This window comes from Ruditapes philippinarum, unplaced genomic scaffold (assembly GCF_026571515.1).
Source record: "Ruditapes philippinarum isolate M1 unplaced genomic scaffold, ASM2657151v2 ctg692_1_1_1_1, whole genome shotgun sequence".
Taxonomy (NCBI): domain Eukaryota; kingdom Metazoa; phylum Mollusca; class Bivalvia; order Venerida; family Veneridae; genus Ruditapes; species Ruditapes philippinarum.
This window is the reverse complement of record NW_026853387.1, coordinates 229,549-301,637: the sequence shown is the minus strand read 5'-3', so window position 1 is coordinate 301,637 and position 72,089 is coordinate 229,549. Positions and strand designations below refer to the sequence as shown.

At 32.7% G+C, this 72,089-nt stretch overlaps 1 protein-coding gene across 1 annotated transcript; it reads left to right on the top strand.

Moving 5' to 3' along the window:
* Positions 1–12,331: 12,331 nt before the first annotated feature.
* LOC132736728 (carbonic anhydrase-related protein 10-like) lies at positions 12,332–58,935 on the top strand. The gene is made up of 11 exons (XM_060723926.1): positions 12,332–12,728; positions 32,367–32,417; positions 33,013–33,149; positions 41,578–41,772; positions 42,226–42,321; positions 42,605–42,671; positions 54,426–54,580; positions 56,136–56,270; positions 56,672–56,711; positions 56,984–57,066; positions 57,437–58,935. Exons 1-10 carry the CDS (start codon positions 12,659–12,661, stop codon positions 57,007–57,009), a joined length of 972 nt encoding a protein of 323 aa, XP_060579909.1. The 5' UTR covers positions 12,332–12,658; the 3' UTR covers positions 57,010–57,066; positions 57,437–58,935.
* The last annotated feature ends 13,154 nt before the right edge of the window (positions 58,936–72,089 follow it).

Below are 72,089 nucleotides of genomic sequence, written 5' to 3'. Positions count from 1 at the left end.
ACCTCGGGGGTTGCCAGAAGGGGGAATTGGGCCCCCCTTCTTTTTGGGGGGGGGGTTAAAGGGGGCCCGGTTCCCCTCATCCCAAATAAAATTTTTTGGGGATTTTGTTAAAGGCTATAAATGCCCCCAGATTGATCAAAAAGGTAACGTAAACCAACGCTAAAAAGGCTTTTGGGATCTATCTCAACCCAAATTGGGGAATCAGCATTTTAAACCCAATTTTTGATGGAAAATAAACCGAAAATAGTGTTTTTTGGAAATTTTTGGGGATGTCCCCCCCCTTTGCCTGGAAAACAAAAAAATTTAACCCTGGCTTTGTTTTTGAAAGGGGCAAGGGTTTCCCAGTAAAACTTTTGTCCCCAAATTTTTAATTGGTTAAAGCATTTTATGTATTATAGAAATTTGAACTTGTAAGGGAGATTTTTAAATTTAAAAACACCCTTTTTAAAAAAAAATTTGTTTCTTGAAGTAATGGGTTAATAAGTGTTTGTTTTTAAAAATTAAATCTTTATAAACCTTTATGCATGTGCTTAATTCTTCTTTTTACGGAAAACCAAGTGAATTAAGCACAGTGCAAAAAGGGTTTTAAAATGATGAATCTTAATACACAAGCACAAAGTAAAAGTACGTTTTTTAAAATCTTCCCATTATTTTTTCACCCCGAACCCCCTTTTTTTTTATTTTTTCATTGAGGGAGATTCCCATCTCTTTTTTTCCCAATTTAGGTTTTCGGGTGAAATTATTATTTTTGGAGTTTTTTTAGGGTTTTGCCAAAAATTTTCCCAGCTAAAATTTAAACATTTTGCCGTTTATTTCAAAAACCCTTTTCAAAAAAGAAATTTACTTTTTTGTTTTATCCCCCAGTATTTTTATTATATCTGTATTTTAAAGGGACGGGCCTTTATTTAATAACTTATTTTCCCGCCGGTTTTAAAGCTTTATTTCGGGGCAAATCGATTTTCATGTTTAGCACGATCTGTTTTCCCGTTAGTATTTCATTTTTTGCTATATTTTGGATTTTAAATTTTTTAAGTGACTATTGTGCACTGGACGTTATAAAGGTACTTAAACGGGGGACAAAAATTTAGTCAAAAAATTTTACAGTTTGGGAAAGGGTTTAAATTTTCCCTAGGATTTTTTTTCATAAATTTTGCTTTTTCTAAAATATATTTTCTTTAAAATTTTTAGTTTATTTGATTCGGGGTTTTTATTTGGAGTAATTTTTATTTTTTTAAATTTTCAAATTTTTAAAAAGCTTTTTTTTCTATGTTTCGCTATTGAAAATTTATACCGAGACATGTTAATTGAATGTATTTAAATTGAAGTTTTAATTGTTTGTAATTGTATGGAGCCGTAAATAATTTTATAGATTATATAATAATATATCTCTATTCATAAAAAATTTTTAGGGTTCCCCATTTGTGAAACTTTATTTTAAAAATGCTGCATTTTCTAATGTTTTTGTTTTAACCCAATTTAATTTCCGTTTATCTTTTTCTTTTTTCATTTATCATCAGTTTTTGTTATAAGAAAATAAACGTATCAAAATTTAACGTATAAAAACAAACGTATCTTTTGGGAAAAGGGATTTTCGGTGGCATGTTTTGGAAGACGTTTTTTTATGGGGGTTTTTATGTGGCGTAATTTAAATTTTATTTAAAAACGCATTTTATTTGGGGAATGTGTTTTTTGAATTTTTGAGGGAAATGTATGGTTACTAAAGGGACATTTTTTTATTAAAAGAAAGCACGTTATTTTTTGGGGAAACCAAAAAGGGTCGGTTTTTTTCCAAAGGGCCCTTTTATTAACCTTTTTGTTTGTTATCAGGGAAAACTTATAAAATTTTTATACTTTTGGGCTTTTTATTTGGGACACCCCCGGAAGTTTGACACGGCCCTCCACACGTAGGGCCCATGGCTAAAGGGTAAACCCCTCCCCCTTTTTTGGGACCCTATAAAACTGTCCCAAACCATGTGGGAATTTACATTTTACGTTTTGTTTAAGTTTTTCATAAAAGACCCCCCCATTTGTGACAAATTTTTGGTTTAAAAAACGCCACCACTTTTTTGGGATACATCAGGGAACCAAAAACTTTCGGGAAATAGATGAGATCGTTGATAGTGTTTGTTTTTTTGAAAGGGGACTTTTCTTTAGTTTTTTATATACAATCATTTTTCATTTAAAAATTTTTCATTTTTGAAAATAATTTGTATATTTTTTTCTTTTCTGAGTTTTTTGGGTTTTTTAAATAGCAATTTGGTGGGCCTGGTATCCCATCGTAGTCCCTTTGTGACATTTTGGTGCCCTCGACTTGATTGGATCCCGGTTTTGACTATATTGTTTTTGAAACAAACCCATCATTTTACTGCACCCTAGGTTTTTAAAACTAAAACTAGAAACTTTGGTTTTATTTTAAGAAAATTTTTTTTAAATTTAAAATTTAAAAAGGGTTAAAAAAAATTTTTAAGTTTATTAAAAGGTATTTAAATTTGTATCATTTTTTTAATTATTTTTCTTTTTTTTTTTTTAGTGTGATTATAAATTTTCTTAACTTTTCAGATTGATCCCCGTGACAATGAAAGGGACTTGTGTTTTGTGACAGCTATTTCCAGTTTGGAGGTTATAAAAAAGCCCCCAGACCCGCCCCAGTGGACTTTGACTTTTTGGGTGAGTTCTTTCCCTTTTTTCTCCTTTTGGTTTTCACTTTATGTTTGAGACCCCCAGTTTTGTTCTGAAAGTGCCTTTGGGAAAAACACCGGAAGTCCATATACCCCACATACACTCGGGAAATTTTAAAGGTACTACCCCTTGGGTTCTTTTTCAGATAAAGAAACTGTGTCGGGTTACTAGGTGAACTTTTTTAATTTATTGTGTCATTTACAATTTTACTTTTTTTTTTTACTTTGTGCCCTGTAGTATTTTAAAAAACGGGCCCATATCCCTTTTTTTTTTTTGCACTGGGGGTAATCTCGCGACATTGATTTTGGGTCGTATTTTTGGGATTTTTTGAATTTTAAAGTTTTTGAACATTTTTAAATTTAAATTGCCTATGTCTACTGTACCTTAAGATTATTTTATAAAAATTTTAGTGAGGTTTAGATGATTTTTTAAAACTTAGTGTTTTATTTGGTGAGGTTAGGGGTTTAAAAATATTTTTACTTGTTTTTTTTTAGTTGTATACAGTAAAGGTACTTTTTTGATTATAGCGCTACCCTAGAGTGATAAAATTGCGTTTAATTTTTGGGGTGTTTCACTAAAGTGTATTTGTTTTTATTTGAAACCGTGATTCACTTAGGGGATATAGCGTTTTTTTGTTTAGGTTGTAGTGTTCCCCTTTTAAATTTGATACTTTGTATCATTTTTTTCCCTCACGGAAAATTTCTTGTATCCAATTTGGGTTGTTGTGTAGTGTTACTGTAAAATTATACTTAAAAATTTTAAAGAGGGACAGGGGAAAATGATTTTGGGATAAGGTGGGTCAGGAGTTAGGTATACAGATGAGGCTTTGAGAAACTTTTTTAAAAGGGGAGCAAGCAAGGGAGCGGGGAAAAAAGAAAATAGTGGGTTTAGAAGCGGGAAAAGGGAACGTTTAAAAGCTAAAAGGATAGGTTAAAATTGAAGCTAGGTTGAAAAAGAGAAGTTAGATTATGGCCCAAAGATTTCAAAGGGGAAGTTAGAAATGGAGGGAAAAAAAAAGAAAAGTTAATAATGAGGTAGTGTTGCAAAAAATTGAAGTTGATTAAAAGAGAAGGGGAAGCAAAACCCTAGGAAGTTAGAAAACAAAATAAAAGTTAAAAGATAGATTTAGATATGTTGGTAAGAAGAGTGTGGGAAAGGGTTTAAATTTTAATGACCCCATTTGACAAAAAGTTTATTCTAGGGATGGATTTGAATTTTTATAAAATTTATGGCGTCTGGCTCAGAATTGGGAAAAATGAAATGTGGGTACAAATTTACCGTTTTTTTTAAAAGGTATGTGGGGAGGTTTTTTGATGGGGTTTCCCAATTAGAAGATAGGACGGATTATGAAAAAGTTAAAAGAGCTTTTTTAAAGGGCAGTTTGATTTGCCCTGGTTTGGAAATATTAAAAAGAAAGTTTGGACTAAAAAGGCCCCGTAAAAAGGGACTTTTGTTATTTTCCCCAGGGGGGGGAATTTTCTAGTACTTAGTTTGGTTTGGGTTTAAAGTTGAGTAAGGGGGAAAGACTTTTTGAAATTTTGTTAGACTTCTAGAAAGGGGATCAATTTTAGATTTTTCAATAGAGCCTATATAAAAACCATTAGTAAGAAGTTGTTTTAAACCGTGAAGTAGCAAGATCCCAGATTTGTTTCCCAAGACGGGGGGAGGCCCGAATATGTAGTAAAACAGGGAATTAAGGAAAGAGCTAAGCCTTATGCATCCCGAGTAACCTGTGGTTTAGAAAAAAGGGGTAGTAGTTATCGTATGAAAAACCCGGTAAGATAGACGGGTGAATGGGGGGTAGGGGCTTTTCAGCAGTATAAAGGGTTTTTAAAATTTGCCATTTTGTGGTCGTTTAGGGCATACGGGCATTTTTCTGTAGAAATAGGCTTTCAAATTTAAAACTAAAGCAGGGAAGAATTTAAAAACCCCAACTCAATGAACCAAATAAAAATGATAATAGTTATCAGGGTAAAGAGGCGGGGGGTTATAGGGGGTAGGGTAGAGGTTTGAGGAAAAAAATAAAAATGCAGAATTTTGAAAATTTGATGCCGGTCAGGGGTAGTGGTTTGTAGGGTTTTATAGAACTTTTGGGGGTTTTGAAAAAACGTTTGGGGCCCCGTTTCTTTTAAAATTTTAAAGTCCGACAACTAGAAAGGGATATGTTGGTAAAACTTAGTTGCAATAGAGAACTGGGGTGTACATGTGTAAAATACGAAAGGAAAAATTTGGGGAAAAGCAAAAACAATTGTTAGGGGAAATCCAGACAAAGTAAGTTTCATTGATTGGGGGTTGGGGCACAGATTAGACATGGGGTTAATTTATCTGGGTTGTCCTATTTTCAGGGGGCTTTTAGAACACTATGTGTAGATAAACCTACAAAATGATTTTAATTTTCGGGAAAAGAGGGTGCCCGTAGAACCAATTTTGGTTTAAATTAGCCCTTCCCGCCAGTTGAAAAAATCGCCCCGGAAATAAAGTTAAAGCTCATAGAAACTTAAAGTTCCTTTACAGATTTTAAAATCACTAATTTTGAGTTTTTTTAGAAGCAGGGAGGCAAATAGGTTTATTAGATGGATGTAGAAATTAAAACGAGGAAGGTACGTTTTGGAAACTGTAGAGGTAAAGGGCAAATTTAAGTTTCAAATCAGGGGAAAAAATGTTGTTTAGAGAGTTTAGGGGAGGAAAAGGTACGTAAGTAGGGAGGGTTTGTAAGGGTTTCCCAAAATCTTAGGGAGGGCTGTGTTAAAAGTGCCATGATCGCTTTTGGGGGAATTTGGGATTAGGAAGACAAATGGGTAGAGTCTTAGGGGAAATTTTAAATTTGGGCCCGGTGTTTTTGTAGAGGTTAACTATTGTTTTAGTCTTGTGTATTTGGGCAAAAGTATATTTCTTAAAATTGAATAAGTTAAGGGAACTTTAGGTTTAAAATGGCCCCTTTGATTTGGGTTTTCCTTTTAAAAGAGTTGCCGTTTACATTTTGGTTCCCATCGAACCCTTTACTGATAGGGAAAAATCGATATATTTTTACCATGGTAGACTATTACCCAAAATCCTGAAGCAATTGCATTGCCTAGTATAGAGGGCTGAAAGAGTAAACCGAGCTTGTTGACATGTTTGTTTGATTAGGGTTCCCGAGGAAAAAGCTTACAAAATTTGTGGATCCCCAATTTACTTTACAAATTGTTTAAAGAGGTTTTAGGTTGCTGTTTTCTTAGACATTTTAAAAAAACTTTCACCGTATCATCCCATTTTGTAAGGTTATGGAAGGGGAAATTTAAAGGTTGTTTAAAAAAAGATGTTTTAAAAGGATTTTGTAGTGAAAAAACCTACAGATTTGGGTAAATATTTTTAAATTTTCTATTTTTTGGCGGTTTTGGGGGAAATTTTCCCCAAAAGGTTTTTGGATTTTCGCCATTTGAATTGTTTTATTTGGAGTAGTATAAGGGGGTTCCCCAAATTTCCATTTTTGGGGGTTTTTTCAGGAAAAAACCCGGGGAATGACGAAGTTAAGACAACCCTTTTTAGTATGTAGTTGATTTGCAAAAAAGATAGAAAGTACATTTTAAAATTGCACCGGGAGGGGTTTTGAGAAGGGGCATATTTTGGGATAGAAAGTATTAAAAACAGGAAAGCTAGGATGAACTTTTTAAAAAGGGGAAAAAAAAAGTACTGGTTTTTTTATAACCCACAAAACGCAATGTTGTTGTTTTTCAAAGGAAAAGGCCCATTTTTAGTTTCGAAAGGGCGGGGAACAAAATTAATTATCGGATGAAATAGGGGAACAATAGGTCAAAATTTCCATGCCTTTTTGCTGAGGGGTATGTTAAAAAATTTTGAACCGGGAACCCAGCTTTATTGGCAAAGGGAAATGCAGCCCGTTTTTAGAAGCGGGAAAATGGGGAGATAGTTTAGAGGAAGATGATAGTTTTTGAAACCCCGGGTTCCAAGATGATAGGACATATTGTTATGTTTCCAAATTTAAGTAAAAGGTTTAGAGAAAATATAAAAAATTTTTCAGGGCAATCCGACTTACAAAAAGAAATTTTAAGGGCTCAGTGTTTCAACCTTGTTAAAAAAAATTTTCAAAATTTTTTTTAAAAGATATACCCCGGGAAAAACGTCATTGGTTTTAGCCCTGACATTTTAAATTGACACGTCAAACCGGGAAGGGCAAGGGTTTTCCTATTTATTTTTATCACAGGGGTAAAAGGAAAAAGTTGAAAAAATGTAGAGTTTGGAGTTTTTCGAACCTTTTTGCTCGGGTTTTCTAGTCCAATTTGCCCCATCAGGAAAAAAGGGGTTTTAAACGAAATTTGGGTTTTGTATTGAATTTTTGAAAAGATCCCAAAATGCACTGTATTTTATGCGGAAAACCCGGAAAGCCCCAATTTTGGAACAGTATTTTTGAAAAAATCAAATTTCAGGGAAATTTTTGAAAATTTTCCCTTTTGTAAAATACTGGGGCAATTTCCCTTTTTCTACCCAAAGCAAAACCCTTTTACCGCATTTTTTAAAACCCCCGTTTGGGACTTTTTTCAATTTTCCCCGGGGAAAAAAAACCCTTTGGGTTTTGTTTAATGCCCCCGCAAAATTCTGTTGACTGTGGGAAAAGGGTTTTTAAAATCTAGATCCCAGTATTTTTTATGTGATTTTGGTCTATTAAGCACCTTTTGGGCCCCCAAGGGGGGGGGGGGGGGGGATTTTTCCCCTTTTTTTCAATTTGGGGATGAGTTTTAAATTTTCCCCAATTTAAAAGAGTTAGCTTACTGCTTTGGGGCCGTTTCCCAATGTTTTTATTGGGTTTTTAAAAAAATTGGAAAAGTTTTTGGTCATATGATAGGATGTTTTAAATTCCATTGAACCTGTTCTCAGTTAAAGGGCAAAGGGATTTTAGGGGCCCGGGAGACCCACACTAAACGAGGAAATCCGGCAATTTTTTGGGGTTGTGTCTTTTGGGACCCGGAAATTCATCCCTTTAAATTTTCCCCCATTGCTTTCCGTTTTAAACCCCATTGCAAAAAAGTTTTAACCCAAAGTATTGGGAAAGGGGTGGGAAAATAGAAAAAAGGGTTTTCCCGCTTCCCTTTAAAAGGTAGGTTTTTACCGGGGCCGCCCCTTTTGAAATTACCGATTTAGGGGCAAAATATTTTATTTTTCAGAGTTGAGCTTTGTTGTTGGGGGGGATCTGTATTACCCTTAAGAACAAGGGGAGGAGAAATTTCCGTTTGCTTTTGCCAATAGAAAAAATTGTTACCAAGAGAAAAGAATTATTCTTTTAAAAAGAGAAGGGGTGTTGGGATTGTTTGGGCAATTTCTAAAATTTTACAGAAAACTTTGGGGGTAAGGGGAATTTAAATTTTAGAGAAGTAAACCCGCCGCTTTTGGGATCTTAACAAAGGGAAAAATTAAATAAAATCTAGAAAAATGAGATTTGGGCTTTTCTTTTGCAGCCAAAACGGATGAGGATTAGAGCAATCCCGGGTAGAGAAAAAATAGGTGCAGATAAATTTTAAAAGGGGTATAAAGTGAGTGTAGTTTTAGTATTTATGGTGGGTTTTTAATATGGTTACAGTATTTTACTTAAATTTTTGCAATTTTTCGTTTCACTTTTTTTGTATTAAAAAAAAATTTTCAATTTTTTTATTTAAAGGGGGGGGGTAAGTCACAAAATGAAAAACGTTTTTAAAATCTTGCATTTTTATTTTCACGCCGAACCTCTTTTTATCTATATTTATGTTGAGATTGCATCACTTTTTGTTCAAAATTTTTGAGTTTTCGGGTTTTAAATTATTATTTAGAGTTTTTTTTTTTGGGTTTTCATTTTAAAATTTCCCTGTCTCAAATTTTAAACTTTTGCCGTTTTTTTCCAAAAATCCCTTTTTAATTTTAAAAAGAAGGGTTTCATTTTTTTTTATTAAAACCCGATAAAATGATTATATTGTAATTTTAAGGGCGGGCCTTTTTTTTACATAAATTTTTTTCCCGCCCGTCTCGCTTTATTTTTGCAAAGGCCCGAGCACGATCTTTTTCCCGCTTAGTATCAGTAGTTTCTTTATATTACTAAATTTTAATAAATTTGCAATGCACGGGCCCTTAACAGGTCCCCTATGACGGGGGGACAGGGCAAATTATTAAATTTTTTCATAAAAATTTCGCTTTTACAATAAATTTTTTTTCTAGTGATTTTTTTCATTAAATTTTTTCATTTGTTAAAAAACTTTTTCTATTAGAATTTTAGTTTATTTGTTCAGGTTTTGTTATTTTGGCAGAATTTTTTTAAATTTTTTAAAATTTTTTTAACTCTTTTTTTCTAGTGTTTCGCTTTTTGCAAATTATAAACCCAGACATGTTAATTTATGTATGTTAATTGAATTTTAAATTTAAGATTTGGAGCCCCTGAAAAATTTTTAGATTATAATTATATAAAATCTATTCATAAATAATTTTATTATGGTTCTACCGTATTTTGTGCAACTTTATGTAAAAATGCTGCAGTATCGTAATGATTGTTTTTAATCAATTTAATTTACGTTATCATCTTACTTCATTTCATTTTATCATCAGTTTTTGTTATAAGTAAATACAACGTATCAAAACTAACGTATCAAAACTAACGTATCTCTAGAGAAGGATCTTCAGTGGCATGATTTTGGAAGACGTTTATTTATTGGTGGTTATTTATGTGGCGTATATTTGAATATATTTTGAAACGCCAGTATTATGCGGATGTGATTGAATTTTTGTTCCACGGAAGTGTTGTGGGTACTATAATGGACATTTTGTTTATTCAAAGAAAGCACGTTATTTTATTGGAAACCGACAAAAGGTCGAGTCTTTTCCAAGGGACTTTATTATATACCCTTATGTTTGATTATCATTGGAACTTATCATGTTTTTATACTTTGTAAGCTTCTTATTTGAGGACACACCCGAAGATGAACACGGGCCCTCCACACGTTGCATGGCTTAAAGGGGGTTTACGCTTTTCCCTTTTTTTAGGATTTCCCATCAATTGCCAAAACTGTAGGTTTTTCAGTTACCCCTTGATAAATTTCATCAAGGGGCCCCCCATTTTGACGAATTTTTTTAACAACGCCACCCCTTTATTTTAAAATCATACGAAAAATTTACGGGAAAATAGACTGAGTTCGTTTTAGGTTTGTTTGTGCAGGGGCTTATCATAATAGGGTTTTTTCATTTTTCAATCATTTTTTTTTTATAAATATTATTTTTGTAAAAAAATTTTTTTAATTTTTCTTTTGAGTTGTTGGTTGTTTTGATAGCCAAATTTTTGGGCGGGGCCCCGGTACCATCGGATAGTCCCTATTGTGACAACACAACACTTATTAAATAGTCTGTGATTAATAGTGAGATCAAATCCCGTTTTAAGCCTCACTATATTCAAAAATGTCTTGATACGTATAGCCTCTCACATAATACATAGTTATGCATTCATCCATTGTTGATAAAGATTGTACAATGCGCATGTCCACCGGGAAGGCGATGGCACGATTGGTGATAAACGCGATGGTACGATGGTAAATCGCGATGGCACGAATGGTGAAAACGCGATGGCACGATGGTGAAAGCGCGATGGTACGATGGTGAAATCGCGATGGCACGATGGTGAAAACGCCGATGGTACGATGGTGAAATATCGCGATGGCACGATGGTGAAAAACGCGATGGAAACGATGGTGAAAGCGCGATGGCGCGATGGTTTGCGATGTTACGATGGTGAAAACGCGATGGTACGATGGTGAAATCACGATGGTACGATGGTGAAAACGCGATGTAACATCGCGTTTTCACCATCGTACTATCGCGCCATCGCGATTTCACCATCGTACCATCGTGATTTCACCATCGTACCATCGTGTTTTCACCATCGTACCATCGTGCCATCGCGTTTTCACCATCGTGCATCGCGGGTACAGAATAAATAAAATGTCACGATTGTCCAAACGTGTCCAAACGGAACACCGTAGTTATGTGCTCTTCCTTAACTTAAATATTGATAAAAATTGGTTCTCGATGATTGTTGCCCTAACAGACGAGTATTAACACCGCATCAGGTGCTCTCATTTTCAATAACCGTGGAAATATTGTCCAAATTCTGTTTTTCTAGAGGCCGTTCCTAGACTGAAAAAAAATCATGAATGTCTTCGCTATGTAACAGCGCACTTTGGGGTCCAACGCAGTTATTTTTCGGAAAAAAAATCACCTCTTTTGATTTTTCTGATGTGGCGGTCATTTCAAAAAGACGGTTTTTGTGGTACATAAAACAAAAAAACATTTTGTGGAACCTGACAATAATCCAAAAATAACGTGTAATATTTCATTGATTCAGAATATAAATTGTCTCGTGTCGTAAATTAACGTTCACATTAAAGTTAGCTCGTATTAGCTCATTTTTAGTTTAAAGATGGCGGCCAACATGGCCACAAATAAGTCTTATCGGACATATTTAAGTATATTTAAGAAAAGTTTTAATTTACTAATAGCAGCAGTTACCTTAATTTGAGGTCCAAATATTTAGGAATATGAAAAATTGTGAACTTGATATGAAGTTACAGCTGTAGCGCTCGCGCAGCTTGACTATAATATATGTTTCTTCTAACTTGTTACAGTCATTTAAACAAAAAAATGAAATGTTTGACAATGAGATGCATTGAGCGAATATTTACTGCATTTTATAACATCCCCATCATAATTAAAATGGGGGTCAATATGGCACCAAAACCTATGTTGAACAATGAGATACATTGAGGCAATATTTACTGCATTTCATTACACCCCAATCCAAATAAAATGGGGTTCACTATTGCACCAAAACCTATCAAGTAAATTGCTGACAGAACAGAATATTCTTCGTAATACCTGTTTTCTTTTTATCACAAACACAATATCATTACTACTAGTAAACAGTCACGATTTTCAGATAGTTTAACTGGTAAAATTCATTAAAATATTAACCACATAAGCAACAAAATATATATATTTATTACTGTTACATCAAAATTGAAATGGCACTAAGTGATGAATCTAAATATCGACCGTCATTGTTTATATGTAGCACATTAACACAATTTCTCGATTCTAACCCCAAAGTGCGTTTGACCCCAAAGTGTGCTGTGAAGTTTATAGCACTTTGCGGTCAAACGTTCTTTGTGTTACATCGCTACTTGACTAAAACTGACTTGGGTTGGCCATTATTCAGGTATGGAAAGGTATACCTAAAGAAGACTATATTGAAGCAAAACGTCTGAAACTTTGTATTTCTGTATGGGGAGATTATTTCGAAAGGTTGAAATAGAAAATTGTAAAATATTAGTTCTTTTGTTAAATTTTTGTCCATAGTGCATAACATATTTACACACCCTCGTACCTGCTCGAAATAATAACCAGAATGTTATGACATTATACCACTTTAGCGTATTTTCGGATTATTCTTTTATACAGTAAAAAGCGTTGTGTCATATTTATGTGTACCATATATGTGCAGTACATGTAAATAAAAACAAAACGTGTACAGATGCACAATACTGTCATATATGTAAAGTCATCATTCATTCTTCAGTTACCGTATCCATTTTACCAACACTTAATTCCATCGACTTTTATTTGTTAGTGCTGGCAGAAGAGTATATAAGCTCATACACGGCAAAAGAAGTTGCAGAAACCAATAACGGCTCATTTCCGTACGCGAATTTTCAGTGACAACCACTGGAAGACTCTCTCCCTGATTAAAAACGACATTAACATGTGATGAGGGATCTATTTTGTAGAGGAATGCTAGCTCTCTATGGAATTAACTACAGAAATTACATGTTGTGCTTAATGAAATAATTATGACACAAACATGACACGTGTTCATATAATAATGACAAAAATAACAAATTAATTGACTGGTACAAAAGTAAAGTGAACATGAACCGTTTCTTATTTTTTACAGCAAAAACTATCAGATGTTGAAATGGCTTCAATGGATTTGTTTCAAATACTAATACGGATACATATACTTGTTTACATCTCTATTATAAACGGTATGTTAACTATTCTTACTTTAAGACAAACAAAGAATATATATGCATACATATAATAATTTCTAAGATGAAATTTATATCCAAAGATAGTCGCATGATATTCTTTTTATTATGTAACACATTAAATAAGTACAAAATTCAAACTAATATACTTTTAAATATTTGTAGAAAGAAGCAAAAAAAATGTTTTTGAAAAAAAAATCCACTGCCCCTGAAATGTATACAAAAGAATGTAATTGAAGTTCTTGATGCAGACCTTTTCTTAGTTAACACGGGGACTGGGGTTTAAATCAAATCGTGATTTTGTCTAAAATACGAGTATTGTATACCTTATTACTCAATGTGAATAAAATACCAATGTTTCTCACGCATATTAGTACTTTTTATCACAGTCTATCGCGTCTGTTGAACAAAAACAAGTAATAGTAGTATTATATATTTATTTAAGAAGAAGAAGAAGAACATTTTTTAACAAACTAGGACATTTGAATGAAAACATGATGGTTAATATATGCTTTTCTATACACAGTAAAAAAAATCATTTGTTTGGAAATATAAGGCAAACATTAAAGTTTGTATAATTACATATACATATGATCTAAACATTTATAATCTGGTATTGTAATTTGAAAGCTTCTCTTACGAGGGTAGGTCAATATGTAATGCAGTCTGGTCAATAATTATAATAAAAGAGGACATACTTTACAAATTTTCATTTTCAACCCTTCGAAATAATTTCCTCAAACAGAAATACAAAGGTTCAGACGTGTAATCCAATTTTCAACTAACATAACTTTCTTGACACTGGTCCTTGGCAGCAATGCATGGTCGACGAACATTTTTGATGTCCCAAATCTTTTGTTACACTTGCAAACTGACGTAAAATAGTTAAACCAGCTTTCATCACCAGCCACGGTATTAAACAAACGGCGACTATCATATTTATTTAGGAAATATTTTCAGTATTTTCGAGGGCACTTAACTTGCTACTTCTTCTGGTAAGATGTTAACAAATGGGGTATCCATCTGGCACTTATTCGCCTAACTTTCAAGTGATTCTTTAGAATGAGTCGACCCTGCGATATGAGCTATCTGGGTAAGTGAAAATCTGGCATCTTTGTTAATGATACGCTTGACTTTATTAATGTGTTTGTCAGTACTATGGAGCGTTTTCTCCCATACTTACAGGCATCTTTAATTGACTCGTGCCCGTTTTGAATTATGCATCCACTTTGCAACAGTTGTAATAAGCTAGTTCAACGTTTCCATAAAATTATTATTACAAACATTTATAGCAGATTTTCCTAGTTTTTGTTCGAGCTTTTATATAAGCCCGTATATAAGCAATTTTAACCGAGCCATATTTTACATGAAGTTACTCTTGTAATGTGAAATCTTTATACACATGATTATGGTATCATTTGAAAGTATATCCTTCGAAGCATAGCATAAGTTACAGAAACACAGGAACCACGAGCTTATTTAGAAAATAAAATATATATTGCATTACCTATTGACCCATCCTCCTATATAATGAACTTAAGCTTAAACATTCTTGGTCTATTTTAATAATATAGATATAAAATAAACTTAAACATTCTTGGTCTATTTAAATAATATAGAACTTTCTAAATATATACAATGTACATGTATATATTTCTAAAATATTCATATGCAGGACACTTAGATATAAAATGGAACCCATCCTCAATTTCATTTGTATTTTAAATAAAAAAATATCTTAATTTACAATCGAGTCTTTTATTTTGAATATCTACCTACACTAAGGTTATAAGCTGGAAAACGCAGTTATAAGACTTATTGATACAATATTTTCTTTAAATAAGGTGCCATTCCAAAATTGTCTTGAACCGATTTTTCCAAAACAATGCATCATTAGAATTAATACTGGGTCTCCATTCTGGTACATATTCATCTAGCAGTCTCCATCTATCCGTTCCATCTGTAAAGATTATTGACAGTTTACATGGGTGGATCAAGCAGGGTTTGACCCCAAATTGTCCAAACCGATCAATCTCTGTTTAAAAAACAACTGATTAACACTAAAAGGGTTTAAACTATACCTCCAAAAAGTCAAATTTTTCTACCTGCATTTGCAAACAAGTTTGTATATCCTATGTGCTGATATCAGACATTATATGAATTAACAGTTGAAATCATAACAATGTTACTTGAAACAATTATCTTAATTCATCTTCTATTTCTGACACTTTTGACTTTTGTGAAAAATTGTAAAATTTGGTTTCTTCTTTCTTTTTTTGGGGGGGGGGGGGGTTGGGCAGAGACTTTTTCCTAGTCTTAACTGAGCAATCTGATAATAAAAATATTTTTTTATCTATAACTAACTTTGGTTTAGCTTTAAAGAAACAAATTTTTTAAAATACAGCTAAAGCACATGGTTTTCATCAACAAATAAATGTAATATTTATATAAAGACGAAGTGAAACTTGACAATTTTAATAGATAAGACCTGTCAGTAATTCGCCATATATAACTTTACAGTTCGACGAGAAACAATATCGATATAATACATTAGGCTCCTTCAGGAAACGTCAATAATTGGTATATCATCAATGTCTGTAAACACATTATGTACGAGCCTTAATGATTAAAATACTCTTGATACATTTACATCTAATCATTTTTACACAAAACTTTACAAAAAGAGAATGCCAAATTGTACATATGTATTTATGGGATAATATTTGCGCCATTGTTTCTTAGCATTTCGATGGTAATAGTAGATTTGGGTCATCCCTTTCACTTACCAAAATGAAATATTTGGCGCTTTGTGTGCGAAGCAATAATGATCATAATATTACATGTATTCGTTTTTACTGTTTAAAACTCCTATACATAATGCCAATACATTAGCATAAGTTCTGCATATTTCTATATTAATTTTACTGATAAACATCAACTTAGCAGAGAATGTAAATGATACATTTTTACCGGCCGAAAGGCCGGTCTGTCTTCAGTTTGACTTTCTGTAAAATATACAGTGAAGAACTGAATATAAGAAAAGTTTTCATTGGTTATTTTAAAAATGACAAAATGAAATCTGAGAAATCATCGGCCATTCTAAACTAAAATGTAAAGGATAGTTCTTGTCAATCTAAGGTAGTTCTAAACTAAAATGTAAAGGATAGTTCTTGCCATTATGAACTAAAATGTAAAGGATAGTTCTAAAATAAAATTTACAGGATAGTTCTTAAACTTTCTAGTTAAATTGCTGAGATGTTTAAGTTTTGTTTAACAATACTTCTTGTATACAGATCCCATTACATTTTATAGTGAACAGTTTATTTCACGTAAGAACTTAATGAGTTTATTTTACACAAGATCTGAGTTTTAAATTTTGTCCGAAATAACAAGCATAATTATTAATATCAGAACTTTTCAGGTACCCTTAGTTTATAATGTTCAATGTGTGTCTAATATTTTATATGATTATTGATGTGTTCAATTGATATGATGTTTATATTATATATATATTTTTGCATAATAATCAAGTAATTATAAAAATAATTGCCTTACCGACCGCATAGATGTTGGTGTTAGAACTTGAGTTTACTTACCGAGACACGACATGTTTATTTAGAAACACGTACATCTTAATGTGTTCAATTTTTCAAGATTAATAAACCTACAAGAAATGTGTACGTCATTGTTATGCAAGCTATGTGTAAGTTAACCAGTTTTTCTTCGCCAGAGTATCTTGGTAAAAGATACTTCTTGTTCTTTTCGTTATATCTGATCGTAATAATAATTTGGTTGAAATAACAAAAACTGAAGGAGAAAAATAAGATATAAAAATATAAAGGGAATAATAGTATTTCAGTGATATGTCTTGTAACTTTAAGGAATGTATAAAATGAACACACTACATTGCGTGTTAATAAAACTAAACCAAACATTGTAGATGCGTTCAGACAGACATTTATTGCATTATGTCTGTAAAATAAAGGACTAAAGCTAAGCTACAATGAACAATATCTAATTAACTTACGTACAGATGACAATAAACAAGGGAAGAATAAAACATGTCGGTAAAATTTCTTATAAGAAATAATTGACTATCTTAATAATTCATATAGAACCGACATAAAATTTCACATCGTTGAAAACTTTAACATAGAACTAACACGATAAAATTTTAGGATGGTATACCGTTATACAGCCTGATAGCATTTAATCAGATACTGACAAAATAATTTATTTCAAATGGTATACCAATTCACAGTTTGATGATAAATTTAAGAAAAACTAACTTTATGAAATATTAGAATAATGTATCTTTTACACAGCCTGATTATATCTTAACACTGACAAAGTGAAATAATGAAATTGTACACAAATTAATAGCTTCATGTCTGACATAATGAAATATAAATTTGTAAATGTAAAGTCATAAAAAGCCTGGTTAAACATGACAAAGAACTGACATCATGAAATTATATACCAATTTTTAGTTTGATCATATTTTCAAAACAATGACATATGAAAATATAAGAATAACTATGAATTAAAAGGTTTTGTAGGGGGAACAACACATCAAAACACCTCGTATGATATATTTATTTAAACTACCGGTTTCGGGTAAGATATATCATTTCCATGGTTTTCATAGCAACTATATAATAATGATATATAATTACACAATGTGACTATATTTAATCAAACTGACATAATCTATGATAAATTGGTCTACTTAATCACAGTTTGATGATATTGAAATATTGAAATATAAGAATTATATAACGTGTAAAGCCTGACTATATTAAATCATAAACTGTCAATCAAACTGACTGAATGAAATGGTACACCAATGTTCAGTTTCACTGACATATTGTGAAATATTATAATCATATTATACCTTTTTACTACGCCACTTTGTTTATTATAAAACTTACATAATGAAATCGTTTACCAATTCACAGTCTGATTGTGTTTAAACTGATACAATAAAATGCATGTGTAAGAATGGTTAATCTTTTAACAACCACAAAAACTGACAAAATGAAATAATGGAATGAAGTTCTTACTCCTAACTTAAACTCATTCTGTTTATATTTAAACATTGACTGATATGATGAAATATTAGAGTGTTGTACCATACACTCCATGATTATATTCAAATTAAAACAGGCATAATGGAATATATCTGGATTGTATACCATACCTAAATCTGAAAACATTTAATCAAGCATTGGCATGTTGAAATATTAGATTTGTATATGATATTACAAAGTCTGACTAGGTCATATACATTATCAGCGCATTGAGAGGTAGAGTGCTCTATTCATGTTGCGAATGTCAAAAGTTGTGAGTTTTATGACCAGTTACATTTATTTTCTTTTGCATGCTTTTCAACCCTTGTTTTATCGAAAATGTCTGATAATAAGTAAAGAAGACAGATAAACAGATAGGCATTTGTGATTCAAATAAGGTTTATAAGCCAATGATGACAAGGCAACAAACAGTACACATGTCGTTGTGCGTTTTGAAACAAAGAAACAGAATAATAATAATATCAGTATATTTATACATTATGTTGTTACTAACGGCTACATGGGATATTTTTTTCTTAATTGTATTAAAATTAATAACTCTACGTTATAACGCATAATCAAATGTTAGAATTTCTTTTAATTATAGCTTTTTTTCAATAAATATTCCTAGGTTTCTTATAACTTTTTTATTTTTCTGAATTTAGTAATTGTATAAATTTATACATATTCAGTTTGTTCCAATACTTATGTATACATATGTTTCGTGATTCTGTTTACAATGAGTATTCTATAACAAAATGATATTCATCTTCTTGCGAATTGCATATTGAGCATTTCCTGTCATTTAACTGTATCCTGGTAAATTTTGCTTCTACTTCTAATCTTTGAGATGACACTCATATTGACTAAACAAATTTATTTACAGTGAACAGTCAAGATATGGTTTGTATCTAAAGGTAAAAAACTTCTGTAAAACAAAGCGCTACTAGAGTTCGATAATCTCAAGTTGCATTTATTTATAAATTGATCATTAAATCTTTGCTTTACTAAGGAGTAAGGACAAAAAAAATATTACTTAGGGCAAAGATATCTTATAAAAACCTACATCCATGCATCAACAAATCTAGTTTACATCGCAAATTTTTAAACATGGAACACTTATTTTTATGCGGCTCAAAATCTTCGATAAAGTAAAATGTGTCTTTTATTTACATTTGCGTTGATATTATATCGTTGCATTGATGTTCTGTCTAAAATAGAAGTTTTGTGCTCCAGTTTCATACAGCAGGCGGTAATTGTTTTGATCAATCGTTAACTAACAGGTCGTCAAACACTGACATTAATAGATGTGCGATCTTTGTTAAAAGAAAGCCCGATAACATTATGTCTATGCCTCATCGATTTCATGTACATTATGAGAAAGATCATTTAATTGAATTACTATTATTAGTTTAGGTGTCTGAAAATCAATCAAACAACCATATAATATCGACGTAGACCACGTTTGGTTATCAAGTTTATTCATCTTTACAAGCACGACTCAGTGTGTACATGTATTTGACTTATACATGTATAAATTTATATAATATGTTTGTTTAAAAAAAGTTCGATTCCTTGTGTGGATAGTATAAATAAAAATAGGTTTTTGGGAAATGCATATTGATATAAATAACGCTATCTTTTTACACATTTTTGTTGTAATTTTGTGATAATATCATACGCTACTGTCTGAAGATATGTATATCGGATAAAGGATAAAATCAGGGTAATTGAAAACTAAAAGTTCTGACTTTTTTCAGAATGATAATTAACCTCGATTTCATATTTTATAAAAAAAAATTAGTTTTATATGAACTATTTCAACAACAATTAACCTGACCTCTTTATTTGCTAATAGATATATTTCCTTATTGCCAACAATGATCTCAATGTCAGGTCCGTAGTCATAATTGGAAATTCTTAAATCATCTGTTCCATCATGCCTTTTATTGCAATCTTGACAACAAAGCAATAAAGGCATCTTTTGTGCTTTTGTTAAAAGCTTTTTATATAATTTTCTACTTTATACCTTAACTAACTCGAAATTGTCTATGAACTTTTATCATATTTCTATGTAGAGCGATGCTCTTTTTGCTCTATGGAAATTGCGCATACGCGAGAAAATACTACTTCTGGTCGATTTTTTTTTCATATTGTTCATAGAAACGGACCGCGTCGTAAAAAGGTCTATATCATACTAACCGGAACAATTGTTTTAAAACATTAACGAACAGAAAGGCTTAAATTTAAACTGCTCTAAACATTTAAGCATGTCTGTTGTTAAAAATCCAGTACATCATTTTACTTATCTATAAACTACGTTTACATGTACTAGCATATATTCGTCAAAATGATAGTGTAGAAAATAAATTGATATGTTTTGCCATTCATTTCAATGGGTACGATTTGCACACTGCTCCCTACAGGGAAAGGTTGTTAATCTATTGAGATAATTTCTCATCGGTGAAAGGATGCCTCTTTTAAAGAAATTAATTTGATTTATTGCCATGTTATTTCTGGAGAACAAAGCATGTTTGAGTTCTCTTTGGGGAGTACAGGGCTTTATTATGTTGTTCTTAATGTGACTATCCATCTAATTAACAGTTAGTGTTTGGAGAATTGAGATGGTCTTGTTTTACACGAAATGTGATGTAAGCTAAATAAAGTGTACTACATCCAGGCGTAATGATTAAACGATAGGAGATAATCGCTTGTTTAGAACAAAACAGACAAAAGATTTTAGAACACACAACCTTAAGTTGTATATAATATCAAATTTAATAAGGTAATTGCCCTATGGAACGCCTTTACTGCTTCTTAGCATGTCCATATGTTAATTGAACATTATAGACATTGTATTTTCTATATCGTAACATCATGTTACGTGTAGCGATTCGTGAAATTCACATTTTCATTACGTTATTTGCTTAAATGAACGCATTTTAAATACAATCTTCACTACGGTATGCTTATTAAGTTTCGGTTTCGTAAAAAAGAGCATCTTTTAAAGGAGCTCTGTAACACTGCACTTTGGGGTCCGACCCCAGAGTGCGTTACATACTTTTGGGTCCAACCCCAAAGTACATTACGCACTTTGGTGTCAAAGTTTGACCCCAAAGTGCGTTACACAGGTACATATGCATTTTTTGACATCAAACAAACGACCGCACTTTGGGGTCATAAAAATTCAATCAATAAGAATGAATTTTAAAGATGTTTTAAAATAATCTTGAAGTTGATGCCAATTGTAAATCGAAGTAGGCGAAATGTATTAAGCTGACTAACAATTGCAGTCGATTGATTATTTTAATTTGTTATATCTTATGGTTGCAATTTATTATAATTATGTTTTATATTCAATTATTTGTCTCATAGGATATTGGCCTTAAAGTAATTAGATATATACATATGTATGATGTGTATTGTACGTAATAATACATTAGATAACATATCCCTGAACTAACGTTGTGTGCCGATAATTGTAGAGATTGCATGTCAAACATATTTCCATCTAATTAATATCCAGTTCCTTATACGATAGGATCTGTACAGGACCCATTAAAAAATCTAGATTTATCCTATTTCTAGTTATATTAAACGGAGGTAACCTTTCTGAATTGATTACTTATAGTTATTTCTTTGTTGAGTGTTGTAGAAAAGACTTGGATTAAAAGGAATTCAGGCTGTGTCAATCTCCCACCACTGGTAAAATGAAACTTTTAAGATGGCTTCAAAGATGCGTGCAATATAATAAGAATTCAAAATGCTTAACAAAATTATAAGTGTATTTAAAATTTACATTTTTTAAAATTTTTTTGAAATAAAGGCGAGGGGTTTTTTTTCCCTTTTAAAAAAACAAAAATTACGTGTTTTGGATTTTAAATTGGTTTTGAAAAATTAAATTGGGCCCGGTTGGATTTTCTTTTTTTAAATATTTTTTACACTTTTTTCTCTTTGGTTAAGCAGGGTTTGAATTCAAATAAAAAATGGCACCCACCCTTGTGAAGCCATCTTAAAATTTGGGGTTCATTTTTTCCATTTTTATTTGGCCCGATTGACAAAAGCCTAAATTTCCCCAATTTTAAAAATAAAACGAGAAAATTTGGGGAAAAATTAAATTTGGGGCATATCCTTGTCAAAGAGTCTTTTTTCAAAAAAAATTTACTTTTGTTAAATCAAATTTTTTTAAATTTTTTTTAAATTCATAGTATTTATATAAGATCGATTGTAGAAATAAATAAATGGATCCAAGACGGCAAAATAATTTGAACTTACTTGAAATCCCTAATAAACATAAAATAAATAGACGCATGTTTTGCACTCTTAAACTGTGTAAATATGGTACCTAATTATGTGAAATATATTTTGATCTTACACGCGAAACAAACAAATACCCTATATTTATTCAATTGAATGATATAAAAGGAAAACTCTTAGACAACATATTTAACATTACGTTATGTAACACATATTTGAGCTTTCAAATCTGAACGTATCATTTTGAAAAGGTGTTTTTGTTATTTATTTAAATCATCTCTCTCTCTCTCACTCTCTCCACACGCACACACGAACGCACGCACGCACGCACGCACGCACGCACACACACCACACACACACAACACAACACACAACACACACACAAACTAGGTAAGTGTGTGCTTAAAAAATTTTTTAAATTGTTCTTTCATAAATTTAAATGACTAAAAAATTCACAACCACACCAACAACACAACACACCCAAAACGCCCGCGCCAACAGGCACCGCCCCAACACACCACAATACACACATACACACACAACACCACAACAAAATTACACGCACTTACCCACAAAGTCATTAAATGTGTTCTTCAAAGATAGAGCCCTGTAAATGTCCAACTAATATTCAAATAACAACGAAAACTGTCTAAACATCTAAATCAAACATCAGCTTTTCCTTGTATTTACGCAGTCAATGTAAACAATAGAGGAATAATATGAAAACATATGAACAGTTTATGCCGGCTCGCCACAAAATTTATCTGTCAGGGCCGGAATCCAAAATTATTTAGCCAATCAAATTTAATCTTACATAGCGTCAAAAAACCTTCAATTTTCACGCCATTTTTAAAAAGCAGCAAGTATTGCTTTGAGCGCAAAGATATAATGATGATTAAAATGTTTGTTTTCATGTATTCTTTTCAATAAATCATATTTACACTGACTTTTTATTTAGCGATTTCACCTGTTTTCTCTGTAGTAAGTTTTCGTTTGGTAAATTGATATAAGTGTTCATCTGGTTATGTGCATTTTTTTCTTTTTCTTTTTTCCGGTCATTTTATCCTTTCCGGTATTTAGGGTGGAGGAAAATCCCGGAATCCCGGACGCCCGGGATCCGGGATAGTATTAGATATATAGGGAAAAGGAATAAACTATATTTGTGTTGATTATTGTCGTTGAATCTTTGTACAGGAGATAATCATTATACCAAGCCCTCTTACAATATAATTCCCTTTTATGCTCACTATGAGCAAGTTGTGCTCTGGTGAGCATAAACAGGAATTGGGATCCCTATTCATCTGTTGTCCCTAATGTGTAATTTAGTTTCTCTTTAAATGATATCTATGAAACCAAAGACTGCACATTAACCACACTAAAGAAGTCCTCTTTCATAGTTATTCATATATTTCTACACATAGGTCAAGGACACGTCTTATATAGAAACACATACGCACACGTTTATACCTTATAAATGCCTAAACCTTAAATATTTGGCATGTGGTATTGCCTTGTTGACCACTTTAAAATTTTGTTCATGTATCTACATCATATTTCACAAACCAAGATGAAGTGGACATAATTTTTATTAAAATGCTTAGGGAAAATATGTTTAAGTCTTATTTACATTTTTTTTTACATTTAAACATACCCCTGGAGAAAAATTACGAAGCGAGTCGCTACTAGCTTTTTTAAAAGCTAACCTTGTATTCTAGCTTACTATACATGCTATAGTTTGTAACTGTAACAAATAATTTGATATTATTTTAAGGAATTCACCCCTGTTCAGGAACGTTTTAATAATAAATTATGTCCGTGAAGTACGCGGGCTAACGGGCTAGCAGTCTAGCGGGCTAACAGTATGAACTGAGCGGGCTAGCAGTCTAGCGGGCTAACAGTGTGAACTGGGCGGGCTAGCAGCCTAGCGGGCTAACAGTGTGAACTGGGCGGGCTAGCAGTCTAGCGGGCTAGCAGTGTGAACTGGGCGGGCTGGCGGGCCAGCGGGCTAAAATCTTAAACTTTATTGATTTAACATAAAAATGTTATGATACATTAAATGGCAGTGTGAAGTGGACGGGCTAACAGTGTAGCGGGCTAGCAGTGTGAACTGGGCGGGCTGGCGGGCCAGCGGGTTAAAATCTAAAACTTTATTGATTGAACATAAAAACGTTATGATACATTACCTGGCAGTGTGAAGTGGGCGGGCTAGCAGTGTAGCGGGCTAGCAGTGTGAACTTGGCGGGCCAGCGGGCTAAAATCTTAAACTTTATTAATGAACATAAAACTGTTATGATACATTACCTGGCAGTGTGAAGTGGGCGGGCTAACAGTGTAGCAAGCTAGCAGTGTGAACTGGGCGGGCTGGCGGGCCAGCGGGCTAAAATCTAAAACTTTATTGATTGAACATAAAAATGTTATGATACATTACCTAGCAGTGTGAAGTGGGCGGGCTAGCAGTGTAGCGGGCTAGCAGTGTGAACTGGGCGGGCTGGCGGGCCAGCGGGCTAAAATCTAAAACTTTATTGATTGAACATAAAAAATGTTATGATACATTACCTGGCAGTGTGAAGTGGGCGGGCTAACAGTGTAGCGGGCTAGCAGTGTGAACTGGGCGGGATGGCGGGACAGCGGGCTAAAATCTAAAACTTTATTGATTGAACATAAAAACGTTATGATACATTACCTAGCAGTGTGAAGTGGGCGGGCTAACAGTGTAGCGGGCTAGCAGTGTGAACTGGGCGGGCTGGCGGGCCAGCGGGCTAAAATCTAAAACTATATTGATTGAACATAAAAACGTTATGATACATTAACTGGCAGTGTGAAGTGGGCGGGCTAGCAGTGTAGCGGGCTAGCAGTGTGAACTGGGCGGGCTGGTGGGCCAGCGGGCTAAAATCTAAAACTTTATTGATTCAACATTAAAACCTTATGATACATTTCCTAGCAGTGTGAATTGGGCGGGCTGACAGTGTAGCGGGCTAGCAGTGTGAACTGGGCGGGCTGGCGGGCCAGCGGGCTAAAATCTTAAACTTTATTGATTGAACATAAAAACGTTATGATACATTACCTGGCAGTGTGAAGTGGGCGGGCTAACAGTGTAGCGGGCTAGCAGTGTGAACTGGGCGGGCTGGCGGGCCAGCGGGCCAAAATCTAAAACTTTATTGATTCAACATTAAAACCTTATGATACATTTCCTAGCAATGTGAATTGGACGGGCTAGCAGTGTAGCGGGCTAGCAGTGTGAACTGGGCGGGCTGGCGGGCCAGCGGGCTAAAATCTAAAACTTTATTGATTGAACATAAAATGTTATGATACATTACCTGGCAGTGTGAAGTGGGCGGGCTGACAGTGTAGCGGGCTAGCAGTGTGAACTGGGCGGGCTGGCGGGCCAGTGGGCTAAAATCTTAAACTTTATTGATTGAACATAAAAACGTTATGATACATTACCTGGCAGTGTGAAGTGGGCGGGGCTAGCAGTGTAGCGGGCTAGCAGGGTGAACTGGGCGGGCTGGCGGGCCAGCGGGCTAAATCTAAACTTTATTGATTGAACATTAAAACCTCATGATACATTTCCTAGCAGTGTGAATTGGACGGGCTGACATTGTAGCGGGCTAGCAGTGTGAACTGGGCGGGCTGGCGGGCCAACAGGCTAAAGTCCTAAACTTTATTGATTCAACATAAAAATGTTATGATACATTACCTGGCAGTGTGAAGTGGGCGGGTTAGCAGTGTAGCGGACTAGCAGTGTGAACTGGGCGGGCTGGCGGGCCAGCGGGCTAAAATCTAATATTTCTTAGAAGTGTGACAATATGAAAACCTCATGATACATTTCTAAGAAGTGTGAAGGTGGGAGGGCTGGCGTGTTCATGATTAATTAACTGAAGTCGGCGTTTTTTCATCATGACAAAGAAACAGGCACAGTTATGGACTTACAAAAGGATTAAAACCAAACTTTTGTACTCGAGCCAAGTTGTGGCGAACTGGTTAATATACCGGACTCTCAGTCCAGGGGCAGAGATTTTTCTTGGGTCACTCCTGTCAAATATTCCGTATTAAATTTTAAACCATGGTCTCAACCAACCAGGGATGGTTATGGAACTGGCATCTTTTGTTTTTAATAGCAAAATCTAGACATTTTTTAAACTCCTTATCCCGGCAGGCTGAAACAAACTACGGACATTAACACTTAATTTAAGTGCTTTGACCGAGTATACTCAGCCTTTGCGAACATCGAAGATCCCACATCAGTCGGTGCGCATTCGCGCCGTCTGCCAAGAATCTACACTGTTTACTGCCCAACCACTGAGTATGATTCTAGTGTCCAGGCACCGAACATTGTGGAACCTGATCAACCGGCTATTGTTGGCGCCTATTGATATAACTCAAAAACGAGAACGGTGACCCCAAATTCTTTTTTGCTTAAAATGTTTCTGTTTATCATATTTTAACAAACATGCCAAGTTTAAAAAAATTCTAATTTGAACAGTTTTTAATTTTGCCTATATGCTTATATGAAAACTCCCGAAAACGTCATTAAGGGTTAAAAAAAAAATATCAACTATAAGAGTTTTTGTCGTCTTTTTATTAATTAAAAGTTTCTGCGCCGATGGCCAAACAGTTGCTTCTCTGTGATCAAAATTCTGTTTTTCATTTTTTCAATACGGGCGTTGACAAGAAAATACAAGAAAATGCGAGTTTGTTATCGTATTATATTTTCAATTTGATAGAACTTATGCTGCGCTTCGCGGGGCTTGCAATAAGTTCCATAAAAAATTAAAAAAAATAAACAATAACCTATACTTATAAAATCTCAAATATTATGCAAAAGTTATTTTTTTTCAAAAAAATATTAAGAAATGTCAAGGAACAGTATTTGTGGTTAATAAACCTTTCGAAAATTTCGAATTTTTTTCACGAGCTTATGCATTTCTTACTGACAACATGCAACATAAAAATATTTCTGAATACATACACAAGCCAACAATGTTTATGTATCGTGGATGTGCATAATACATTAGTTCAAACGAATGAACAAACATGAAAATCAATACATGATAAAACGTTTAATAATTTTCAAAAATATAAAAATGAATGACAATTGTTGAATAAATTTTGTCAAACATATTGCAAATTGTCCATTTATATAATGACAGTAACTTAACGTTTGATGCTATGGTAATTCTTTGTTGTTCTTAGGTGTGTGCCTTAAAATGATTTTAGATTTTCGAGAAAAAAAAAACAACATAATTTAAACAAGAAATCAATAATACAGTCAAATCAAGATAACTTGATCAAATTTTTCCATGCTATAGATAAATATACCTATGAAAAATATTGTATGCATGATTTACAACATAGAGAGAGGACAGCTAAAACGTAAAAAGGATTTATTAAAGCAAAGATTATCCCTAATTCTGATATAACTAGCATTAGACAATGTCAATCATTTCTGGGATGACACTCGAAAGGACATTAGTTAAAATAAGAAATTACTTTTGCCCATAAGGTTTAAAAAAGCTATAAAAAACATGCATATGTGCTACCCAAAATCAATTATTTTCAACCTATAGGTAAACGATTTTGATATTTATCAATTACAGATAATACCGAAATATAAGGGAAAAAAATTAAGTTTTTTAAAAAGTAAAACGATTATGTTATACAGTTTAAAATTGTCCAATAAAAATTATGCAGAGAAGTTTTGAAATGATTGTATAAATAGTGTCATTCCAAATCACATTATTCATTACAGTTTGGAAACAAACAAAAAATTGAAACAAAATGACAATGTCCGGATTAAGTGCTAACGAAATTTGTAGTTCAATAATAAAACTCAAATTTACACAGTACAACGTAAAAAGATACAATTGCTTAAAGGGATACTTAGGCAAATATATGACAAAATATTAAATTTACCATATTTACTTAACTTATGCTAAATGAAGTTTAAAAAGTGATTAAAAGTCCCTGCATGTTTTTGTCTGTATAAATACTTTATAATGTGAGTTTAAAACCTAAATAAGTCTACATATGTTGAAACGAAATGACGACGCAGAAAGAACTAATGAGTAGTTTTAAAACAAGTCATTTGACAATTACAATCCCTAGAAGTTAACAAAACAAATAGTGTAGATATTGTAAGATTAAAACAAGCCTAAGTCGCTCATTTGACAGGTTCTTTTACGTTTTTATAGTTCACGGTGATAACTATGGTGAAATCTAAATGCTGTAACTTGACCCACAAATTTTGTTTCAAGGACTGCTTAGTCTATTCATTTCGATGACATTTATAGAATATTGGATAGAAAAATTAAAATCTAAAATATGAAAATTTGGACTGTGTCTCCCTTTAACTTATGATGTCGTTTCAAGAAAACTATTTCAAATTTTAATTTATATTCAATAAAGTTTAAACGAAAGAACGAAAGATGGTTCCCAAAAAATTATTTAAAACTAGACTGTGTCCTCAGGACACTGATGCTCCCACTGCTACAACAACATGTGTAACAAATTTTGCATCAGGTATTAAGAACAAGTGGTGATCATGACTAGTACATGAGGAGTAAGTGCTATAAAATTTTATGACTAACATAAAAAAAAGGTATTGACTCTGGAGAAAATGTTTGCAAGAAAAAATCCTTTACAACAATGTACAAGTTTATTAGAAATTAGCCAAGTAGAAAATGTGAAGTTGATGCCACAAAATGTTATGGCATAAAAATGTTATGAGTGGCAATAACAAAAGGCTATAAGTCTGGTAAAAATGGCAGCAAAAAAAAAAATTTCTTTACAATCATCTATAAATCCTGCTTGATCCTCTATATAAGTTTAAAAGAAATCGGTAAGGGAGTTAATGAAGAGCTGATGCCACAAGATTTTATTACTGAACTTATCAAAGGGCCATAACTGTGATGAAAATGGTCGCAGGAAAAAATATTTTCTTAACAAGAGCCATGTTAGTAGGCCATCTCCCGCCAAATGTGTTTGCTCATTGTAAGAATGTATATGTAGTAGAGCAAAAAAAATCAATTTAAAGAGGTCTTTTGGTAATGAAAACTGATGGGTGAAGTGATTACAGATTTGAAACCTATGTGAATACTGATGGCTGAAAATAACAAAGGGCAATAACTCAAAAATTATGCAGGTACAGTTATCATTCTTGTGTGCTGCACTCATCGTCTATGAGATCTATCCACCTATGAAGTTTCAAGTTTATACAAGAAAAATAACAAAGGGCAATAACTCAAAAATTATAAAGGGTAGAGTTATCATTCTTGTGCACAGCATTCCTCCTCAATAAGATCTATCCACCTATGAAGTTTCATGTTGACATCTCAAAGACTTTGAGTTATGCTCCACTCAGGTGAAAAATAAAGTATGAAAAATGACAAAGGGCAATGACTCAAAAATGATGAAAGGTAGAGTTATAATTCTTGGGCACTGTACACCTCCTGAGTGAGATCTATCCACCCATGAAGTTTCATGTTAATATCTCAAAGGCTTTTTGAGTTATGCTCTGGACAAAAACTAAGTTTGAAAAATAACAAAGGGCAATAACTCAAAAAATTATGCAGGGTGGAGTTATCATTCTTGTGCACTGCACTCCTCCTCATTATGATCTATCCACCTATGAAGTTTCAAGTTGATACCTTAAATACTTTTTGAGATATGCTCCGGACAAAAATGACGGACGGAAGGACGGACGTACATATGGACGAGTGCAACTCTATATGCCTCCCACTTCGTAGAGTCATAAAAAAATCCATATACAAACTAGACTTACAAAAATCAATGTCAAATAAGGTTAAAACATTATTCCAATATGTTCCTCTTATAACTTGCCCATATCAACAAAGCAATTTAGACGACATAATATGCATGCTCTTGAACCAAAAATACAAACTTTCAAATCGACGTCACCTACAGATTAGATTCAAATGTTTTTCAGTAATGTTTAATATGTTTTATTTGGATCAGCTTAATGTAACTTAATCTAATTACAAGTAATGTGTAATGTGAAACTCTTCTGACACAAGTAGTATCACAGTAGTTGGTAAATATTGAATTGCGCTCAACCCGAAGCTAAACGGCGTGGGCAGTAATATGCATTTCCATTACTGCCCATGAACAGGCTCATTAAACCGAGCCTGCAATATTTTCATATTGTGTCGCGTTCGTTCCCTTTTCATATATTGTGATTAGTTTCCACTTATAAAAGGTTTTCTCTCCCATTACTTCGAGCGTCACTTGCTTTCAGAGATCTGGCATATCGTCCTGAAATAAACATTTCAACACAATAAAAATACTTGGCCTTCTAGTTTCAAAATTACGGATTTCATTAAAGGAACATTTTGGTACGATAAATTATATATAACTGCATTATTTTGTAATATTGCATACAATAGCAAAAAAGAATTAACTACATGAACAGCTGTTCACAGTTTGGTTAAAATCAAGATCACCAAGTCAAACCTTTGAAAAGTCATTTCCATACAATAACTCATGTTTATGTAGGAGCGAATTGTAAGTGTTATTTGATTTTCTTTCTGAAGGAAACCCCCTACATACCGAAGTCCCAAAAATCATTCACTCGTTATGCACAGTATATATCACTGATTTCTATCCCCTTTTGCAAAACTGGAGTTATGGCGCGGAAATGACATTTCTAAAAGTTTACATAGTAACCTAGATTTTAAGGCAGCGTGACCAAGTTTAGACCGTAAAGTGATCTTGAGTACCCACTTCACACTGCCAGGTAATGTATCATAACATTTTTATGTTCAATCAATAAAGTTATGGATTTTAGCCCGCTGGCCCGCCAGCCCGCCCAGTTTACACTGCTAGCCCGCTACACTGCTAGCCCGCCCACTTCACGCTGCCAGGTAATGTATCATAACATTTTTATGTTCAATCAATAAAGTTTTAGATTTTAGCCCGCTGGCCCGCCAGCCCGCCCAGTTCACACTACTAGTCCGCTACACTGCTAGCCCGCCCACTTCACACTGCTAGGTAATGTATCATAACGTGTTTATGTTCAATCAATAAAGTTTTAGATTTTAGCCCGCTGGCCCGCCAGCCCGCCCAGTTCACACTGCTAGCCCGCTACACTGTTAGCCCGCCCACTTCACACTGCCAGGTAATGTATTATAACATTTTTATGTTCAATCAATAAAGTTTTAGATTATAGCCCGCTGGCCCACCAGCCCGCCCAGTTCAAACTGCTAACCAGCCCACTTCACACTGCCAGTTAATGTATCATAACGTTTTTATGTTCAATCAATAAAGTTTTAGATTTTAGCCTGCTGGCCCGCCAGCCCGCCCAGTTCACACTGCTATCCCGCTACACTGCTAGCCCGCCCACTTCACACTGCCGGAGAATGTATCATAACGTTTTTATGTTCAATCAATAAAGTTTTAGATTTTAGCCCGCTGGCCCGCCAGCCCGCCCAGTTCACACTGCTAACCCGCTACACTGTTAGCCCGCCCACTTCACACTGCCAGGTAATGTATCATAACATTTTTATGTTCAATCAATAAAGTTTTAGATTTTGGCCCGCTGGCCCGCCAGCCCGCCCAGTTCACACTGCTAGCCCGCTACACTGCTAGCCCGCCTACTTCACACTGCTAGGTAATGTATCATAACAGTTTTTATGTTAAATCAATAAAGTTTTAGATTTTAGCCCGCTGGCCCGCCAGCCCGCCCAGTTCACACTGCTAGCCCGCTACACTGTTAGCCCGCCCACTTCACACTGCCAGGTAATGTATCATAACATTTTTATGTTCAATCAATAAAGTTTTAGATTTTAGCCCGCTGGCCCGCCAGCCCGCCCAGTTCACACTGCTAGCCCGCTACACTGCTAGCCCGCCCACTTCACACTGCCGGGTAATGTATCATAACGTTTTTATGTTCAATCAATAAAGTTTTAGATTTTAGCCCGCTGGCCCGCCAGCCCGCCCAGTTCACACTGCTAGCCCGCTAGACTGCTAGCCCGCCCAGTTCACACTGTTAACCCGCTAGGCTGCTAGCCCGCCCAGTTCACACTGTTAGCCCGCTAGACTGCTAGCCCGCTCAGTTCATACTGTTAGCCCGCTAGACTGCTAGCCCGTTAGCCCGCGTACTTCACGGACATTAATAAATTAACCACAGCGATAGTATTTTCGGCAAACTGTTTTATTTGCAATATATTTCCGCTTGAAAGTGAAATAAGTTGTTTCGCACTCATGTATCTGAGTTTTCAAGTAATTTGATGAAGAAACTAAATCCGAGAATTTATCAATCACCCTCCGTATATCAATTTTGTCTCACTTTCAGTTAGTTGCACGGAACTTTGGGAGGAATGGTGGGGTTATAATGGAATGTCAGGTAAGTTATTTCAATACTTCATTTCACTAGTGATATTTTAAAGTTTTTACAGCAGTATTGATAATATTATGATACAATTGTGAAACAGTCATTTGCTAGTAAGAGTGCTCAGAGTCATAAAATACATTCCCCGTTAATTAAGTTTGAAATACGTTGAGAGCATATATTGACAACTTTAAGTCTAAAACATTTATATCAGAACAAGGAGCTTAGTGTTAATATTGATTTTACTATTAACTCCAACAGATTTATTGTATTAAATACCGCAGTAAATACAAGGACTGTGTAAATTTTAAATATGATCCCGTTAAAACCAACAGTCAAAACAAATTACACTTGCACAAAATTATGAACTTGAGTATTGATATTTTAAATAAATAATTCCTGGTCATATATTTTAAAAGATAATAAAAGCTTGATGGCATAAATTAAGTATTGTCATTTATCTGAATGAATAAAAACATGCATAAACGGCTAAATAGTTGAACTGAATAGTGTTTGTTATTTTTAAAATTCATTCAACTTAATACACTAAGCTGCCATTGAAAATGATTACTATATAGATTTTTGTAAACGATTATTATTTGCATTTCAGGTCCTCAGTTCTGGGGAACACATAATAAAAATTGGTCTCTTTGTGGCACTGGAAAATTCCAATCTCCAATAGATATTGATCCTGAAAAACTTGTTTTTGACCCAAACCTCACAAAATTAAAATACGATGACAGTAAGGTAGGATTTTGGACTTCATTCTGTGTTGGGGTTGTTTTTTTAGGGGGCGGGGGGGATTAACACCAATTTAAACACATTTCTGTCAAACTAGGGTTGTTCAAAAAGCAATATGATGCGTCTCTACTGTTCATATCTTTTAAATAACATACACAATTACGTACAAGAGAAAAATAACGAAATATGTCCTCTATAAACAATGAAAAAATCAAAGCAATATGTTGACAGTCAACAATTCTGTGAAAATTACAAATGAGATGATGTACGCGATCCGGCGCACAATACATCAAATGACGTTCATCAATGACGTCACAGAATGAAGGCAAACTGTCACAAGACGAGTGTCATTCTTTCTTAAATTATTGTGTTTGAACTGAGAATACATGGACTTTTAATGGGATTTGTAGTATAAATTTACACACTTCACCTGACTATCTTAATTATGTAACGTGTTACAGTAAAGTACGACGGGATTGGTAATATTTTCCCGACATTTGTATACCATTGGACGCTTTTCAATCAAAGCAGGCTAAGAATCGAAAAAAAATCGATTTTCAAATTTATTGTAAGCATAATTTTATTTTGATTATCCTTTGAAGTGCTTCACTTAATCTATGCAGATATTTTTTTACCTCAGTGGAGCTCTGTCGGACCGTATATGTCACGGAACGTATATGTCACACGTGTGGGACATATTCGGCCGAATTAATCACAGCTATCTTTATGTGCCATATACGTTTCTCCAATTTGGCAGTAAATGCCTGACCTTATATGTCACTCATTTTACACAGTAAACTAACACAGTCATCGTTGTTTTAACCTTCGTTCATCAACGTTGATAGTACATCATCATCACCATCAACAACAACGACAACATCATAAACATCAATAATACATTAAATAAAACTTCGCCGCGCGCTTCCGCTAATTAGCGTGTTTTTGTCCCGCGACACCGCCAAGCGAAAAGTCGAGAAAAAGCAGTTAAAATGGCAGGGGCGCGGAGCGAAAACACGCTAATTAGCGGGGGCGATATTTAGCGGTTAAGCGGTTTTCCCCGCCTTTTTATTTCTTAAATCTCGTCCCGCGCCCTCGCAGGGCGAAGTTTTTATTTATTAATCTTCGACCCGCGCCCCCGCTTATTAGCGTGTTTTCGTCCCGCGACCCCGCCGTTTAACTTGTTAATTTTCGCTTGGCGCGGTCGCGGGGCGAAAACACGAATTGCACAAACCAGCCACCATATAATCAGCAATATATTTGTTTAGGTCAACGCCGATTTGCTCATCATTTTACCAGTAAGATGACTACTGTGTCAATACCCAGTGATTGACTTTGTCGAAAATATTTGCTTTATATTTTGGACATTAATATTTATTTAATATTTCGGACATTAATATTTATTGACTTAAAGATAATATATCGACTCTTTATGCCCCCATTCTGAGGGGGTCTGGGATTTAAACATTTTACTTGTCCGTGCGCCTGTGCAGTATTTGAGCTAAGGTCATGAATCTACTAGTGAACATTAGTCAGCATATGAAGTACATTGGGTTTCGCTTGTCGATTTTCCGCATTTATGCCAGAGTTATTACCCTTTGCTTAGTCAAAATCAGCAATTTTCAACATGGATCTGCACAGTAATTCCAGTGTTTTGTCCTTTACTAAATCAGAATTTGAAATTTTTACTTGTGGGGCTGAGTAGCTAAACAGTGTTTGAAGCAAGGATAAGAAATCTTGCAAGAATGTTGGTTAACATATGTTGTTATGCACTAGGATTACACTTATTAATTTGAGTAGTGCTGCCCTAGTTATATCCCTTAACTTAAGGAAGTTTGTTCAAAAGGTGGGTAATGGGGTAATAAGTGTCCTATGGTTTTAATAAAATGAATTGCCATGTTAAAGAAAAAATTTCAACTTTTTAAGTCTTGAATTTTACGATTTTATAATAATGTTTTACAAAATCTCGTGAATTGATATTCAAATCAATAATTATAAATATACAAAAAGTATATATTTTCGGACCTAGCGACTCACTGACCATGCACAAATTTGTGACAAATTCCAATGTCGTCATTAAATTTTGTTTGAAATGTTGTTGTTTTCTTTCAAGTTATGAAATACATTTTACGTTTTTTGTAAGTTACGCGTACAAAGCTTGATTTTGACATGTACTTTACAACTAAATAAAATCAATTATTTTACGCTGTATCTTAGATATAAGCAAAATCAAAACTTTTTTAATCACGAAACAACGATTTTTGAACATTTTCAAAAAAATCATTTTCTTCACGCTGCAAACCAGATGTATAATTTTACATACATTGGTGCGCACGATAGGAGATAGTATGAATGGCGTTTTGTTCACTACACATTCATAGCGTGCTCCTGAAACGTTATGTTACGCCTAAAACCATCATGGTCATTTTTGCTTTAGCAAGATGTGATTTTTTTCCTGGTGAATCACAAAGTATGGATGATACAATGATAAGGGCAAATGGCTAAGATGTTTGCCTCTCAGTCCCAGGATTGTGGGTTCGAGCCCATCTCGGGTGACGGCTATGTTTCCTTATTTGACACCAGTACAGCTTAGTTCCAGGAAGCGGACTCTAAGTGATTAATATAAATTAAAAGAACGTGTTCGCAATCGATCATAAATATATATGTTTACACTAATAGCTTGTAGATATATTAAGAGCCCTGGGATCATTTTGTTCAAGCAGTAAGGAATATACAAAATTATTCTAGTGCAAGACATATATATTCTTGTTTACAGGGATATTGCAGTACGATACTCACGAAGTTTTTTTTGCACTTATTTGGTGAAACCTTTGTTTATTATACATATCTAAAGAATTTGATGAAACATTTGTTTATTATACACTTTAAAAAGGTCGGTGAAATATATGTTTATTGGCGACGCCGGTGAGCGGCGTCGTCTCTTATGGAATGCTTTTTATTTTGGCCTATGGAAGGAGCTGTTATTATCAGCAGTTAATGTCATGTTGTGTTAATTAGTTTTATTTTGATTCGTAAAAATCAAGTAAACAAATATGTTGTTATATTTGTATTTAATATCTTTATGTAAAAAGCATGTACATTGTGATATTATTTTCACGAAATTGCAGGCTCAGTTTAACAGCTTGTCCCTTACATTTATTGGCAATACTAAAATCCGGATTTCGAATACCGTTGTGGTCTACATTTTTGCCGTATTCTTTTTTATTCATTTATGTATTTTTAAAATTTTCCTACAAGAAGAACGTTCACCTGCAAATGAGTATTAGGATTGGTAATGGAACTGTTGTAAACGATTATCCTATTGATTTTATCAATATTACGTTTATCTATTGCGCAGAATGATTGTTTTTACAAAGTGTAACAGTATTCGGATGTTGAAAGCTATCCGATTTTCTGCAATTACTGCTGTCACATGGCCATCTAACTTTTTATGAATACTTTACCATTACTTTGCATGGCTTAATAAAACTGAGCCTGCAACATTTCATGATTTTGCTGTTTAGGGTGTTCTTTTGGGTTTCAGGTTTTCTCTATTTTAAGGGGAAGTAACTCATGTTTACTTTTTTTGTTCTTTTATGTCTGTCATAGGTATTACTTACTATTTTGTTGCATAAAATTTACCAGTTGTAAGGTCATCAAAAGCATAGAGGCCCTGAGGAGTGAATATTTTATATATATTTTTTTTACTTGCTTTATATACCTTAGACTGGATTTTTCTAGTTTCTTCAGTTAGTACATACCTACAGGTATTCAGCTACAGGAATCTTCTAATCACTATGTGAAACTAATCATTATTTTATATGTGTTTGTATATAAATTGTTAATAAAATAACCTTTGATAAAAATGAAGGTAGAAAATTAAAGCTGTGCTCATGTCCATATAATGAAACAGAGAAAGAATAACATCATGAAGTTATCAATTTTAAACACTAGATATATATGCAGAGTCTAATGGAAGGTTTAAAGAGGGACTGTTGTTATAAATTGTTATTTTGATTAATACTATGAATATGTAAGTTTTTTTTCTTATTTGTTTAATTAAGAATTAATCTACCTGTTAATTAAAAAATCTTAAAGTATCTGTCACGGTTTAGAACTGTTCACTATTTAGGGAAGAAAATGTGTAAGCGGCCAGATAGCTCAATCGCTACAGCCGCGGTACATTATTCTGTGGGTCACAGGTTCGAGTTCTGGTCAAGCTGAAAGTTTTTCTCATCCTGTGACTGCATATAACCCTGAGTTTAATTCACTATGCTCTGTAAATATCAAAAATTCAGTCGACAAATCAATATAGTGGGGAAATATGGTGTGGTTTAGAACTGTTCATTATTAAAGAGAAAATGTGTAGCCGGCCGGATAGCTCAGTTGGTCTTCTGACAGTCATGGGTTCGAGTCATGGTCATGCAGTTTCAGTCATTGTTTAGAAGTGGATTTATTTAACAGATTGTATTAAATTTGAAATGGACAAAGGCAGTATTGTATGCATGATACTTTTAGATCTACAAAAGGCATTTGATACAGTTGATCACACTATACTGCACATGAAGAAGTTCCCTTCTTCTTCTTCGTGAAACTTCAAGCATCTGCCATAGGTAATGACATTCTTACATGTACATGGTTCAAGTCTAATCTCTGATGGACAGCAGCACGTGGATGTGGCTGGTATTCATTCTACTACTGCTCCGAGTACTTATTGTGTCCCCCCTGAGGTTCATTTTAAGTCCCCTTTTATATCTTATATACATGTATGTCAATGACATGTCTGCAACCCTAAGCAATAAGCTTTTATTATATGCTGATGACTCAGGTATCCTTGTATCTGGTAAAATAAATCTGAAGAAATTCTCTCTTATGGCATGAGTCTTAAAAGTGATTGGTTAATTGGCTATAAATTGTCTTTGCATCTTGGCAAGACAGAGTCTATTCTTTAAACTGGGCCTAGCCTCCAGGTCACATGTAATGGTACTGCTATAAAGTACACATCTTTTGTTAAGTATTTAGGTGCAAAACTTTTTTTTGGCGTCGCCTTTGATGCTTTGCATCAATGCTTTTCTTGTTATATACTTGTGATGATGATAATGATGGTGATGAAGATGTTGGTTGTGGTATTTACGATTCCGTCATTACTTTCTTTTTCTTCTTCTTCTTCATTTTATTTTATAATAAAGGGTATTGTGCAAAACGGTCTTATTTCAGAAAAAGAAAAACCACATGTGACGTATACGTTGATATTTTCAGTTTTTATGTTCATTTTTGGTAAGTGACAAATACGTTTTGATGAGCATAGAAAAACTCAATACAACCGGATATGGCACATTTTATGTTCCATATTCGGCTGAAGAGTGTGCCATATTCGACAGAATATGTCACACTTGTGACCAATTCGAACCGAATATGTCACACGTGTGCCATATTCGGTTCGTGACATATACGGTCCGACAGAGCTCCTTGCATCTTATTAATTAAGACATTCCGATTAATAAGTTTATAATTAAACCGTGACATCTAACTTGTAACAGGCTATAAATTTATTATTTTGTATGTCCCGTTCCATCTCAGGAACCGTCGGAGATATTTTCTTGAACTTGAAATATCAATGCTTTATCACAATGTAACTGTATAATTTAAATTTGATAACTCTGATAGTGTTTAGTCTATTTTATTCAAATTGGCTTCAGAAGAGTTCGGATGCGACGAATTATAATGATGCGCATTCGAACGACTCTAACACGACATCAACAAATAAAAGCTGCCGTACCTGATATTAAACAAAATTGCGCCTGCCTGATTTGTTTCCGTACTTATTTTCAGCGCGTCGGATTTTTAAGAAGTTACGTCACATGTATAATGATTACGTCACATATCTAAATATAGAACGTCAACAGTGACTTTATTGCATATTCTAACGCTATCGGATTTTTTTCTATGTATATGTTAGTGTTCATCCGTGCTGTTCTACAGAAATTAGAAACTTCGACGGGAGCGATAGCGACAGGAGAATGTTTCTAATTTCTGTAGAACAGCTAAGGATGAACACTAACATATTTAGTGTCAAGCTTTATTTGGCCCTTGATTACGTCACTACGCGGTACTATGAAGCACTATGAAAAATAGAAGGCGACTATGAACGGATTTCAATATAGTATCGATTTTTTTCTTCTATGAAAATTAACGCACATAATTTTGAAGAAATACAGCGTTTTCATTGGATGACAAATAAAGCTGGACACTAAATAAACAAAGAAGGACCGAAGAGTGCATTATTCTACAACAATGCACTCGCCGGTCTTATTATCTCCCTGTGTATTTTCACATTGAGGGCATCATATTTTTTTGAAAATTCTAGTAAATAAAAGAAATTGTCGAATTTTGTTGTGAAAACTATTTAGAATGCAAGAAAATGGTCTTACTAAGAAAATGAACCCGAACACCAATATCTTTAATTCAGTCGTTAACGCTGTACAGACGTTTAAAGTGTAGTTTACATGACGCCACAATGTAGCGCCAAACAGCACGTGCAAAACAATCAAATCAAGTACGCTATTTTAATATCGCAAACGAGTTAAATTTTACATTTATTTCACTTTTAATAATTTATATTTCGCTTGAAAATGATAGAGTGAAATAAAATAAACAAACAAAGTTTATCAACGTTTTCAAAATTCGTTTTGCTCAAAATGTTTCTACACACGGTAGATTTAACGACAGTTTTTTTTTCAACCCACTGGAACAGCCTTTACAAAACGTTTCTATTGGAAACTCTGAGGCGAAAACAAATTTAACCACGAAACATAAAGTCCAACTTTATAATGATAATTATTCTTTTTCTTGACGTGTTAGAATGGAAATAGATATTAATTCTTCGTGCATTATTGTATATTATCACACACCCGTACCGATTTCTCGACTCCGTAAAAATGGTATTGCATGGCCGTGTATATATTTTGATGTGACGTCATTAGCGTTATGCAAATATAGTGTAAAGACGCGCTAAATGTAAGCATTATACTATAGACACGTCAATGAAAATGACTCTTATTTCACTTTAAATGGTCTTTATTTTGGGTATGTGATAAATAGAATATTAAGTTCGTGTAAGTTCATTACTGAATTTTATTGCACTTGTTGAAAATAAATAATATTATGCTCGCCAGAGGCTCGCATAATATAATTTTATTCAACTCGTGCAATAAATTCAGTATTGAACTTACACTCATTCAATATCCTCTATATAATGCACGTTTTTCGTTCAAATGCTTTGTAATTAATCACTCAGGCCTATCGGCCTTCGTGATTATATTACTACGAATTTGGACTCAAACCGTACATTATTCTACAACAATGCACTCAGAATTGATATTTATTTCCTAAATAACACACACTTGCGGTTCTTCTATATTCAATAGTGAAAAATACGGGTCGTGTTAGAATGAGACATAATGACATTTAAATATAATAGTACGTGTTGGTGGAATACATAGAAAAACAGACACAAATTATGAATAAACTAGAATTAAATAATTGACGCGCTGCGCTGGGTGCGTGTTACCATGTCATTCAAAATCACAGTGTACACCTGCACAGCAAAACAAAATGAAATTATGCTCAAATTATGGATAACATAATCGATCGCCGTATGTATAAAAAGATGTGAATATTAATGGAATATGAAAACGCAAAACGCTGATTTCTATTTCTTTTTTAACAAGCATTGTATCTCGACGATCGATCATTTTAACGGGCTTTCCTGGATAAGTTACTAGTAATTACTTATATCTTTTGCAAGTTCCCGTCACGGAGAAACTTTTTTACATCGCCCGAAACCGAACAAACGACCCGTGGATTACTAAATCAAGAAATAAAATAATGTAACATTTGTTTGAAGCACCTCTTATAATATTTAATAATAGTCCTACCTATTTCAAGAGATATAAAACGTTTTCCAACAACGAATTGCGAATAGGATGTTGACAATGAAGTAGAGATGCGCAACAGGCACGGAAGTAACCACTTTTTTCAAGTGGGGTTCTTGGGTTTTCTCTTTAACATTTAATATGTTTGTTTCTAATTATAACCTAACAAGGTAAAGATAGGAACCGAAGTTATTACATAAAATATATAAAATATAAATGTCTATAATGTTTATTAAATGTTTTTTTCGTTCGATAAGAACATCTCTAATAATGGAGAAGATTTTTCAACAGTCCTCAAAACGTGTATAATATTTTAATAATAAAGCCCATTTCTAAATAATAGTTTTTTTAAATATCCCCATACATATACTTAACGAGTAACTAAAATCATTAATTGCTACTAAAATTCAAATTGTAATTTAAGTCAGTTAGGAAGAAAATACTTTATTATAAATATCAACAGTCCTAAAGATATCTAGTTAATTTTGTATTTTCAATTTTAGATCAACGGATGGCTTGTGAATACTGGAAATGATCTAATTATTGAAGTAAATAAGGCAAAGAACAGTTCATCATTTGTATTTACAGGAGGGCCTCTCTCCTACAATTATAGACTAGATCAAATTAAAATCCATTTCGGTATATACGACGAAATTGGTTCTGAGCATACTATTGCAGGAAAACAGTTTCCTGTTGAGGTAAACATGTAGGATTATATTTTAGCCATCATCAAGTATCTGTTTTTCTAAAAAAAACATTTTTTTTCTATTTTATCCGTAATGTACGGACATGGACTTTGCAATACATGTACTTGCTTTTTTGTTTACCTCGTTAACTTAAAGACTTAGGGTATGCCATTAAAAGTACGTTACAGTTGATCTTAATTCATTTTATTACAAGTTTAAATTTAAGTAAAAATATTATAATTTAATGGTCGTGTGTTTGTGTGTGTGTGTGTGTGCGTGTGCGTGCGTGCGTGCGTGTGTGTTTAACTCGTAAATGATAGAGGAAGACGACATTATCATTATATGATGCTCTAGTTGTCTGTATTTTATTATCTAACACATATATGATATAGAGAACCTTACTTAAATCTTGAAATAATGTAAATCTTGTCAAAAGTCACACGTATAATGATGGTTTTGTTACAGTTTCAGATAATTGGATACAACATAGATTTGTACAAAAGTTTTAACGAGGCTTCCATGGCAACGCACGGTATTGCCATAATTACAATGCTTGGTGCCGTAAGCAGCATTATATTTTACTGAGCAAATTCGTTTTGAAGTTTGGCTTTGCGTGACTTGTATAACAAATTGCATGATTCATTTGAAGCTTTGTTATCTTAAAGGAAGTATATATACGTATGTGCTATTTTCATTTTATTACAAAGATTAAAGTAAATTACAGAAATAAGCGATGGTTTTCTTCTTCAGTTTTGTGTAAAAAGTTAACATATTTTTCATTTCTTTTATAAATTCATCTTATTGATTGAATAAGCATAATGCATAACTATATTTTCCGTTTTAGATAGATGATATAACCAATTTTGAGTTTGATAAAATTCTTACAGCTGCAAAACATGTTCGGCACCGAGGTGAGCTCTTAGACACAAAATAAATGCCGTTTTTTTATCATAATATATTTTTTAACGACATTAAAATCTGAGAAGTAAGTAAAAATGATAAAATTACCATTGTCATCATTCAAAAGTAAATACTATTTAAATCAGTATTTCAAATCGATGGTCTCACTATAAAATGCCGGAGTTACAAAAAGTAAACTTTTCAGGAGAAGGAAAAAAGTGTTTTTCATGATCAATCAGAAAAATACAAAAATCGTTTTGTTTTTTATTAACATCTTATATAGTAACTATTCAATATATGATCTCAATGTAACGGTAATATCTTATCTTTTGGCAATAAAAGTAGTTTAGGCATTTTATAAAACGTAGGTGCAGCTTCGGCTTTATAAAATGCATTATAAATTTCCGAAAGTGCATTTTGCATCAGCGAAATGAAGCTCCGGGTTTTTACTTTATAACTGATGTAGTTTGGTAATCTGATTTTAACACACTTTTGCTACTAAGAACTTGATATAAATTGTTATATTCTACAATTGAACTTTTTCTTCAGTTCTACCTGTACCAATGGCTTTATAATTTACACACTTACTAATCAATACATGATTGGGCATCTTACATAACTATGACTTCCATTTTTACTAAGTTATTGTCCTTTTAGCACTCTAAATATGGATATAGTTAACCTAAAAGTATCTGGAGTTCTATCTATTTAGTTCGTCGTATCTGTCATAATTTCTTTACAAAGTTCATGATATTGTCAGGTTATATAAATGTACCATTCATTTTCATTGGTTCAGGGTCAACAGTGGTTCTTAGAGATTTACTCAAAGTTGCTGATACAGCCTTTATTCAATTACTGGTGTTTTACTTATATGGTATGATGATGACTTGCGTGGTCTTCTTTCTTCAAATTGAGTAAGGGGTCAGTTGGGTCAAGGTCAACAGTGCTAAAAATTGATTTTTACACCTTTGCCCATACAGTCATTATTTATCAACATTAGTTTTTCATATTTGGTAGGTAGATCATTTTCATGGTTCTTCCTTTGGATTGAGTAAAGGATTAATCGGATCAATGTCAGCACTGCTTAAAAAAGATTTTTACGCTTTTGTCTATACAGTCTTTATTTATTGAATGATGTCTTTTATTTTTGGTAGGAAGTTAGCTTGATAGGTCTTCTTTCTTTGGATTAGTTAAAGTTCAGGGGTGCTAAAATAGATTTCAAGCATTTGTGTATACAACATTTATTTATTGTTGATATTTTTCATAGTTGGATCGACCATACCTTGGATGGTCCAGAGTTAAGAGTCACAATGTCAAGATCATCTGTGCTCGTGACAGATTTATCTATTTACAGCATTTTTATATAGCCTTTGTTCTTTTTACCTATGTCTCATATCTGTATTGAACACATCTCAGTTGGTGTTTTAAGTTTGGGTCACTTTGCTCAAGGTCATGGTCTTACATTTGCATTTGTATATATTTAATAATTTTTTATTCATCAAATAGCAATGACATGCAAACTTATATTTTTCACTTAAACAAAACGTAATGACAAAGTCAGGTTATATAACTGTTTACACTTTTTGGGGCAATATTTCTGTCCATAACTGAGTGATTTGTTAAGCCTTTTTTTAATTTGTAACTGACAAGAATTGTGGCTGAGGACATTTGTGTTTACCAAACATGTTATTGTGTTTAATTTTCCTGTTCACTTGCATGAACTTCACGCCAATAATCATACTTCTGTATAATTTTCATTTCAACTTTTGCTATTTGATGTTTAACATCAGTATTTATTTGCTTGGGTCGTGAGATCAAATAATGGTAGCGAAATTTCAGACCCTGATATACTTATTTGCAAAATCTGAAAGGAGTCTGAAATCCTCGAAGCGGTTACTTCCCTTTTAAGTATAAATTTTCAAACCTTCTCGGGGAAAAAATTACTTCCCGATCAAAGATTTCTAATATTGTGTAATTCTTTACAGATATGCATGCTTAATATTAAGCTTCCATGATTATTTACTTCAGTGTGGAACAACAAGTTTACCGTGAACAAACTATCTCGAAATTTATAAGGATTACAAACCGCTAATTTAGAATAATTTTGGTTTTCTTCAGGCACTAATCTTATTACTTTCTTCGGGCCGAGGGGTTACACGCTACTTTAGTAAGCGAGAGGTCTGAAGTTAAAATCACCAGTTTAAGGCAGCTCATGTTGTTGTTTTTTGTTTTTTGTTTTTTAAATTGCTTAGGCCAAATAAACATTGAATTGAAATATCAGTGTTGCAATTAAGCCTTCTAGCCAATTTACCACAGTTATAACACTGGTGGCACTAAATAACAGAAACAAATGACATTCAAAACCTTTCTGACATTCTGAGACCCAAACAAATTCAGCGCCTTCTGTGCTTTGATTATTAATGCATTGTTCTTTAGATAAAATGCATTTATCACATATCTGTGCCGTTTTTGCGACTCCGTAAAAATAATTTTAGAAGGCCGTGCATATATTTTGTATGTGACCATAGGCGCGTCAATGAAAAACGGGTTCTTTTTCACTTCAAACGGTCTGAATAGTAGGAACATGTTTACATGTTTAATAGCCCTAATGAGGGCCTTTCAAGTACAAAAAAAATGATATTTTGCTATCAAATACGGACAAGTGACAGGATGAAGGATTATCCTTAAAAGTGCGTTATGGCAGCACAATCAGGACGTCCTCATCTATTTTTCATAATAACCTTGGGAGTTAATATGGATTGAAAATAGTTCTACAAACGTGGTTTCAGATGTAAACCTTATTATAATGGAAAGTTGCAAACATAAAGCCCAGACCCGATATTTCAAAATGTCACGGATTCTTGTGCCCAAACTCAGAAATATGTCCTGGAGGTCTGATGATATCTTTTGTTACTGCCAGTGTGTTTCTTGTGCTTAATTACGACACGTTTAAGCGTATTTTATTATTTGCTTAGTGTATAAATCATCATGAATTAGGTGGACTTGATATATTGAAAAAAAGCCAACAACTCTTGTCATTAAATAACTATATGTTTTTAATGGTTTAGTTTCTAAGCGTCAGTTAGACCGAAATATTGTATCTGTGAATTATTATTATTGTGTTCGAGGTCCTTACCCGAAGACTTACGGAAAGGGCCGATAAGATGCGAGTTGATGTCAGCAATGATCTTAATTTTTTAACAACTTCCACTTTTTGCCGTATATTAAATGCAGGGGTTACGTTTATTTGTTTCAATTCAATATCTCCTGAGTAGCTCAATGTTGAATAGTCAAAAAAGCCGTTTACAGGATCCTGCGACATGTTTTTATTTAATTAATTCATATTTCAACTAATATATTTGAAGTTTTTATGCCGATTCGCAAAATTAATTCAATGGGCTTCGATGTGAAAATGCCTATGGAAAAGCGAATGTAAAACGAGTATTCAAATGAATATAAATTAGCCGAAGTTGCAATTTTCTCTCCATTTTTTGTTTAGATATAGCAATATTTCAACACCGGAGCTACATTCATATGTAGCTTCGGTATTTCTAAATCAAAACGAGTTGGCCAATGAAACTTCGGCTTTCTAACATGTGATGGGAATTTGAAGGTTGTGATTGGCTGACTTCAATATGAGTCAGGCAAAAGAAGCGGGAGCTCTTGAAGCTTCGGAAATTTCCAAAAAACGCTCAAAATTTCGAAAAAAAAAATGTAGGTCCGGCATTTTATTAGCTGAGACCATAATATTATTATCTTTTTATGGATACACAATGACATACTGACCATTTATGTATGGAAAACCAAAGACTATCCTTATATATTAAACCGAATTATCAAATATTAATTTATTTCTTACGAATATAATGGAAACCATTTTATAATGTTTTATGCGAACCAAAGTAGCAATATACCGAGTTGGTTATTACAATATATGATACCAATTATTCAATATATGGAACCAAAGTAGCAATGTATGCGAACCAGGTGTCCTTATATGTAAACCAAATTATCAATATATTAATTCATTTTTACAATATATGAAACCATTTCATCCCTGTATTGAACCAAAGTAGCAATATATAAGTTGATTATCACATTATATGATACCAGATCTTCAATATATGGATCCAAGTAATCATGTACTGGAACCAGATGCCCTTATATGAAACCGAATTATCAATATATTAAATCAATTTTACAATATATGAAACCAGTTTATCAATGTATGTAACCGAAGTAGCAATATATAAGTTGATTTTCACATTATATGATACCAGTTCTTCAATATATGATACAAAGTAGCAATATATGGAACCAAAAATGTCATTAATTGACGGACTTTTTTAAAGGCTGTATTCTATCCTTGCACCGGTATTACAGTTTCGGCGCCAATATTCCTTGTTGAACTGTCAAAAGACCAGCGTGCTTCACTGATTGCATAATGCACATTTTCTAAAAAGGAAATATTTGAAATTTAACGTCACATTCACTTAAAATGGGCTGGGCAGGCAAAACTTTATCGTTATATATGTAAGAGTTGTATGTCATAACTTAAGCTACTGAGTCGTACTGACCATTAACAAAAACATTTTTAAAAAATAAGTTCATCTCGACATTTACCTTTGATCAAAAATGGGCATGGCCAGTAGGACACATCAATGTTAATCTACTCACAAAGGTTAAAAATAACCAGTCAAATAATAATTGATTTCATGATAAAGTGTATGCATTGTAATAACAGAACCCAGTGACCTCGGCCTTTGACGTGTTGACTTGAAAATAGGCTATTTTTCATATAATGAAAAATTGCTATCATAGAATATAAAAATCAACATATATACTGCTTCTCTGGTCCCATACATTAATAAAATGGTTTCATATATCGTAAAAATGAATTAAAATATTGAATAATTCGGTTTCATATATGCGCATCTGGTTTCCATATTATGGCTTCTTTGGTATCATAATATTGAAGAACTGGAATCATATAAAGTGATAAAAGTCAATATTGCTCTTGTTCCAAAATATTGGTACTTTGGTTTCCATATCAGGACATTGATAATATTTGTTTTCTGGTATATGTATTGTTGGTAAAAATGAAATTTCAAAATAATATATTTAATATTCGGTTTATTATAATTCATATCAGGACATCTGGTTCCATATATGGCTACTTTGGTTCCATATATTGAAGCATTGGTATCATATAATGTAATAACAATTTATATATTTCTACTTTGGTTTCATGAATTGATACATTGGTTTCATATATTGAAAAATGAATTAATATATTTAAAATTCGGTTTCATATAAGGACATCTGGTTCCATACATTGCTACTTTGGTACAATATATTGAAGAATTGGAATCATATATTGAGAAAATCAACTTATATATTGCTAACTCGGTTTCATACACTGACGGTATGGCTTCATATATTGTAATTGTGGATTAATATAATGGATTCCGGTTTTCAATTCATATATAGTCGAAGTGAACTTATATATTATCCAGATGGTTACATAAATTGAAAAAGAACAATATCAAACAGCCATGGCTTTCCATACCTTCTTATTTAACTGGAATCCATTATATTAATCCACAGTTACAATATATGAAACCATACCGTCAGTGTATGAAACCGACGTAGCAGTATATAAGTTGATTTTCTCCATATATGGTTCCAGTTCTTCAATATATTGTACCAAAGTAGCCATGTATGGAATCAGATATCCTTATATGAAACCGAATTTTCAATATATTAATTCATTTTTCAATATATGAAACCAATTTATCAATTTATGAAACCAAAGGAGAAATATATAAGTTGGTTATCACATTATATGATATCAAATCTTCAATATATGGTACCAAAATAGCCATATATGGAACCAGATGTCCTGATATGGAACCGAATTATCAATAATTATATTAATTCATTTTACAATGTATGGAACCGAAGTAGCAATATATAAGTTGGTTATTACATTATATGATACAAATTCTTCAATATATGTTACCAAATAGCCATATATGGAACCAGATGCCCTTATATGAAACCGAATTATCAATATATTAATTCATTTTACAATGTATGGAACCGGAGTAGCAATATATAAGTTGGTTATCACATTATATGATACCAATTCTTCAATATATGGTACCAAAGTAGCCTTATATGGAACCAGATGTCCTTATATGAAACTGAATTATAAATATATTAATTCATTTTACAATGCATGGAACCGAAGTAGCAATATATAAGTTGGTTATCACATTATATGATACCAATTCTTCAATATATGGTACCAAAGTAGCCATATATGGAACCAGATGCCCTTATATGAAACCGAATTATAAATATATTAATTCATTTTACAATGTATGGAACCGAAGTAGCAATATATAAGTTGGTTATCACATTATATGATACCAATTCTTCAATATATGGTACCAAAGTAGCCATATATGGAACCAGATGCCCTTATATGAAACTGAATTATAAATATATTAATTCATTTTACAATGTATGGAACCGAAGTAGCAATATATAAGTTGGTTATTACATTATATGATACCAATTTTTCAATATATGTTACCAAATAGCCATATATGGAACCAGATGCCCTTATATGAAACCGAATTATCAATATATTAATTAATTTTACAATGTATGGAACCGGAGTAGCAATATATAAGTTGGTTATCACATTATATGATACCAATTCTTCAATATATGGTACCAAAGTAGCCATATATGTAAACCAGATGCCCTTATATGAAACCGAATTATAAATATATTAATTCATTTTACAATGTATGGAACCGAAGTAGCAATATATAAGTTGGTTATTACATTATATGATACCAATTCTTCAATATATGGTACCAAAGTAGCCATATATGGAACCAGATGCCCTTATATGAAACTGAATTATAAATATATTAATTCATTTTACAATGTATGGAACCGGAGTAGCAATATATAAGTTGGTTACCACATTATACTATACCATTTCTTCAATATTATGGTACCAAAGTAGCCATATATAGAACCACTGTGTTCTTATATGAAACCGAATTATCAATATATTATTTCATTTTTACAATATATGAAACCATTTTATTAATGTATGGAATCAAAGTAGCAGTATATAAGTTGATGTTACATTCTAAGATAGCAATTTTCATTATATTGAACCAAAATAGCCTATTTTCAAGTCAACAAGTCAAAGGCCGAGGTCCTTGGTTTTTGTTATTTCAAAGCATACACTTTTTCATGAAATCAATCATATTTGGCTGTTTATTTTTAAACTTTGTGAGTAGATTAACCTTGATGTGTCCTACTGGCCATGCTCATTTTTGAGCAAAGGTAGAGCACCATAGGGAACGTGTTACAGTATCGCGTTTTCCGGTTACAGTATAGAATTTTCAAGATGGAGGATTATTTATGAGAAGAGAGGTAGGTGATTTTTATTCCGGTCCAAACTACAAGTAGTTTAGTTTCTAAAGGATATTTTTGTGCTTTGCTTGTAAGGAAATGAATCCAGTATCTAGTCATATATTTCTTCAGACCCTGCACCGCAGATTTATCTCTATATTGTCTCAAAAATGTGCAGTTTGACGTTTTAAAAATTTGAGTCGAGAGACCAACGCATTTTTCTCCCATTCCGACATTATTTAAGGATGCCTAGATAAAGTAAGTCTACAAAACGTTAGGCTTTGTGTTTAGAAACGTTTATAAAAGTAAATGACCAGTTGAACCTATTTTCCTGTTCGTCAAATGCGTTTGAAAAAATAAACAATGTTACAGTATAGAGAGAGGTGAATTTTGCAGGGTTACAGCATAGACCTAGCGACTTTGATCCTATTTCGTTACAGTTTATACCCAGATTTCTGTTACAGATACTTGCCAGATTTGACTCATAGCATAGTTCGTGGATGAAATAACTCATACCTTTCTATTTGATACATTCTTGAAAGATTGTGTTGCTTTTTTTCTTCAGCAGAAAAGTTATAATTTGCTATTTTCCTTACTTTAAGTTTCAGATTGAGACTTTTTGCAGAATAAGTAATGTCCTAAGTAAGGACTGTTTTCACGACAACAACAGTAACTTTTATGAAATTGTATGGAGAGAATGATACCATTACACATTATAATAATGCCAAATAGTAATAAAATAGAGAAAAAAACAGAATACTTAACAGAAAACACGGAAAACATGAAAATGTTGCATTTGTTTTGAACCTGTTCATGGACGGTTGTGATAACTTGCACGCAAGCTACCTTCCACGACTCCTAGCACCGGCTCCAGCAGAATTCACATTAAACATGAACCGGTAAACTTTTAAAAAATTTAACATCTGTGGATATGTTAATATGGCGGTTATCATGGAACCTTCAATGTGACACGTTATTGCCATTCCATGAAAAGCGGGATATATTACCCCCAGGTTAAAAATTGCGTGTCCCCTAAACAAGAATACAATGAGTGAAACTAAATAAAATGAAATTTTGAGAGGGAACCGGAGGTTATTGAGCCTGCATACCACAGATAAGCTGTTAAAAGACACCATTAAAAAGCAGGCAATACCCAAAGGGTGATAAAACAGTATTTAAGTGAGAAATACTGCAACATTAAATTTTATTTTAAGTTGGAATTTCCATCTACAATAAAGTATTTTGTAAGTATTTAAAAAGGGTTTGTTACGTTTGGCTTTCTTGGATTTTAAGTTTCAAAGACACTGAGGTCATATGAAAGCATTCGTGCTTTAGTGTAAAGAAAGGCCCCAGATACCCTTTATGAAACATTTCAGACACGAGCAGGCAGCTGACTAGAATCACCGACCTTCCGTAAATTAGCTTGATAGATTCCCCACATACAAATTAAAGAATCCAAAGTCATGATGGGATTTCAACCAAGATGACCTTATCCCGACTAATTCACTATGATGTATCTCCATCAGACTCACCGGAGAAGATATTGTAACTGTCTGATCTTAATTTATACTCTATAACTTTCAAGATTATTTTCTTTTTCAGAAACATGAAAACTTCTATACAGGATGTCTGAAATAAACAAAAAGACTTTAAATTTAATAATGACAAAATAATCGTAACTTCAACAAAAAGCATTCGAAATGACGCCATGATCATGATTTGATTTGAATGTTTTTGGTTCGAGATGAGAAGGATCTTTAAACATTGCCTTTTTTCAAAATCTATGTTTTGGGTTTTCTTATCCCCGATTGCAACCGAAACCATTTGAACAACTTTGGTAGAAAGTCATGTAAATTTCATCACATTAAGTCAAGTAGTTACTGAGCGGGTGAGATTGCACACACATGTTTACGACAGACGGACGAATAGCCATCGGGCCAATAAGGTCACAGAGATTTAAAAGTCTATGTACTTTTCATACATTTTAGTATATATAGAAAATATCGAAGTCTAAGCTGTAACCGAAATCTGGGTATAAACTGTAACAAAATCGGATCAAAATCGCTAGGTCTATGCTGTTACCCTGCATAAATCACCTCGCTCTATACTGTAACATTGTTTATTTTTTTCGAACAGGAAAAAAGGTTCAACTGGTCATTTACTTTTATAAATGTTTCCTAACGTAAAGGACTAACGTTTTGAAGATTTATTTTTTCTAGGCATGCATAAATTATGTCGAAATTGGGGGAAAATGCGTTGGTCTCTCGATTCAAATTTTCAAATCTGCACATTTATGAGACAATATAGATATAAATCTGAGGTGCAGGGTCTGAATAAATATATGACTAGATACCCGATTCTGTTCCTTACAAGCAAAGCGCAAAAACATCTGTTAGAAACTTAAGTACTTGTAGTATGGACCGGAATAAAAATCACCTACCTGTCCTCTACACAAATAATCCTCCATTTATAAAATTCTATACTGTAATAGGAAAACGCGATACTGTAACACGTTCCCTACGGTGTAGAGGTGGAGATGAACTTATTTTTTAAACAATTATGTTTTTGTTAATGGTCAGTACGACTCAGTAGCTTAAATTATGACTTTGAAACTTTACATATATATATAATGATAAGTTTTGCCTGCCCAGCACATTTTAAGGCCAAAGTGAATGTGACGTTAAATTCAAATACATGTATTCTAACTTAGAAAATGTGCAGTATGCCATCAGTGAAGCACGCTGGTCTTTTGACAGTTCTACAAGGAATATTGGCGCGAAACTGTAATACTGGTGCAAGGATAGAATATAGTTTTAAAAAAAGTCCCGTCAATATAATGACATTTTGGTTCCACGCATTGTTCATTTGGTTCCATATATTGGAGAAGTGGATTCATATACTAGCAACCTATGACAATATATTGAGGAATTGGTGTCATATAATGTAAAAAATATTATTATTATTATTGGAACTTCAGTCCAATACATTGACAAAATGGTTTCATATATTGTAAAAACGATTTAATATATTGATAATTCGGTTTTATATAAGGACATCTGGTTCCATATATTGCTATTTTGGTATCATATATAGAAGAACTGGTATTATATAATGTGATAATCAACTTATGTGTTGCAACTTTGGTTACATACATTGATAAACTGATTTCATATATTGTTAAAATGAATTAATATATTGAAAAATCGGTTTCAAATAAGGACATCTGGTTCTATACATAACTTAATTGGATCCATATATTGAAGATCTGGTATCATATAATGTGATAATCAACTTATATGTTGATACTTTGGTTCAACACATTGATAAAATGGAATCACATATTGTAAAAATGAATTAATATATTGATATTTCGGTTTCATAATGGAACACCTGGTTCCATAAATGGCTACTTTGGTTCCATATCGTGAAAAATTGCTGTCATATAATGTGATAATCAACTGATATATTGCTACTCTGGTTCCATACATTGATTAAATGGTTTCATATATTGTAAAAAAGAATTAATATATTGATAATTCAGTTCCATATAAGGACATCTGGTTCAATACATGGTTACTTTAGTACCATATATCGAAGAATGGGTACCATATAATGTGAAATCAACTTATATGTTGATACTTTGGTTTCATACATTGACGACTTGATTTTATATATGGAAAAATGTATTAATATATTCATAATTTGGATTCATTTAAGGATATCTGGTTCCATATATGGCTACTTTGGTACCATATATTGAAGAATTGGTATCATATATTGATAAAATCAACTTATATATAGCTACCTTAGTTTCATACACTAGCGGAATGGTTTCATATATTGTATTTTGGATTTATATAATGGTTCCGGTTTAATAATAAAGGTGTTTTCAATTCATATATTGTCGAAGTGAACTTATATGTTATCCACATGGTTACATTAATTGAAAAAGAACAATATAAGACAGTCATGGCTTTCAATAGTAAATGAATACAGTATGCGCTGTTATTGTGTTTGGCACTTGGCAGATATGTCAGCTTTGATATATATGCAAATCTTGTCATTTACTTATTATTATGTCCAGCAACTCTGTCATTTACCTGTCTTATCTTGTCATAAATTACCTGATAAGTTAATTAATTTACTTTTTTGTCATCTTCTTTTTCTCAATACCTCATTTATGTACGTTACTTTTTTCATTGACTAATATATACATGCGCTTTTCTTTTCATTTACTTTATTTGTAAGCTAATCTTGCCATTAGTTGATATTCATGTATACCTATATCGTTTTATTGCCTACATGTTACATTATCATTTCAGGTCAGAGACATATGATAGAGGACTTTGCTTTAACTGATATTATACCTTCCTCTAGCTTTTATATTACGTATGACGGATCGCTTACACAGCCTAGCTGTCAGGAAACAGTCACGTGGATTATTATTAACAAACCTTTACGCATAACTGATCATCAGGTATATGATGTGCTTGTTTTCTTTTAAATTTTGTTCATTCACACATCATATTTGAAATTTCATCGCTTGAATTAAAGTTTTCTTTTTCAAAAAGAAGACTTTCATACCATTTTCCTCTATACGCGCATGCAAAACAGTGTGGATAATGACGTTATTAACGAAATACTATTTAAACATATTTTTAACATTTTTAACAATACAAACGCCGTTTCCCTAAATATAGAGCATTTTAGAGGTTAATTTAAGAAAGTTATATAATTTTGTCAATTAAAATTCTTAAATATATCGCGTGATCGCTGCTTGTACGTAAAGAAACGCTCTTAATTTCTTTTTTGGGTATTTAAAGTGTTCAGTGTTTTCCTAGACCGTCCATTGGAAAGTGCAGATAGAGCAACATGAGATTAAAAAAATTGAAATGAATATATATCACTTTTGCTCGTATCTCCAAATACAAAAATAAACAGAAACATTTCATGCCAAACCAAGGAAACAAATGAAGCAAAAGAAAAAACATTATCAAATTATTTATATATATATATATATGAGAATGTTGAGCTTGTTTCAATGTGTAGTGCAGTTTGTGACTGTATATAAAGCTGTTCTGAAACCATCATTTTTGTGATGGTGGATGAGCAGTGGCTATGCTTTCATGACTGTTCTGCTAGGCGCTGTGCCGTAATTGGACTGGCATATCGATGTGGTGGTATGTGTGTATATATTCTCTCATTTCTATCAATTTATCTGCACACTTGTATCTTAAGTGATCCCACGCAGGGGAAAGTATAACTGTATTGAATTTAATTATCTCCCTTTATATATACTTTATCTGTCTAAATTCATTGTATCCTACGGATCTACTTGATCTTACGTGATCCAGTTGACTTTCGGAAATAGATATATAGTTCTCTGGTCCCAATCAGTGAAGAAGACAATAAAATGTCATCGTTGATTTGTGAGATATGTTAACAGAGAACAAACTCTATATATGAGAATGTTGAGCTTGTTTCAATGTGTAGTGCAGTTTGTGACTGTATATAAAGCTGTTCTGAAACCATCATTTTTGTGATGGTGGATGAGCAGTGGCTATGCTTTCATGACTGTTCTGCTAGGCGCTGTGCCGTAATTGGACTGGCATATCGATGTGGTGGTATGTGTGTATATATTCTCTCATTTCTATATATATATATATATATATATATATATATATATATATATATTGTTCATCGATTAGCTTTATATCATGCATAATACTATTTTACAAAATAATAAAAAATGTATTAATTGGCACAAAACAGTATAATGTACATGTATATAGTAAATGAAAATTTTACTATAATGTTAAATTCATATAAACACATAAAACATATTACAGAGTGTGTGTTCTAAATGTAATGTGTTTGAAAATCTAACGTAATTAGCCTTTGCTACCATTAGATTGTTGATAATTATCCTTATTAACAAGCTGTCGAATTTATAATCATTTCAAAGGTATACTATACTCATATAGTTCTTTTAGAAAATTATATATATTGTAAGTTGTGAATTATCATTACAGATAGCAGCGTTACGAGATTTGAATAAATGGAGTCAAAATGAGCATGATAAAGGACCATTAGTAATTAATAACTTCCGACCACCACAGTCTTTAAATAGGCGTCCTGTAAGAACTAATATAAGTCCACATGTTGAGGTAGGTTTACTATGTTATGTTAATATTGAAGCGATCTTCTGCTTTTAGTTCTTTAAGTATATTGTATACAATATACCAGTAATTATATGAAATGACACAGTACTTTGATCTCTTAGGCTAATGGTATTCCTGTCAAATGACGTAATATAAACATTTTTTGAAAACATCAAAAAATATTTATCGCGCTTACAGTACTTAATAAAATTACACACTTTTCAGCCATTTCTTTATGTTTTATTTGTTGATATTGACACATTATTGTAAATCGTACAGAATTTATTTCATGTTTTCCCTTTTTTAAATTTTGAATCGAACCATTAATCTACGGGTCTATTTTGTACATTGTTATAAAGTGTCCTTTTAGTTTTATCATAATCTTAACATAATATGTTTGTGTTTAGAGTAAAGACTGTGCAGTCAAGATCACAAAATCGTACAGAGGTGAATATTTATATACATTATTAACTTTTAATAAAAAGTGTCTTTGATCTTTTTTTTTAATTGACAGCTTAATCGTTGAAATTTTCAAACATCAAATTCGCACAATACTACATCGCATAAATGTTGACCTATAACAATAACCATTACCTATCACAATAATATTGTCTTGCTGCCTTATGTCATTTATATTCAGATAATCATGTCTAACGAAAAAACAATCGTATTTTTAAAATTGTTATGTGTTACCGAACTGCACTCGTTTTATTTTCTAGTGAATAGTCGTCTGATAGGGTTATGACAAAGTGTTGAGCTAGAGAAGTGCCTCCAAGTATCTGCTTATAATACATTCGTTTAGGTTTGTAGCATAAAACAGTACCATTTGTTAGTCAATGTTATAAAAGATTATATAATGAATAGCAACAGGCTGACATATATATCATTTCATGCAAAAATTATATATATCTTATTTGAAGATTAAGACTTTTATAAGCATTGTAACATGATAAACAAACAACATGATATTTAAACTTTACTACATCTGACATTAAACAGATATTATATTGTTTTTTAAATAATTTAGATAATTTCATTACTAATCGACAAGTTTTTAGGTTATTTTTTTCATATTTTATTAACAATATGCGATGTCAGTAATAGTAAAAAATGTATTTTAAATGCAATGAAGCAAATCATAGGTAAAACAAAATTACAAATTTACTTTCCAGGATATTCGTATGGTGCTTAGATATCTAAAACAAAACTAGTTCAACTGCTGTATGTACAAACTGTGTATCAGTATTAATTTTGTTTATTGTCAACATAAGATACGGATGTGAGGCGGAAGTTAAAATTGTCAAAATCACGTGTCTGGAACGTTAAAGAATGTCTAGAAATTGCCTTAGATATGAAACCATTGGTAGACAGGAAACGAAAGAACTGGAATATAATAAGTGTATTTTTAATAGTGCTATGCAATGTGAAATAAAGCGCTTTGTTTGTACACGTGTACATAAAAAGTACGTTAGCCTTAATATGTATCATATACAATTTAGCTCTTTATGGTGATTTACATATATATATATATATTGTATAAGAATATTCATTTTTAATAAAATGGCAGACAACAAATACTGAAACGGCATAGACAAATGATGCACTACTTAATTATAAATGATAAATACAAAAATTGGAAAGAAAATAGCGATAATAATACCAGTTATGATTATTTTGAATGGGACATAGCTGTTAACATTTATCATTCTTTGAAATAACCTTTATTTATGAATTAACGTATTAACCCATTTACATTTCAGTACAGTTTATAAATAATTATATTTAAATCATCAATTGTCCCACAATTATATAAATTTGTATTCTTTTAAAGAAAACAACAAAAATTTAATTCAGGACAAATGTTATTCAGGTCAGTTTATTCTGAAATATATACGATTGCCATTGTACTTAAGCGCTCAATTTAATTATTCATGCATTTGCAACTGTTATAGTTCAATGTTGTTTTTTATATTCGAATGGGATCGTTTAAGTGCCTCCATTTAGCCATCATGGTGGATCATAATATAGAAGTCGCCTGACTTTAATTCAATTTGATTAGATGTTTTAACACAACTGCAATTGTTTTGTTCACAAAAATTAATAAAGCAAAAACTTTTCTCGTTATACTTGGCGGCGAGAAGGTATCTTTTCATCTATTGAAAAACATGGGTTTTTTATTAGACAAAAATTAGTCAGGAGAAAAAAAATTCAAGCATTTTGAGAAAAGAGACAAAATGACAAAAATGGTATTGTCTTTATGAAAACAATAAATTGATTTGTGTTAAAATATATTATCAAATCGTCGACTTACACTTCACGATCGCACTTAACGGAGGCCATTTTACGTTTCCGTAAATTCGAATTAGTGTTAGTTCTATTTTTTGCTGCAATTGTATAAACATGATTTATAATCTAGTTAATGATGTTGTAGTCTTTTGAGTAGGTACATGTTTATTTTATATATAACACATGATTATGTTTATTAGCAAATGAATGAGAAGTCAATTTCACAACATTCAATAAAAAAATTTGACTTCTGTTATATTCAATTTTGTCAATATTCTATTAAGTCTTTCTTTTTTAAATCATTATACGTTTTGTAAGTAGAATCGCTGTTTGAAATGTGCCATACACGTGTACAAATAATAATTAAAGGTATATGTACATTGTATCTGTCAACGTCTTTGTTTTTCAATCAAACATTATTTATTTATTTAGTTTCATAGTGATTAAAATAAGCTAAAGCGTTATTTCCAAATGATATTGATAATGAAAATGATATTATTAAATAAATATATCATTTCTGCAGATCACATTTTCAAAGGCACAAGGACTACGAGACATAACGAAAAAAAAAACTGGTAGAAATATTTCAACTTCATAAATTGAAGTTTCACATTTTCCCCATAATTGTTACATCAATATTCGCATCGTGAATTCAAAAACTGAACTTACTGAATTTTTATTACAATATTACGAATGAGCCTTATGTTTCTACTGTTTCAAGTACATGACCTCAGCTCCGTATGTTATTCGTTGTTTTACTTCATTTACAAACTGTGTTTGCGTTTTAAGAAGGAATGATATTTTAATTTTAAAAAGTTTCTTGCATACCTGTCTTTTGCAGCAATTCTGAAGCAAAGGGATGTCGTTTGCAAGCATGATCAATTCTCATTCATTTATTGATGTAAAAACAAGTCCAAAAAATCATTAAAATGTCATATTCTGGACTGCAGTACTCTATGGTGGCTGATTTCGTACACTTTGTGCGTTGCGTTGTCTATAATGACATCACAACCTATATCGTTATCGCCTTTTCGTCTTGTCGCTAGTGAAACGTGCCTTTTGGCGCGTTGTCGCACTATCTTCTTGTCGTCCTGTCGCTAGCGAAACAGCGCGTTGTCGTGAGGCACGTTGCCGCGATGTCGCCCTGTCGCTTGATTTATAAGCCGAGCGACAATGTGACATCGCGACAACACGCCAAATGCCAATGCGCCATTTGGCGTGCATCGTTAGCGACAAGACGAAAGACCGACAACGCTCCGTTTGGCACTTTGTCATTCTGTCGCTAGCAACAACACGATGCACAAAAGCGTTCCATATCAGCCACCATAGTCATCGGATGATTCGTCGTATGTATCTAAATATAGGCCTATATAAATGTTTATGTTATTACGTTATAAAACAAATTCCATTTAGTTAATTATTATGTTTTTTTTTAATATTGAAACTTATCATATACATGCTATACATACACACACAGACATAGAATTTCCAATCTAAACATTAAAATATATTTCAAAGAACACATGACACAAAATATTTCCATGATTCATGAATAACCATGGCATAAACTTTGATGACGTTTGAGTTCTTTAATTAAAAAAATCAAAATCTGCGTAGAAAACAAAACTATGTTTTTAACATTTGTTTAAGCTAAATATGTGTTAGCATGCATTTCAATAATTTACTAAACGAGTGTGATGTTTCATTACTTAGATCCACTTTGTGACTTAACTTAAACTATATTTTGCTTTTAACAGTTAAGTTGGTTTATACAGAATTTATTTTAGTTCGATTCTGTAGGAAGCTATAAGCTTATAGACACACTTTCGAACCAACCAGTACTGAGCAATGAGTGTAAAGTTGCTTGCTCAAGGAAACAACGACTTGCCCCTGACGGGGTTTGAACCCATGCGGCTAGCGACCATTAGATTACAAGTCCTACGCGTTTAACCACTCGGTCATGCCGCCACGACGAAACGGTTTAGTTGTCAAGTTTTTCAGCATCTCAATCAAACGGACTTTTCTTACGATTAATCCGGCTGGCGACCATTCCAGAAATGCACTGTCCCTCATAATTTCTCTATTAATGTTTGGTTTCCCATCACACGTGTTAAAGACTAATATTTTGTGTTTGATGTACAAAATCATTGATTTTTATTGAAGAAATTATAAAGAGATACAGATTTAGATAAAGCAATCTTTCTTTATCTTCCCTTTTTTGTCCTGTCTTTCAAGTTTTCCAACATTTTTTTTCAGTTGTTTTGCTTTTCTGGGATTACTCCTCGAAAATAAAACTATTAAATTCCCTTTCATTTTCTCCTAATGTTTCTGTTATTGGACGTAAATTATAATCAATTTATTTGTTTTCAATTACATTTAGATTTAATTAACTTATTTTTATAACAAATTTGTTTAATACACTCTTTTACACGCAATGGTTACACTTTTGCGATCATTGAGTGTTGTTATGCATTAAAACCGATCGGTCAACTTTTGAAGGCTCCCTCACGACAGATAAGGTTGAGTAAACAATTGAAACCACTGCGCATTGTGAGTTACTTACCGCGTTACTTGAGGTGACATTTCGTGAGTTTAAGTCGAGACTGAATACAAATGGAATCATATCAGGCGCAAGTTATTTGTGTGATTTATTAATAAAAGAGAATACATGTTTAGATATTTTAGGCACTGGTTGTACAGAAAAAAAAACTTCATTTTTAGATAGTATCAATAACAATTATATAAGTTTCTCTGTGTCGGACCCTGACCTTGACAAGATGTCATCTATTAAAAGGGTTAAAAAGGAGGTCTTACAATGTTATAGCATAAAAATGGAATCCATATAACACATCATTAGATATTGTTTCAAAACACTTTATTGGTATTTCAATTATGATAAAACGGGAAACATACATTTTATTTCTTAAGATTCATCTGCCATGATCTGCGGAATGCATGTACACAGACAAGGGCACATAAGTAGTAATGAGGGATTGTAATACAGAATTATGTCAAACACAATTCCACAAAGCCTTGAAGTGTGCTTAACGGTACGATATACAGCGATCCTCAAAAGATAACACTGACACTTATTTTAATGAGCTATACTCACCTGACGAAAACTCAATCTTTAATAAAAGCTATTTGTCAAGGGTCGAAAATGAAGTTATCGATATAAAACAGCTTTGCGAAAAGTCGAATGACACTTCTGTAAAGCAGGTGGAATGATTCAGTTCATTATGAAAACATAATGCACGGCGATTCACTACTTATTAACATAATTGCAAAATTGTTCAATAGCATTATACACCAATGGAAATGAAAAAGAGTATAATTTTTACCTTTTACAGGGTTTGGGGTAAGAAGAAATCACACCCATATAATTACCGGGCAATCTTTGTATCCTCGGTGATATCTAAACTGTTTGAAAAGCTTATATTAGAACTTCTTGAAAAAGATGGAAAGGTAAACTTAAATGCATCACATTGGGTTTTCAAAAACATGTAAGTTGTATAATGACATATTTTATGCTAAGAGAATGTGTATTTTATCTCAAAACCATTATCCAGTCTACGTTTGCTGCCGAACAAGCATTCGACCGCAACTGTGTACCATAGCTGCTGGTTAATTTGTTCAAAATGCCTATTGATTTAAAATAATTTTGTCATTTTTTGATATCTGTTATAGCTGCGTAATTACAAAATAGAATGTAAGACTGGTCTCCGTCTGTGATTTGCAAAGAATGCCAGTCATAGGCCCAATAATGTGGTCTTGTTTCTGCTTTCTTTTATACTAGCCATATTTACGATGGTGAGAGACAAAGATAGTAGTCAAAATAGTCAATATATGTCTCGAAGTCTGATCTATGTTTTGAAGTTAAGATCTTTGTACTTTCATTATAAGAGGAATTATGACGGTCCTTAAGCATACTGATGTTATATGCATAACTGCTTATAAACTGGACGAATATCAGACACATAATGTCTTTCAATGAGAATGCTTAACTCGAACGACACAGATGTATCGAACTCGAAACTATTAAGTCAAGACTTCTTCGCTACCTAGGAATAAGACAATTGAGTTGACATAAACATACAACGAGACAGGAGATATAGCTACTTGTCATTTGAGAGGAGAGGGTGATACTATTATCTTCTGTCGAAATAATATACGACAGTGGGACAAGTCACTCTCTATATCACATGTAATAGTCTGTGAGTATAATCTCTTTGCGAAGCACAAGCAATCACTTTTCTATGAATGTATTCTAAAGAACTGAAATGATACAATAAGATATAGGTCTCCATCCTTTACATACTAAATATTGAGGCGATGTCAGTTAGAGCACATAGCTAAGACATTTACCAGCATGAATGCAGAATAGGAATGCAGATCATTACATAATAGGGTTGCGGTAGAGACATTGCTCGAATTGATTGAGTTTTATTATGTTACACATGCTGCAGACTATCAACAGTACAAATGAATTCAAATGATGCTATTTGAGAGTTACTTATATTCTACTCGAATATTCGAGAATATACAGTCATTGAACACGAGAATTGCATCAAAGATATGTATAATCGCGTACATATATGCACGAAATATTCATCCGATAACGCTCACACATCAATTAGGTAGGTATATCATGAATTTATCGCTTTGTGACGTAAATAGAACTTTAACTTTTCACTTGTTATTGTTGTTATAATTTTTCATGCTAAAATGTTGACTACAACTTTACTTTGTCATTGTTTATTGAGTTACGAACTATAGGTTGAGAGTTTATGTTCACTCATTCAGTTGATATATGATGTGAAGATGTAAATATTATACCTGTCTTTATCTATCTAGCAAATCGCTAATAAAATAAATGGACCCGTCAGATTTAAACTTTTTAAACTGCTGATTCTTGGAAAAAGAAGAAAATGTTTTCCTTTCTTTTAAAGTTATCGTCACTCATTTTATATTAAATTATTTCTCCAGAGAAACATTATATAATTAAGTCACATAGGGTTCTCTTGTTTCATTTATTTGTCATTAGCAGTTTTTTTTCCTGGAGAATTGTTTCTCATGTTATGCTATAATTGCATTGTGAGAACAATACGGAAATTGAATAAGGAATCCAATAATGGTCTGATGAGTTCCTTCATGAAGCACACAAGAATGTTATTTGAGAGACAAACTATAAATAGTCCATTATAGTATTATTTTTGAAATATAATTTATCTCGTACTACATACAGAGGACTTAAAGTAAACAAACTAAACATCCTACTAATTACAGGGCATTATAAAACACTAGCCAGTCTTTTTATCGTGGTACTATCTAAGACCTATCTATGTTGATAGACTGTTTATAAAATGTCAAAGGATTTGAGATACTAATACATGTAAATCATACTTTAAGAAGATAAATTAGTTTATATCGATTTATTCTTTTCAATATAGCTTAGAAGTAAGGCTTAACATTACCGTAGATGTCCTTAGACGTTCGCAGAAATATTTATATAGATTTTACAGAACGTGGGTGGCTCTACTAAGGTACCAGGTCGCCTGAAATAATACACGGAAGGATACCTGAGGTCTTCTTCAACAAGTAAAGCTGACAAGTCGACATATGACATTTACTGTGTTGGTGCGACTTAAAATCCAACCAAAAATCTATAGTATCAATTATTTACATGACGTTTCAAGCTATTAATGTATCAAGGGGTTTATCTCTTTATCGCCTTTGATATTTAAATCTAACTTTTACACTTTTACGCTTTGTAGCACCGCAAAACGTCCGTACCGCAAAACGTACGTACGAGTATATGGACGTTTTGCGGCGCATATCGTCCACATTTTTCTGACGTACATTTTGCGGCAAAAAGGCATGGTCCTGCCGCATAACGTCCATATTTTAAAGTTTATATAATTTTCGTTAATTTTGACCAGATATTATCAGGTGTTATTGTGTGTTAATTTTGGCTCACCTGAGTATGCGTCTGTCTGTCCGTCCAAATTAAGCTTGTTTACACACTTTAGCATCCCCATACCCTAAGCAATATGTCCAGAAATTATCTGCCCTTGAAATTAATATCTGTTATATTTGATATTGCTATATTTCACATTGTTACCACTCCAACGCTTTCATTTCTATTTCATATCTTGACAATTTCAACAGAATATCTATGACTATAAAAATCTCCAACAAGTTTAGATAGATTAGATTATAGGCTAAATCTAACAAAACAAAAAACAAAACACGAACACACAACCGATAAAAAGCACCTTTATATTGTTTCACCTTTTCGGTTTCTTCTTCTCCATTCAGTTATTATTAATTTTATAGTTATCAGAATATGTAAGACACATAAGGTTCTCGATAAAGTTCAATTTATGAGCTTCACACGCACTGAATTAGGAGTTCATTTGCCTTTGAATAATAAAAATAATAGTAATAATAAAAATAAAAAATAAAAATATTTTAAAGTCAAATTATTGAAGTGATTAAAACTGCGCATTTTCTTTGTTATTGCGAAATGAATTGAGAGATGATCATCTCTAGGACTATATTATATGACAGGCAACGGACATCTTGAATAATTCAACTATTAATACTTGACCTTGAAATGAACCTTGACCTCAAGGTCAACTATTGAATTTTGGCTTAAAAATTACCATATCTTTGTCATTAACAGATATTTGGATATTGATGACCATTTCAGACGTAGAATTGAGTACTGATATCAGTTACCCAGATGCTGACCAAGTACATGCAAATGTACTTGCTTTTTTTGTAATATTTAATGCTATCTTCCCTTGTCATGTGAAGCCTTTATAGGCAGGTGGGTGATATAAGGTCACCATGACCTTTTTGCTTTGTTCAATTATAAATGTGACTATTGATTCAATTATATAAATAAACATTACAAACAAAACGCTACATTACGATATTTTAAAATATGCTTTAGTTTTTATCAATAGAACACATTGAACTTCTTTTTCATTATTTCCTATGCGGAAGAATGTTTGTTATCGAATAAACTCTATTACACATTATCTATGTAACTTATAGGCGAAATGTTTTGTTCTTCAGGCGATAAAATGACACGGTTTTAGTAAAGGGACGGACTTTCCGACTAACCTATAGATTAAATCGTTTTACAAAATTATATTTTATGACGATTTCAAACTTGCATTTACTAGCCTATATCCCCCGGACAAAAGCACTCTTGCTCAAAAATTCCGCGACCCGAAAAATGCACAAATATGACAAGGCGGCTAACCCCCCCCCCCCCCATCACAATCAATAGCTCTCTCACTCAGATATGAACAAGGCGGCTAAAATCTACCTCCATCGACAAAAGTTCTCTCTCTCTCAAATATGACTGTAGGCGGCTAAAAGCACCTCAACACCCCCCCCCCCCCCGACAATAGCTCTCTTGCTCAATTAAAGGCCCATCTCCATGACAAATTGAGTTCTCTCGCTCAAATATGACTACGCTGTCAAAATGATATACCCCTAATCCCCCCCCCCCCCCCACCCGCAAAAATGAACAGTAGAAACCAAACTCCATAGCCAACAAGAACACAAAAAAATCTTTCCCACTTCTTGATGCAATTATATGAAAAGCTATTGTCAAAAGCAAAAGCTTTATTTTGATATTTTTTTGTCATTCACTCAGACCAATGCCCGGTTCGTCCGTCCGTATAGCCGTCCTTTTCTGTATGTCTAGAAGATTACATTTATTTCAATATCATCGCTTTTTATCTCTGCTGTTGCTGCTGCTGCTGCCTGGTTCCATTCCATAAAAAAATCTATTCGAAAAACATCCTCGGCTTAAGCATATTTCTTTTTTTTAAATAAAAAAAAGTCAGAATTATATAGGATCACAAAAATATTGCACTTAAATGTTTATTTCGTCATATCTTTACCTGAAACAATATGAAAGTGACAGAACCAATAAAAGTAGCGTTTTTAATGAATATATTTTAATACTGAAAATATGGACGATATGCGACGCAAAGACACACTCTCGCCGCAAAACGTACCAAGTACGATATGCACCGCAAAACGTCCACATGTGTACGATATGCGCCGCAAAACGTCCACACGCGTACGTTTTGCGGTACGGACGTTTTGCGGTGTTACAACCCTTCAATTGATTTGTTGCTGATTTTTATTTCGTTAGGCATTTTACAATATGAGTGAAGAAGAAAAAGAAAGGCACTATGCTTAAATCATATTTATAATGAAATTATCAACCATCTGCAAAATAAATCTTGGTTAAAATACTCATTCCGGTTTTATATTTATTGATTATCTTTCAAATGAGGAAAGATAAGCAATATTAATTACATTACGACAGCCATTCTCATACGTTAGTTTTATGCTACAAGCCAATTTAATTAGTCTTTAAGGTAGCATATCGTCATGAAACAGCAATTACCATTCCATGTAGATTGATACACAGGTTTCGATATGGTTTATTCTATCAACTAAAGTCTCATTGAAGGAATTAGCTATTTCAAAATTGCATCTAATCAAAGAATCACTGGGCTTGTTGAAGCAATGTCTATTTGCAAAAAAAAACGTATAACAACAGGTTCAACTAAATATGAAAAATGATTATAAATAATAGGCTTTAAGGCTGATTTCAATGTTATACGTTACATCAACTTTCATGCATATATATCATAATCACATTTTGTATTTTAAAGAGCACATATAATTTTCGAAAGATTTACATATGAATTAACTGGATCAAAAGTGGACCATAAATTTTCACAGAGAAACTAGGCTAGTAAATAAATGCAACAAAGTGTTAACAGTTACTTATGTGAAAGTTTAGAATTAACTTGCTTTAATAGCATAAAGGGAGATAATAATTGAGAAAATATAATAATAGTATCTCTTATAAAGCTAGTAAAATAAAATGAAAATTACCTATCTATTATCTCTTCAACTAAGCGTATAATGTACATAATAGTTCATGTTACAGAAAAAACATCGCCGGATACCCACGGTATCCGTGAATCAAATTGTGTCGATATACAGCAACAGGTGCTTAAAATATTGAGCAATAAAATCCTGATTAGTAAAATTTATATTCTTCAACAGCAATGGTTATTTTTGTATCAGTATGCATTATCCTCCAAAATCTGAAATGACTAATACTCTTCTGGACAACTCGCCCATATGGGCAACCGGTGGTGCGAGAATAAATAAATTCAACTACACACACCGTGCGTGAATAAAGGGAGGTAATTGAAAGAATTATACCATTTACAAAAATAATGCATTTGTATCGAATGAAAGTATTTATTAACACTCCTAGATACAGTTAATGAGTACAAAAATATATAAGTCATTTTATGCTAATATTACACTGAAAAAGTAAAGATGAGTTTGTAAAGAGGGATGCATATACTTTAAAATGATTTAACGATTTATAGAATATGTCTCTTTAATATGTCTCTTTCAATAGTCTCCCTATATTATCATGAACTTTATCTATTTACATGAAGGAAAAATGAAGTGAACGATCTACGGAAATGAATTGTAACAAAAATTTGGAAGGCAAGTAATGGATATCCCGTACAACGAGGATATCCCGTTTATACGATGGGGCGTGTTGTATAACGGAAAGATAACGCACAGATGTTACTAAATATATAAGTCAAGGGGCAGGACGTGAAGTGGTTGCACACTTGGTTCAAGCGAGCGAATTGGTTGCAAACTTGACAAAATGGCGAAAACGGCGTGATTTTTTGAAACGGGTGAACGAATTTTTGCCAGGCAAGTGGGTTTCTTTGTTATTTTGAAGTTCATTAGTATGCCTATTCCATAATGCAATATATATGCCACACTCGGTTTAAGGTTTCAGCACCCTAGATTCTGTTTTGACGAAGTTATTGAAGATATAAACTGATCATGTAGATATTTTGAAATTTGACATGTGACTGTTCTGGCCGGTTTTTCTCCTAATTTATTCAAATTTGTAAGTTTTGAACTGCATTTAACAATAACAAAATATGTTTCTGTCAATGCTGTACAAACGGTTTAGTTCGCAAGTCCGAAGATAACGTTCAATACACAAAAATATCTTGTTCAAGCACATTTTGGTTGCAGACTTATACTTCAAGCATTTTTGGTTGCAAACTTTTGTGTCAATAATGTGGCATGCATATTTTTAGCGAGGAATAACTTATCATTTTTTTTAATAATTAGCAATATTAAGGCAATTATACCCGTTCATCTAATAAGAAATATATATACAAATTGTGCATGCGTGCAGATATATCCTAACACAGGGTCTTTCAAATAGATATATAACACAATATGCTAATTTGAAGTTCAGTTGTGTTTATCTTCATCATTTTTTCTCATCGATATACTCCTTTTCTTTTTACAAAGTCTTAGGACTTTTTTATATCTTGGCATGACTAACTGTAAAGGAAAAGAAGAAAAAAATAGCAACAAACAGCTTTCATTATTGTTCTTTTTTGAGATTTGAAATAATTTTGATTATATAGTAGATAAAAACTATATTAACATTGACACAAGGGCATTATTCACATGTTTCTTTAAATTGTTCCTTATAATTGACCAATCGAAACATTGTCCAAATTCCCTAACTCGAACAATGACTTTAAGTAGTTTTGTCACGTATCAGTCAATGTAAATAACCAATCGTATATCACTTATATTTATATTATGATCTAATAATCAAAATCATTTTTAGAATACCAATTGACATATGATGTACATCAAATCCGAAATATTGTAAACAAGCATGTACGTCATTTTAACTTTTGGTTTGTAAAATTATTTTAAGTACATTTACATACTTTATGTCTAAAGCAACTGCAGATCTTTACATACGAAACAAATTAACATTTCTTGTGGTTTTGATAAACTTTGGAAATTTTGCCGAATAACATCGTATGTGTGCACACGTTTGTTTTGTATGTAGTTTTCATTTGCATTTTACATATGATGACATATTTTAGAATTGAAGTATCAATAAATATTTTTCTATATGCTATTATTTTGTTTGCAGGCTTTTACTGATGATTATAGTATTGAACTGAGAACCATGTAATTTGAAACATAAAGTGCATAATTGTTGTAAAAGAAGAAAGTTTAAATAACAATTATAACAAAAAGAAGTAACAGAACATAAATGGCAATAATTGCCATTGAAAATAGGTTAATAGATATAACCCTCTACACTCCTTTTGCAAAGTTTTACTATGGATTTCAATAGAATAAGAATAAGTTTGCAACCAAAAATGCGTGAAGTATAAGTCTGCAACCAAAATGTGCTTGAACAAGATATTTTTGTGTATTGAACGTTATCTTCGGACTTGCGAACTAAACCGTTTGTACAGCATTGACAGAAACATATTTTGTTATTGTCAAATGCAGTTCAAAACTTACAAATTCGAATAAATAAGGAGAAAAACCGGCCAGAACAGTCACATGTCAAATTTCAAAATATCTACATGATCAGTTTATATCTTCAATAACTTCGTCAAAACAGAATCTAGGATGCTGAAACCTTAAACCGAGTGTGGCATATATATTGCATTATGGAATAGACATACTAATGAACTTCAAAATAACAAAGAAACCCACTTGCCTGGCAAAAATTCGTAAACCCATTTAAAAAAATCACGCCGTTTTCGCCATTTTGTCAAGCTTGCAACCAATTCGCTCGCTTGAACCAAGTGTGCAACCACTTCACGTCCTGCCCCTTGTAAGTGTATATCTGCTCTGGACAAATACCAAATTCGAACTCCCTAGACTGGGCGCTGAGACCACTGAATCGGTGTCACATACTTAGACCATTCCATGTCTTATTTCAATATCGTGATTTTTAATTTTAGATATTGAACTTTATTTTCTGTTCATTCTGCCGCTTCGAAATTTGTGAAATTAGCAGCCTAGCAGCGTTAACAAACCTAAGAATACTACAGACATGAAAACGTTCGGACATGCATCAGTGACACTAATTTAGACAATTCCAATCCTTTTTATAATTTAGAAGATGAAGAATATATCAAGTAGTAAAGTGTTTGGAAATGTCTTACAATCGAAAGACTTTACAGGATTACTGACGATGAAATGTACGTTTAGAATTCTTATATTTCAAAGTTTTATGCATCTGTTATGAAGAGGTTTAAACTTTATCTGATGTAATGCCTTCGTTTTCGTCCATATCGAAATCATAATTTGATGGCCAAATGTCTTTCGAGCTCTCTGTGCACTTATTTGTTTGAATCAACATTAAGAATAAATTAGGGGTAAAGATCAGTAGAAAAAAAAGATTATTATGGATAATTATAAATTAGTTTATAAAATTAATATTTCTTAGTTCATCTTTATTAAAATACGGGAAGACACAGAAATTTTATTACACTTTATTATCACTTTTTTACAGAACATCAACATGTCACCTTGATATGAATATGTACCATATACGTCATGTTTATGGTAAATAGGGCATATACAAGTATATGGTATATGGGGTATGATGGGAATTTGATATAGCACTGGACTGGAACGATTTTTTCAGTCGGCAACAACTTCACTTTCTCAATCATAAGGAATTGAAAATGGGCCTAATATTCAATCATTTATTTGTTTTTCTTTTAGTTCCTTATCAGTTTCTAATTAATTAATTATTTATTTATTCTTATGTAGTGGTTTGCCTGCCCGTGTTCTGCCTTGTGCCCTGTCCTGTGTTTGCACTGATGAAGGCATATAGCCGAAACGTATGCAATAAATAATTACTGAATGTTCGTGGTTGTGTGGCTTGTCTGTTTATTATATAGTTACTTTAAGAAGATTTAAATTAACTACTGCAAATTAAAAGAATTCCTAAATAGTTGTATTTATTTACAAACTTTAAACATTCATTTCTGAAATGGAGCTTCCGCATATATATTCTAACCTCAGTGCAGGTGTTCGTCTGATTCAGAGCATATTACAGTGTAATCATCATATAATTATACAAGAAAAGCATTGATGCAAAGCATCAAAGGGCGTCCAAGCAAGAAATGCAGCAGGTGCAGATGAACTAGTAGATATATGATGATAAACTGTCCAATAATTGAGAAAAAATGTACATTTTTATGGCATTAATATGACACTATCAACTTTGAAACATTTTATTTAATTTGTTATTCGTGTTTAGTAAAGATGCCGAGGAATTATTCAAAGTTACAAATCAGATTTTATGAATTATTCAATTGATTGATAACTTAAGAAATGATAAAGAAAAATACAAATGTATATGTATATGGTTTAAGAATAAACAATATTATATATTGAAAGATTAACCATAATTTACTGACTTTTTCCAGTTAAGTTTTGACTTATAATCGTCGGTCATTATGACAATTGAATTCTTAAAATAATAGTAAACGTAAAAACTCAGTATTAAAATAGCGCATAAAACACAAAAAAGAAAAGAGAACAATATTCATAAAATCTGTATTTTTTATTAAAAAAGATATTACAATTAGTGTATAATAAACATTTATG

Bases quoted from the DNA above. Each gene is read 5' to 3' on its own strand.
- LOC132736728 (XM_060723926.1), top strand. From the start codon at position 12,659: ATGGCTTCAATGGATTTGTTTCAAATACTAATACGGATACATATACTT. The intron at 32,418-33,012 runs GTAAGTTATTTC...TTTGCATTTCAG, and splicing joins GGGTTATAATGGAATGTCAG to GTCCTCAGTTCTGGGGAACA. The intron at 42,322-42,604 runs GTAAGCAGCATT...TTTCCGTTTTAG, and splicing joins TAATTACAATGCTTGGTGCC to ATAGATGATATAACCAATTT.